At 43.9% G+C, this 71,512-nt stretch overlaps 2 protein-coding genes across 4 annotated transcripts in view; one reads left to right on the forward strand and one right to left on the reverse strand.

Moving 5' to 3' along the window:
* The window catches only part of MEP1A (meprin A subunit alpha), a 12,975-nt gene extending 7,513 nt beyond the window's left edge, over window positions 1-5,462 (forward strand). The window contains exons 9-13 of the mRNA XM_057378577.1: window positions 1,031-1,246; window positions 2,131-2,589; window positions 4,010-4,180; window positions 4,753-4,960; window positions 5,315-5,462. Of these exons, the coding sequence (XP_057234560.1) occupies window positions 1,031-1,246; window positions 2,131-2,589; window positions 4,010-4,180; window positions 4,753-4,960; window positions 5,315-5,462 (1,202 nt within the window). The remainder of the gene's footprint in view (window positions 1-1,030; window positions 1,247-2,130; window positions 2,590-4,009; window positions 4,181-4,752; window positions 4,961-5,314) is intronic.
* Window positions 5,463-7,743: 2,281 nt separating this feature from the next.
* Window positions 7,744-50,780, reverse strand: ADGRF5 (adhesion G protein-coupled receptor F5). Of its 3 annotated transcripts, none has more exons than XM_057378566.1 (22): window positions 50,331-50,779; window positions 34,000-34,152; window positions 32,594-32,721; window positions 30,361-30,421; window positions 29,615-29,785; window positions 28,154-28,333; window positions 27,661-27,788; window positions 27,142-27,200; window positions 26,342-26,484; window positions 25,294-25,500; window positions 23,206-23,439; window positions 21,167-21,331; window positions 20,827-21,045; window positions 20,351-20,569; window positions 18,963-19,115; window positions 17,542-17,738; window positions 16,775-16,954; window positions 13,978-15,348; window positions 12,991-13,032; window positions 12,837-12,896; window positions 10,903-10,987; window positions 7,744-9,884 (listed from the first exon to the last, which is right to left on the reverse strand). In XM_057378566.1, exons 3-22 carry the CDS (start codon window positions 32,693-32,695, stop codon window positions 9,805-9,807), a joined length of 4,056 nt encoding a protein of 1,351 aa, XP_057234549.1. In that variant the 5' UTR covers window positions 32,696-32,721; window positions 34,000-34,152; window positions 50,331-50,779; the 3' UTR covers window positions 7,744-9,804. The 3 variants fall into 3 exon arrangements, with proteins under 3 accessions (XP_057234549.1, XP_057234550.1, XP_057234551.1); XM_057378567.1 differs by lacking the exon at window positions 50,331-50,779 and adding an exon at window positions 36,134-36,339; XM_057378568.1 differs by lacking the exons at window positions 7,744-9,884; window positions 10,903-10,987 and adding an exon at window positions 11,738-12,337 and having other exon boundaries at window positions 50,331-50,780.
* Between the last annotated feature and the right edge of the window lie 20,732 nt (window positions 50,781-71,512).

Genomic DNA, 71,512 nt, shown 5'->3' on the forward strand with positions numbered 1-71,512 from the left:
CAATCTCAGGTAAGGTTTCTGTGGATATGAGTTCAAATCATTGCTGCCATGWGGAAGGGAATTAAGAGAATTCTTCTGACTGATCAGAGAGAACCTGATAAACAACTCAAAATTCTGCAGTAACCATGCAGGAGGCTGCACTGTCTTTATGCAGCTGCAGGGTTAACTGTTGGAACGAGATGATCTTTAAGGTTCTTTCCAACCCAAACCATCCTGTGATTCTGTGATCTGTTATGTTGGACAAGAGTCCACTGAACTTTCACACAACAGCTAAAAAAATTTAACTTTTTAATTTAAACATTGACAAAACTGAATGACTAAAAAGCAACACAATACAGGTAAGATATGATAACTTCATGTGATACCAAGATATGATAGGAGTGCAAATGGTGAATCCTTGTAAATATAAGGATAAAAGTAGACACTTCAAAATTAAAGAACACTTCAAAAATGTTAATGGGAACTGAAACTAGATAAGCGGGAACTCTTAAATAATTTTCTTAAATTATTGAGTTTAGAAGTGTTTGGGCAAACTGTAAAAAAAATACCTTCTTCATGTTCAAGGTCAGGACAGTGCTAGTTTTGTGTCCAACCCTTTTTTGTTATCTTTATTGCTGATAAGAAATTACTCTTTACAAGGTAATATAGCATGTGATTGCTAAGATCTAATTCTTAGATTATCTTCAGTATAAACCAAGTAAAAAAACATATTTACAATTACATGTTGTCAGCACTGAATCCTCTGCTTCATATACCTCTGATATTCCTGAGGAATCCAAACTCTGCTTAGAYCAACTAAGGCAAAACTGACATGAGCTGACAGCAGTGAGTTCCATATAGATGCTGAACTGCTACTYCTGTTCTTACCCAGTCTGTCTTGGATGGTTATCAAATACCATTTTTGTTACTATTSATGCTGAGTGCTACTCTTCTGCTCACCAAAAGGTTGGAGTTGAAATGATGAATTTACACCACACGGCTTTGCAGGAAATGTATAAAGAGGCAATGACCATCTACCCTTTCTTCCCAGATGCTGGCTACTTCATGTTCTTTGACACCAGCTCTGGCCAGGAAAATGAGGTGGCAATCCTAGAGTCTCGAATCCTTTATCCCAAGAGAACTCAGCAGTGCCTCCAGTTCTTCTATAGGACCACAGGAAACCCTTCTGACAAGYTGATCATCTGGCTTAAAGAGGATGATGGCACTGGGAACATTCGCAAGATGAGGAAAATTCAAACCTTCCAAGGTAATTCTGGAAATAAGATGAATATTTGRGTAGGGGGAGGATTTATCTTCCTTTGCCCATGAATGCAGAAGATTGGCTCAAAACCAAAAGATTTTTCTGAAGTTACCAGAATATCTTGCAATACAATTAAGAATTTTGGTATTACATGAGGGCATTTAGCAGACAAACTGTGAGTTGTAATAATGTGATTTTGGTGCTTCTCAGCAGAAGTCACAACATTCCTAATATGGTACACTCAGTGATCAAGGGACTCCAAGCCATGCAGGAGATCAATTGACTGTGTCTCCCCTGGCTGTTATATGATCTAACAGTGGGCTGTTGAGGTGTAAATACCTGTGCTCCTCTGCATTCAGTAAGATCCCCAGATTGATTTACAGATATTTGGAAATATAAAAGCATATTCAGTTTTGGAAATGTGAACTGGATTTGCACTTTGGGTGGTTTGCTGTGTAAGACAAACTCAGTCACTGCAGCTCCATGTGTTTTATGTTGTCAAAACAGAAGACCCATCTTAACCTCCTTRTATCAGGCTGCAGCAGCTTGTAGGGAGGGATTATTTCCTGGAGAAGTGGCAGAAAAAACTAATTCTAACACATTGGGTCATTGATTCCTGTCCTCTTTGTTTGTATTAGCCCTTAGCATGTTGCCCTTTATACTGGAGACTGTCATTCCCTAATGTGTGAAGAGTTCCTTTTACAATATGTTCAAAGCATAAAGCAATGTGGATATATTGTAGTCATATCAATTTAAGATCTCGCGCCTTCAGGACTCTGTGAGAGGTCCGGTTATCTGAAAATGCAGCCGGGATGGATGACTAGGGGCAAGTTGCTTCACAATATCCCTAATCACACTGATGGCAATGTTTTGCTTTCCTTTCACCAAAGCGGACAGTGACTCCAACTGGAAAATTGCCCACGTGACCCTCAAYGCTCAGAAGAAGTTCCGTTACCTCTTCCAAGGCCTGAAGGGCAGTCCCAGCTCTGGATCCGGTGGGATTGCTATTGATGATGTCACTCTGACAGAGACCCCGTGTCCCACAGCTGTGTGGGTCATCCGCAATTTCAGCCAAATCCTTGCGAACACATCCATCAGTGTGATTGAAAGCCCCCGGTTCTACAGCCCCGAGGGTTATGGGTTTGGCATCACTGTGCTGCCCAACTCCAAAAGCAGCGGCTACKCCCGCATTGCCTTCCACCTGTGCAGCGGAGAGAACGATGCAGTTCTGGAGTGGCCGGCTCTGAACCGCCAGGCCACGCTCACCGTGCTGGACCAAGACCCCGATGTTCTAAAGAGGATGTCCTCAAGCAAAAGCTTCACCACAAGAAAAGACCAGATTAACTCAAGTAAGTGGTRCCTGCCTGGAGGAGTTTTGGCAATGATAGCCAAGGAATCTGAGWGTAGGACTCAGAGATGGGCAACTTGGGACATATTTCCCAATTTGGGACACTTTACTGGGTACATATTCCCTGTGTGTGACACTGAATTCCCATCTGTGGAAGATTGTATAATGTGAAAAGTGACACACATAAGGTTGGTGTTATTATGAACAACCCCTGGGATATTTGAGCTTCACTCTAAATACAGATTTTTCCCAAGAGCTGAGAATTCCCATTCCACTTGTGATTTGTCCATTATGATAGGTCCATTCCATATCACCAGAGGCTAATGGAATGCCAGCAAGGTGCAGCATTCTATTACTAAATTAACAATCATTCAAGTTAAAACTGCATTATGGAGGCTCAGTCAACTTCAACAAACTCAGTGAACTTCAACCTGTTCAGTGAACTTCAATCTACATGGTCTGAATGCACAAGATTCACACTTCCTCATGGATGAGTTAATTCAGAATTGTTCAGCTTGGAGAAGGCTGAACAGTCAGGGTGACCTAACTAAGGCTTTCCTGTGCCTGCAGGGAGCCTGCAAGAAAGATGGAGGGATACTATTTACAAGGGCATGGAATGCCAGGACAAAGGGGAATGGCTTCAAGCTGAGCAGGTTTAGAATTGGATATGAGGAAGAAATTCCTTACTGTGAGAGTGGTGAGGCCCTGGAATAGGCTGCCCAAAGAAGCTGTGGGTGCCTCATCCCTGGAAAGGATCAAGACCARGCAGGATGGGACTTGGAGCAGCCTGGAATAGTGGAGGGTGTCCCTGTCATGGCAGAGGGGTTGGAATGAGATGATCTTTAAGGTCTTTCCTAGCACAAGTCATTCTGTGATTCTATGAATGTATGCAAGAAGTAAGAATAATAGGAGAACAATGAATTTGGTACAGTATAAAATACTAGAGATTTCTTTCCACCTTTTCCAGGGAAAGTTTAGTACATACTTTTCCAGTAGGAGCTTTTAAACCTTGAGCATGAATATGTTTAACAGAAACATGGCAGTGCCCAAAATCTACTAAACTGTAAACCACAGGTACTTAAAASTAATGGGGGAGTGTCTTTATGCAGGAGGCAGCTCTTAGCTGGTGACAATGAGAAGGTAATTTATGTTTTGCTATGGAGTTGTGGAATCTCAATGTTTGTTGTGGAATGTTTGCAATGAGTTGTGGAATCTCAATGACCTCACACAGACTAAGAATGCAGACCATACCTGAAGATCCCCTGGCACCCTTAGTTTGTCAGTCTTCTGTGACTTGTTTGGGAATTTCAGGTCTGAACTTGATTTTACAACACAGATCCCCTTTGACACCTGTAATGCAGAAAAAGGTTATGTAATACTTCGAGCTGCACAACTTTGTGGTTCTCATTTCCTCTTTGCAGCTACTGGAACTATAATATGGGAGAAACCATCAATTGTTGGAACATTTGATGAGTCGTGCAATTGCTACAGAAGTAGAAACTGGGGGTGGGATAACTTCATATCCCACAGCCAGATGAGACGCAGAAGCTTCTTGAAAAACGATGACCTGATTATTTTTGCAGAATTTAACGGTAAGGACCCTTTTCCTGATTCTTCTTACAAAATCGGTAATTCTTTCTATTTTCATGCATTCAAACGACTCCTGCCACCTGTCTCCAAGTTCTCTTTTATCGGGGATCAATTTTAAAAAGCATTTTTGTGTCCTAGTGTCAGGTGAGTGATGCTGACTAAAGTGATTGTTAGTTCAAAGGGATCTAAATGGCAGTGAGTTTTGGAATGTTAACTTCTTGGACACATTTAAGCACCCTGACCAGTAGCTATGTCCATTTCTAAGCACTGAACATACTAAAAGGCCAACCCCACTGTGTTTATTCCCAAATAAAACAGCCACACTTGGCATAATTTTTCAAAGTACAAAACATCACAGATTTACCTAACTAACTAGTTTTGGTAATTTCAGTATTTTTTTTTCTATCATATGCTTTAAATACACAGAACTTGTAGTAGTACTGCAAGAGCTCTGTAAAGGGAAAATGGACAAGGAGCACCCTCTGGTCCACAAAGCACCCTGTGAGCCCTGCTGTGAGGCACACTGCACATGGCATCACTCACTGWTCCTGATGTCTTTCTCCTTTTTTTAAAGATATCATCCACTTCAATAACACTGAGGTTCCTGTTCAATCTGTGCAATCTGCCCTCACGGAAGGCCTCGTCCTTGAAAGGCAGAAGAGAGCAGCCCAGGACATGGAGCCTGTTCAGGACCAGCTGCCTTATCTGCCGGACCCGTGTGACCCAAATCCTTGTCAGAATGATGGAGTCTGTGTGAATGTGAAAGGAAAAGCAAGCTGCAGGTACCACAGACCTCCTCCCTCCTTGCCCTGGCTTTCTTCTGAAAGTGATGCAGCTAAAARATATTCAGAATTACAGATCTCAGAGATCTAAGCCACCAGGTCTTCAAGGAGCAGTAGAAACAAAACCCTTTATCACAGTGACTGGTTCCTACCAGCAGCCAGGAGGGGAGGTCTCTTTGCATGAGGCAAAGAACCCCCATTCTGTGGTGCTTCCAGGGTGGGTAAACAGCCTCCAAACAAGGTGGGGGTGCTGTGATGTGAACCCCTCCAGTGGGAACTGCTCAACCTGGGTAGTGAATGTGAAGACCTTGGGGATGACAAGGCTCCTGAGCCACTTGTGCTTTGTTTTCCCAGGTGCCCATCAGGACAAGCCTTCTTCTTCACTGGTGAGAGGTGTCAGTCAGTGCAGGTCCATGGGAACATCCTGGGAATGGCAATTGGTGGAATTGCTGGAACCATTGTCTTAACTATTGTCCTCATTTCCATGATGGCTAGAAGATGAAAAACTGCAGGGGGACAAATCTCAACCTGGTGTTTTTCCATAGTTCATAAGATATCTGTTTTCAGTGGAAGACAATGAATACAACTTGTAGAAAACCAGTCATCAAATGGATGAAAAGCTCTGCCAACAGCTTGGCAGCAATCTGTTCTTTTTCTAAGGGATGTGGCAGTTAAAGTGTGTCATGTAGARCTGTTGTCTGATGAAAATTCATACACTGCCTTTCTTGTGTGTTTGAAAGTTTTGTTTCTTCATCCCATTGCAAGCAGCAGTTCTGAGAGCCCATRCATTTACTCTCAGCCACAGATCAAACTTAGATTAAATAGCTGGTAGAACCTCTCAAAACACTAGTAAAAATCACACTAAAACACAGGTATTAAGATTCTGGAAATGTTCCAGCAAAAATTGCTTAAGAATTCTAAAGGGTACAAATCCATATTCATGTAAATCAGTACATCATCACTCACTTTCCCTGAGGCTGTGCTTGTTTACTTAYACTAATTAGCTATGACACAGAATTCATAAACTACTACTGCATGTTTTTGGCCAATGGTCTTAGCAGGGAAATATTTCCACATTAAAATTAGTTAGATCTTTCCAGAAGATCTCATCACATAAGGTTTTCACTATTCAAGTGTAATCTATTCTCTGAGCCTAATCCAAGTTGTTTTTTTTTTTAACCAACTTTAAAATTCCCATAATTTCAACAGGCTTTGGGTGGAATTGAAGAGTATCAATTATCATAGGGCAGATTCTGTCATGGTCGTCATTAAGTTCACATGTCTTTGGAAATCATCATCACACAAGTCAGGGAGAGGGGTGGGAGTGTATGAAGATGAAGACTGGGTCTGTGGTACTACAAAGTGCTGGATAAAGTGTTGAAACCCTCAAACAACTGCAGGTATCAGGAAACAATTGATCTAGTGTGTCCCAAGATCTCTGCTTTCAAGGGCTCTAACAGTTTCCATAGTTGTAACTTTGACATCAAAGTTTGAGAGCAGTTTCTTTGCATCTGCAAGAGTTCAGAATATAAAAGGTAAATAATAACAAAGGGTGATGCTGCCCTTGTACTTATCAGATACAAGTTAGAAGGGATGGCAGCCAAGGGAAAATGCACTCTCATGGCAGTAGATTGTACACAGGGAGCTGGCTTCCCCCTGGATTCATCCTGCTGATCACAGCAGTCCTGTGGGGAGGGACAAACCATCCATTTAATTAAGGCATTATTAGCAAGTTAATACTCTGTCCCTCTTATTATCTGCCTTTAAATAAAATGAAACACTTATATCAGCTTTTCCTGCAACACACCTGACTGTCTGGGTCACATCACAGGTGAAAAGGAATTACAGATCTGATTACTTTCTGCCAGCTGGATTAGGAGACTCCCCCTTGGGTTAAGTGAGTTTCTCACCCAAGGYGATAACCTCATAAATCACACAGGGTTATGGAATGAAAGACAAGAGATCCATAAAGTTGAAAAAAATCCTGTGGTGCCAATTGCTAGGGAATGTGTGAGGCAGAAACCAAGGCAGAGAGGATCCAGGCAAGTGCCAGCCAGGTGGCACCCTGTGCACGATTTTGGTGTCCCTAAAGGGGCACCAAGAACAAGAATGCAAATTGTCACTGTGCATTCCAAACACGTGTAGGCTCTGACTCTGTTCCATTTGCTTGCACAGACAGAGCCCAAATCTCCACTCTGCCAAGCCACGCACTGACTCCTCTCTGCCAGGAGAACCTGTGGTGGTTTCCAGTCACAGAAGATGTCCTGGCAGGTGATCCTGGGTGCATTTRGGCCCTGTTTGATGGTCTGGCTCCCTTCAGAGCATCACAGCAGGGCAACTTTTSTGTGGTTGTTCCCTCATCAAGGCTRGGATTWGAACCAGATGGTTCTGGGCAGGTATTTTCTTTGTTGTTATCAAGATACCTCATCCTTCCCAGTGTGGCTGGCAGCTGCAGACCTGCAGTTACACAGGGGTTCTCAGTGTGGGACTGGTGGCCATCCCTGTCAGAGAGGGCTCTGGACAGGCTCCTTCTTGGCTGCCCTGGCTCACCTGGCCTTGGGGACAACATAGGCTCAATGATTTGGGTGATGCTCACAGTAGTGCTGAACAAGGAGCAGCCAGGATCCTCTGCTGCGAGCATTGCTTTGAGAGAGTGCTCCAGCCAGACCACAAAAAGAAAAAAAAAGCCGTGCAAGTTCTATTTGGCCCCTGTGCTGGTTTATTTATGGTCCAGGMAAAGCCATAGGCATGGCAGGGGAACTGCTGTTCAGAGAGGGGAGGTACGTGACAGCAATCATCAGGAAAGGAGCCCTGTGACATCCTTGACTTTGGAAAGGACAGGTGAGTGAAGGGATTTGGATCAGGACAAAGAACTGGGGATAACAGCCCAAAATGAAGGGAGAAATCTGTTGGTGAGCCCACTGCCCACATTGCTCATGCCAAAGTCTTGGTTCCTGCTGTAGAGAGTGCAGGGAAGCAGTACARCATGTTTGGTGCCATGTTTCCCCTTCATTCAGCACTCCCCCCTTTTCTTCCCCCCATTATATCTTTATCTGTGTCTGTATTCAAGTGAAGCCTTGACTCCAAGTCTTTTAAACTGKCAGAGGTGATGATATTTCTCAGCTGCTTCTCTTTGGTCAATTAGTTTGTTACAACGGCAAAGACTTTGCCTTTGACAATCCGTCCCAAGGTGGCTCTTTGGTGCCAGGCAGCTTGGCATCACATTCTCATTTCTCATGCACAGAGAGTCAAGAGCCAGGCTGGGCAGCGTGGTGAAACCTCAGAGAATAAAATGCCTGCAGAGCCATGGCTTGGTGGGACTGGGRCTGTGTTGTCTGCAGGGACTTGTACTTTACAGTTCTTGTAAAGCCTTTCTCACTCAGCAAGAGTGAGCAATATTGCACAAGCCATTTCCAGAATGAGTTAAAACAAATGGCTAAACAAGGGCAAGATTTGGTAGGAATTACGTGTGAAGCTGGGATTTTCAGTGTCTACTGGCCATGCAGTTCAAAGACATTCTGGATTTTCACTTCTAAGTGTGCTCTAGTTCTGGTATTATATCTTCATATTGAAGCAAATAGCAATTGCTTTCAATATAAATACCACATTTGATTGATGCTTGATTATTGTCTTCAGTCATCCCCTCCTTGCCCAAACCAAACCATCATAAGTGCTTGTAACTTTAGGGAACAGTTCCCCATCCTGATTCACCCAAAAATTCTGAGATCAGGTTCACCACTGGCAAACACAGGCCTGATGCCCTGAAAAGCAAACAGGGGTACCACCTGACTGCAGTATTTGATATTGACCTCTTCATGATTCCATCTACCATATTGTACATTAAATTTTGTAACATTTGTGTGCATTATAAATACTTTTCAGGTTTTTCTCAAGACAGGAGTCCTGCCTTTAAGGGTGTACAGGCTTAAAATAACTGGTTCCACAAATGTAGTATTAGAGCAATAATTTATATAAAACCATTCATCCTGCCTGGCACATGGTGATTTATATTCACTACAGAGTTTATTCTCTGAGTCCTTCAAGTGTGATTCTCCTCTGAGAGGAGACCCAAACACACAGACTTTACACAAGGCACTCCTTGCACACTACTGTGCATTAACTAAATGCAGTCCCCTCTGTGGCAGAGGGCAGCAACCATCTCTGTCTTACCACATTATATATCAAAGAAAAATATTGTTAAGGGCATAAAGCTTCCTTCAAGAAAGTGCCACGTGAAGCTTTCAGTCTTTCCACCTGAAAGAAGACCACGCAGGAATCATCACGGTCTTCATTTTACATAAGTCAAAAGTGAAGATCTGAAATAGGCCTTCTCAGTTGGGAATTTTTGGTTCCAGAAAGTCTTAAATAGAAAGTGGATACCACTATATCCTTTCCAGATAATAATACAAGGGCAGGAGAGAAGCTGTGAGGTACTTGTGTATCTACACAGGCCTTTGGGGTCACTCAGAGAGTTGATAGGGGAAATGGCAAATCCACTGGACAAAAACTGTGTGAAGCACTGCAATTCATGGCTCAGTACTGCATAGTGCTAAGCACCCACTTAAGGGCTGAGAATTCTTCATTCCCAATGTCCTTTCTTTGCACTTGAAGGCCTTCAGACCCTTTCCATCTCTTCTGGGATTGGCAGACCTTGTAAAATTCCATCTCTCTCAGCTTCCCTGCCTTACACATTACCCAGAAGACAATTCCAGAAGAATGCACCAAGGCACAGTTTAGTCAAAATRAAGCAGTCCACTTCCTGCTGACTTTCCACTTCCCAGGTACTTTTTGTGTGTCTTGGAAGAGGTCCTTTCAGAGTTACACAATTTAGCAYTGGCAGTGCTTCAGTTAAGGATGGAATAGGCCTTGGAAGTGTTTTCTGTGGAAGATGTGGATGGCTCAGAAGAAGATACTCTGTATTTTCCTGCAAAGCAAAGCACAAGGGTTAGATAAGGACAGAGAGCCTGGGATGTGTTGGCACTGCAAAGCAAGGACAGTTACACCTGTGCTGGTGGCCAAGGTGGCCCTGCAACCCTGGCACTACCTGGACTACAGCATTATCAGCAACCACAGGACTCMCTGTGCTTGGTGACACAGCCAGGATGTGTCAGCCAACCATGCCACACAGCAGGGATTTACTCACAAAAATAGAGGTACTTTGTGCTTCTCCTGGAGCAGGGGGACACATCCAGAACACAACACATCCACGGGCTCCTAAGATGAATCCCAGCTCCCTCTCCCTTATGGCCACAAGGCTCTAAACTAAGACCCAAGTACATGGAGCGTGAGAGCAGTGTAGAGGAGTGCTTATAAAAGGAGAGTTTCAGGTGGCAGCAGCATGGAAAGCAGTTGTGGGTAACTCTCATTCTTGTGGAGGCTTCTGTGTCTGGCTAGTGTCCCTGTTCCATTACCTGACTAATAAAAAGGCTTTCAAAAACCAGTTGATTGCTTACATTAAACTTCACATCCCACTTCGACCAAATGTCACCATCTTCTCTGACCAATGTTTGGATACAAAGACTGAGTACTTTGAAACTAAATAATTTTTCTAGCAGTGCTTTTTTGCAAGATGAAGTCATAACTGAAATGGTGATGTCCCTAAAATGAGAGCCAGAACTTTTGARGAAATACAGCTCCAAGGCGGTGAAGAGTAAATGAATAATGAATGAACTGAGCCATTATCTCATTAAGCTCAAAACAAGTTAGTGGGATTTAGAACTGGTGAAACATCCAATAATTGTTTCAGAGATAGACAATTGTGCTGCTAGCATTATGCTACAATTGACTTATTGCAGTTCCTTTGCATTAGAAAATTAAAAACCACATATGGATTCATGGAAAGATAAATAAATTGATGGATATCAGGACAGACAGATCCTGACAGAAAGAATGAGGGCAAAACCTTGTTTGTGCTTTAGTGAAGGAGATCTATTGTCACATACCTGTTTTCCCACATAAATTGTTAAAGGTTCTTGAAAACGGGTAGCTCATAGCAAGCATTGGTGTCACCAGGATCAGGGAGGATGACTGTAAGAGAGAAAATTTGTTTTTTGTCAAAAGCATAGAACTTTCTTTGTAGCCCCATTTTAGGGAAAAAAAAAAAAAAAACCAGTTCCAATAAACTTTGTCTCAGTAATATGTGCAAACAATCCACAGAAGGCCAATGTAGATGTCTGTGAGGTATCGAGTTCACACATTTGCATGTTTATAGTGCTGATGAAGGAGTTCAATGTTAAACAAATCTACAAGGCACAAAGTGCTTGTCTCTAACTATTGGGCAAGGAAGATGCCTTAGGCTCCAGAGTCTGTCCTAAAAGGCACTGAGGGGTCCTGGTCCCTTATCTGCAGCAATATGATCATTAGGGTAGCCAGAAAAGCTAAGATTTATGTGAACGGGGATTGTCCTTGACAGCAGCCTGAGATAATCCGAGGCAAATTTAACTTGWCACGCTAGAGGGCATTGGAACACAACTCTCTGCAGCTCAGATGCAAAGGAAAGAAGGAACTTCTTGCTGCTAAAATGAAGTTTCTGTTTCAGTTCTGGAGCTGTTTGAGAATTTAATGGGGTTTCTCCAAAGATGTGTTCAAAAAAAGTTAAGGAAAACACATCTTTTTCTATTTAGTCCTTCTTTATTCATTAGTTGTACCTTGGTGGCAGAAATTAGGCAGTGTTGTGTATTATCACCTATATCATAAGGTGGTGGAGGAAGAATGTAAATGAAGGTGGAGGAAGAAGGTAAATGAATCACATATAAAGAGCTTAACCAAAGACTTTATTTGATCATTCTCAGACCTCAACAGGCTGGAGAAATGGAATGACAGGAATCTTGTGAAGTCCAGCAAAGGGAAATGCAATGTCCTCCTGTCCCTGGGGAGGAACACACCCAATGCCAGGACATGCTGGGGGCTGTCTAACTGGAACAGAGTAAAGACAGAGCCAGACTTTTCTCCTTGGTGCCCAGTGAAAGGACAAGATRCATTGAGAGCAAATAGAAATACAGGAAATCCCTCTAAAGAGGAAACTTTTCCACTGTGAGYTTGGTTGGCCACACACAGGAAAAGGCTGCACATAGAGATTGTGGTGTCTCCATCCTTGAAGCTACTCGAACCCCAACTGGAGACAGCTCTGAGCTCTAGCTGACCATGCTCTGATGGGAGTGTGGTGCARGATGATCCCTGAGGGTGCTTTCCAACTTCAGCAATTCCTGTGGAAGTTGGAGTGATTTGATCCAGTGCTTCTCTTCTGAACTGACAGTTCAACTCTAAGGGACTCCTTAATTCCCTTGAGCCTATGTTCTCATCTTCTTAATTATCTTTGCTCTTAAGTCGGCTTCCTAGTTCTTTAGAAATTCCTGTACAGGCTCTTCTGAATAAACCCTGTTCAGATACCAATATAAAATCAAGCTTTATTGTYATATCAGGATGATGCCAGCACCATAGGCAGCTCAGGATGAGGGGCAGATGGGTGTTGGAACCAGATGATCCTGAAGGTCCCTTCCAACTCAAACAATTCTAAGATTCTTACACACCCTGGCATATTTTGGTAAGGTGTTATAAATGCAGAAGTTGAGACTGGAGAATTCCCCAAGAAGCCCCCCTTGCATTTCTCTCAGGCTGTGAATAAATAATAGCACCAGAGATATTTTCTGTTTTCTAACTAAAAGTTTCAGTGACATTTTATGGTTTATTTATTGTGGAATTTAAAGCAAATGWCCACTAACTTCCATCTCATTTTTGACTAATTATAGTCAAAATAGTGAACTTTGAAAAAGGTGATATTATCATATTTATTCTGACTTGTTCTAATAAATAATCCAGAMTATAAAGTGCACTGGAGAATGTTCAGTGAAATACATTCTTAGGTCAATGTTCTAACCTTTGATTGCTGYGAACTCCACTTGGACAATGAATTCCTCTTCAACAGGGCTTCTTGTATCTATTGAAAAAATTAATTAGCCAGTAAATACAGAAATTCTGTTCAAATGTCAACGGTATTTTGACATAATGCAAGAAATAGTTTCAATTCTTACCTTCTTGTCCCAGAGAGTCCCAAACACCAAAATGAATAATCCCTAGGAGACAGATAATTAAATTCATTTTGATGACACCAAACTTTAATTGTAATATCTCAAATTTATCTCCAACATTGTCCATGATACTATCTGAACTCTTTGATAGAGGACATTTTTCTAACTGCATATCACAGAGTGGACTGCTGATTCAGCAGGAGTTCTCCAGGCCTGGTCTATTTAAATTCTATATTTTTTCTRGTCTACAGAGTGGCACAGATGGTTTGGTAGCACTAAATGTGTTTAGAAGAAGGAATGTTTGTGTATGGAAGAAATGTTCTGMCTATGCTCTCCAGTCAAAAGGAAAAGGTCAGTGAGTTTGGTTTGAAGAACACAGCTTTAATACCATTTTCTTAAGAATGGCCATTCTTAAGAATTCTCTTTACAGAGAGAGATTAGACATAACTCTTTTGTCCTTAAGAAATCTCATTGTATAGAGATCCTACTGACCATCTAAATATATTGTAAAGGTCATAGTGACTGAAAACTCTCAATCATGTGTATTTTTGCCAGTTCTTTATCATTAGTACTGCTCAGCTGGTCTTGGTGACTTTTATGTTGTTTYCACTTGAATCCATGAGAGCATAACATGATGCCTCCAGGTGCACTCCAAATGAGAACAGGAATGCTGAAGTTTGCCCACCTGAACATAACAAGGCTGTTTTCCTGGCCTTCAGCAGTGAAGTTGATCCCAAAACTACTGGCAAAGTTGGAAGTTATTTTTAGGTCAGCTTTATCTATAAGACACCTCTCTCTGTTAAGGCCTCTAAGAATAGGAAACCCTGCTGAATTCTTGGAATGGGTTTCCCAAAGAGCCATTTTGGAACAAAGATGTGTAAGGCAAATCTGATCTTTTCCCTGCTGTTCTTACACCCTGCCAAGCACAGCACTGCAATAATGTCTCTATGTTAAATCATCATAGAGGAAACAAAAACAGCTGCAACCCACCTGCAAAGCATTGAGCAGAGCAAAGATGATGTGGAAAGCTGGATGACTGTTTTTGATGATGGTGGCAAGGCCAAAACCCCAGGTGAGGCCTAACAGTGGTGTCAGGATGGCCACACTCTTCCCAATTTGAAACAGAGATTTCCTCTCCTGCCCACTTGACCTATCCCCAATAGTTGGCCTCAGTATTTTTATTATCACAACTGCAGCAATGAACAAGTTTGTGGCCACGATGACCAAGGCAGGTATGACGAAGGCCAGGAGAGCTTTGCTGTCCTTCCAGTTGAGCCAGCAGACATCCTTTCTGGTGTAGCTGTTCTTTGGCAATGTGACAGCGATGGTGGTGACTGCAATGACAAAGGGACACACGTACCCCAGGCAGAATGCCACTGTCTTCTGAGCAGTTTTACTTGTGTTGTGTAAGATGAACACCAGCCTGTAGAAAAGGATGAGGCCCAGGCTCAGCATCCAGAAAAAGACACACAGGTAAAAAAAATGGATGAAGAATGTGGCCATGATGCAGATGTCTCTGCTCAGCTGCTGGTTTTGATCACTGATGGAGGCGGTGACAATGAACCAAACRTCAGCAATCAGCAGGGACGTGGCTATGTTGAGAATACAGACGTGGCGCATGTAGGACGTTGTGTTGTTGGTCACGTACTTCCAGACCAAGGATTCAATTATGATGCAGACCACCAAGCTCACAATGGAAATGGCCAGGCCAATGTAGGAAATATAATCTTCAAAGATTAGCTCGGAGGATCTATCGGGTGACATCAGAATGGAGAATGATGTCAAGTGATTGCAGGAGCAAACCACATAATCTCCCAAGTCCGTGGGTGTGCAGCCACGAGTATCCCAGTCCCCCCTACCACTGTTGAGTGTGAAGTTCCAAAAGACACACTTGGGCATCTTTAGAGACAAGTCTTTCTTTGCAAATGTCATATTAACATCAAACTTCTGGCTTCTGTTGCTGCTCAAAGTTGTTGTTATCAATAAACCGTTCACATATTCRAAGCTATTCTGGGGCAAAATATGCCCAAGTTTTGAGTACATCACACTGACAATGGTTGAATTTTGGGTTAGAGTCTGAATTTCAGTTTCACGAATGAGCACRTTGACCGTGAGTTTTTCTGAACTGYGGAAGTCCTTGTTATAATCTGTGTTGTTATTTTCCTTGACAACTATCCCTTGGAGCTGAATGGTGCTTGCAGACACMGAAGGAATGGTGTTATTAACTGGTTGAAGGCGCAGGGAAAAWTTTTCTACTGACTGCAGTAACAAAGAACTTTGTCGTGTCTTCCCTTTATTCAGGTCTTCCCAAGCTTCAGTGGTGGAATCATTAACAATTAAGTCCACTGTGGACAGGAAATTCTGGAACAACAAARGAATAATGCAGTTRCTGAAATCCCATACAATTAWTTGTTGTTTCTGATGGTAATTTATGCATGGTCCTAGAAGTGCCTTTTGAAAAAGCCCAGCATTTTCTTATTTTGMTCATTCCATGTGAAATCTTCAGTTGTTAATGCTCTGCATGCTCTGTTTGCAAGTTAAGGTTTCCAAAAGCAGAGCTGTGTGACTATTTTCTTACATATTATTTAGTATTTTTTCATCTCTAACCTTCTTTCCCCTCTTTCTCAGCATTCATGCTGTCTTTGATTCCTTGATCTCTCTCATGTAGGGCTCTCCACCTACAAACCATCAAGCCTTTTTGCACTTTTCTGTTCAGAAGAGCAATGTGCTTTTCCTCTGGACATCAAAATCAAAGTTCCCAATTATTCCTAAGGTTTCTTTTGTTATTCATTTGTTGTCACATCCAATTTCTTTTTCTTGCTTGATCATGGTTCCTGGAAGTTACTCTCGCTATTCCTATTTCAACCTTTTTTCTGTTCCTACTTCTACTCATGGAATCATATCACCAAATGATTTTGACATTTAAAGATCATCCAGTCCAGCCTCTTTTCCCAGGGCAGGGGCATCCAGCTTGGCCTTGGACACTTCCAGGCTTTGGTGTATCCACAACTTCTCTGGTAAATCTATTCCAGTGCCTCACTGCCCTCACAGTATATCATTTATTCCTACACAATCTAAGCCTGCCTCTTTCAGTTTAAACCATCCTCCCTTGTCCTGTCACTACAGGCTCTATTTAAAAGTCTTCTTTTAAGCCCCCTTTAAGTACTGAAAGGCTGCAATAAGGTCTCCCTCAAGCCTTTTCTTCTCAAGGCTGGACCATCCCAACTCTCCCAACCTGTTATCATAGGACAGCTGCTCCAGCCCTCTGACCTTTTCTGTGGCACTCCTTGGGACCCACCCCAGCACATCCACAGCTTTCTTGCCCTGAGGACCCCAGAGCTGGRTGCAGTGCTCCAGGTGAGATCTCACCAGAGCAGAGYAGAGGGACAGAATCACCTCCCTCAACCTGCTGGTCACGCTTGTTGTTGAGCAATCCTGGACACAGTTGGGTGTCTGGGCTGCAAGAGCACATTGCTGGCTCRTGTCCAATTTTTCACCCATYGTTCCTTGTCCTTTCCTCTCTCAGAATGCTGGAGATGTCCATGAGCTCCTATAATCTTTCTAGCTGCTTCGCTTACAGCATCTTCCATTTCATGCATAAGTTCCTTGCCCTCATCATTTTGAGTTTTCATAAACTCTTCTGTATCTTTGCTGTCATTTCATCTCATTCCCTTAACACTCTCTTGACCTTGATCCTAACTGTGAAACTTCTTAGGGGAGAACATCATCCCCTGTGACAAAAGAGGCCAAAGGGCTTGGKAGGTATAAATGAGACTCAAAACCTTACCTGAATAGTGAGCTCCTCTGCCTCTGCTGGGATAGAGGAGACCAGTTCCAGGATGGAAACGATTGCACCTATGTTTGCTGGAGAATTGTTTATTGTGGTCAGYTCCTTTTCTGTCTGTTCCTTAAGATGTGCAAGGTAGGAGGGGAGTTTTCCTTTTGCCTCGGGGCTGTTGACCAAGGACTGGAACAGAAGATAGCAGCACATGACMTGTGTGAAATTCTCTAACCTTGCTGAGAGAAAGGTGACTCTGGATGGTTTGTGGGAGGGAAGAGYGCTGTGGGAGGATACCAARRCTGAAAAACAAGGCCTGGCACCCATCTGTCAAGGGTGGTGGCCAAGAGGGTGGGCACTGCAGAAAGGGCCTGGGGGTGAGGTTGGGCAGTGGCCCAGAGCTGTTCCCATGGCCTCACTGTTGGTGTGCTCTGTGACAGCTCTGGGTCTGTGCCTGAGCACGGCTCAGGGAGCACTCCAGGCCAGCACCTGCTCCTTACAGATGCCATGGACAAGGTCACCTGCCTGGGAGACAGAGCGTTCATGTGTGTGAACATTATCCATGCAGTGCCTCAAGCCCTCTGGGCCCTAGGAGAGGACCTCAGCTCTTTCACTGGATGGTGCAGATAGAGCCAAACATTCTTTGTATCTTTAAAAGAAACTTTTACTGCTTCATTCATTTTAGATAATGATAAGCAAAAATCACGCAACCAACATTTTTTCACTTTCTCCCCTCACCTCTCCACTCCAACCTCTGTAAAACCCATGAGTGTTACCTCAGCATTACTCAGCAGGTCATTTATTGGTCCAGAAAGGCAGTCATTCCTTGCAACCCTCCAAGAGCTGTTGATGCACTGGTAAGTTGTATTGCCTCGGGTAAAACCTTTTGGGTTTTTTCTATCRCAGCATGGCTTTATTAATGTGGCCCTTTCTGTTCCAATGCCCAATCTGTCGGAGCAGGACACTTCCTTACCTGCACAGAGAGGAGACAGAGGTAGAAATTAAGAAGCAGGGAGTTGAATAAATTACTCCCACAAAATTTATGATCTGCTCAAAGATCTTTAAATCAGGATTTCAACTTGCTGCCTTCATTAATTATGACCTTTCAGGATCCAGATATCTCACATTCCAAATTTTTATGAATCATGAAATTAAAAAGGAAATCTAATAAAGCTCCAAAATCAAYGAACCAATACCCAAATATTTAGATTTATCTGTTAGATTACAGGGTAAATCAGAGATGGAGTGGGATTATATTGACCATTAAGTGAACAATAATTCATATAAAGTTTATTCTGCTAAGGCACTCAACACTGCCATAGGACTAACAGGAAATTCATTAGGATCTTGATAGTGAGGCCTCAACACCTTTTTGATGAAGAGTGAGTGTTGCTAATTGGCTTTGATTGACTTAGTCATATCAGTAAATATCTGCTGATTAAAGTGATTAAAGCAATTAAATTGTCTGCATATTTATTGCCTAAGTGTGTGAAATCTGGCAGATRCACTGATTCAACTGCAGGCACCTCTGCTGTGGAAAAAACAAAATTTCTGCATTAGGGGGATGTTCAACATTTTTTCCTTTCCAATTTAGTATAAAAGAGCTGAAATATCTAAACTCTTGTCAGAACTAAACATCAAAGCTGGATTTAGCAATGATGAATTCTAATTACCAAACATTTCCTGCAGAGCTGACTGGAAGCTGCCCTGGTCTGCAGCACCTCATGGAGGTTGCCCTTCTTGTGTTCAAAGTGGAAATGCTCTCCCACAGGCTGCCCTCCTGAGCCAGATGGCTTCTCCCAGAGGCACCACAATCTTTGATCCTTGCTAAATTGCTGGTGCAAGCTGGGAGCTGCATGACCACATTTCAACACAAGGGACAAAGCATGGTGGTGCAGCCTGCACCAGAAAAAATTAGGGACAGTAAATGATTAAACTATCACTGCTTTGGAACATACTGGGACTGCTTTCAAATACAGCAAAGACAAAACATCTTGTCTATTAATTTTAAAAAATTGTATCAAACCCAATATTTTCCTCTGTGTGTAAAAATTTCCCATCAGAAAAGGAGACAAAAATTCTTGGCTAACAAAAAGCTGTTGCTGTTAGATGTCTGGTGATGAATGTCTGGCACCTGATTTAAGAAAGATATTGGGTTGTCCTACTTAACAGCTATAAACAGCAACTTTTTTCTTACCAGGTATCAAGCGTAGTTTTATAWATTCGCTGTTGACTTCCTGTCCGATGCGGTTGATGAACTTGCAATGTGCTGCCAACTCTTTCCCTTCACTACATTCTTTTTCTGTGTAATTGTACATGTAGCAAAACAGATTGTCTTTACGCTTTTTTTCTGTATGGATGGATGAATGAAGACAGGTTAACACCGATTTGGGGTCAGTCAACTAAAGCCAACAGAAAGCATCAGCAAAACTTTCTTTTCTGTGGGTACTGGAAAAGAAACAACTTTCCTTTGTGAAAAAGCTCCCTCTCTGTGTACTGATCTCTGTGTCTTACTCTCCCCTTAATAAATCTGGCAGCTGCTGCATGATCAATACCTTTYCATTTACTGGTGGATGAGCAAATCCTCCCCAAATCCTCTTAACYGTGCAGGAACCAAAATTTGCTTTGGAAATAATTTTTGAGAATACTYCTCCTGCCTCTACCACAGGTGTTTCATTTAGGTTGGGATACTGTTTTGCTGTTCTTCAATGGTTCTTTTGCACTCAGGATGTGTGCCACACTCCCACTGATTTGCAGAATGCCTGTGCCTGAGGGTAGGTTCCTGGCTGCAATCTTTTCCAACAACATCTTTGCYTTTTTCTTAGCTTCTGAGGGACTCCTCAGTCTCCACCTGCTTTACTCCTCAGCCTGTTGTTTTTGTACTCCTGCATGTTTTTGAGCTATTTTTTGGTAGATTTGCTTTTTTTTTTTGGTATTTGCTTTTTTTCAACAGTTTTGCAACTCTTTTGAAAATTTCTACTATATGAAAACCAACTCATTTGAAAATTTACAGCATATAAAAACATCTCAGGGAATTTGCAGAATTGCCCTGAATTTGAATATGTAGAAGCTTAGGCTTTTGTATTGTTAAAGACATGCCCCCCTGTATCCTCAAAGTAAATGGAACAGGTTTTTGAATTGCATTCTTAATGGGTTACTCAACATTTTTCATTAACTCRTAGATTTTCTTATGTAATGTTTTCTCAGTACTCATTTTAAAAAGTGTCAGAATGGAAGATTAAAGCAAAGAAAAGGAAGTCAGCAATTTCCAATCTGAGGAAGGGTCTAGACAGCCACCTCTCCCTGCCTGGCAAGYCAAACCAAACATTGAGTTTACCTATTATATATTTATCACTACAGTAGAAACTTCATTTCAGTATTAATCCCAGCCATCTTCCCCACATTTGCTAACCATCTTTAAAAAAAATCCATTTCCCTTTTTTTACACCCTCAGAAGTACTTCTGGGTTGTCATGAAAACAGCAAGTATGGCTTATTTACACAGACCTAACTGAAAAAAAAACCCCAGAGACTGGGCTGTGACACAGAGTGAAACTAATGATTCTGCAAGTTTATTGTGCCTTACCAACTTGGAATTCATTTTGCTGAATCACAAACGTAACCCTGTAGTCTCTCACAGTCTTTGCACTTATGCAGCACTCMAGGGCGTGTGGCACTCCACACTGTATTGATGTTGCAATGGGATCTACCAGGATGTTCTTCTTCAGGGGCAAGGAAACCACCTCGATGGTCACATTGGCAGAACTCTCCAGGTTTTTCTGGGAGAATGTGCAGATGTAGGTGCCTAAAAGAAGTGATACAAAAACATGTCTCAGTTGACAGAAGTTTTCCTCAGCTTTTGCATGATGATGAATTCTGAGCAAGTACAATGCTGCTGGCAACATCAATCATTGCTGTCCTCCARCACTTAAAATTTTAACTGTGGGGGCTTTTTATTACTGTGGCCAGATTCCACAATGATTTTCAGGGCTAGGGATGCTGCAAATGATCTGGTACAGAGATTTCATTGCCATTGTAGCCAATGAGCCCATATTCACTCACCTCTCCAAGCCTGTGTGGCAGACCTCACTGTGAGCACAGATGTGGCTGGGAATTTGCTATTTTTGATGCACATATCACAGTCAACTGTTTTTGTGTCACTTCCAGACTGGATTWTCCAACTGATGCTGTCGTAATTGCTCACATCGCTTTTGCACGTTACATTGAACGCGTATCCCTCGGAAACTGTTGAGTTTGGGCTTGAAGATATTGTTACGTGGGCTGAGACAACACAGGACAAAACACATTAGTCAGAGGCACTTTTAACCAATTGCTTGCAAATTCTGCATGCCACAGAGGCCATCTATGGGTTAGAGAGCTGTCACCAGTCCCTGYCCCTCACCTTTTCGCAGGTATGTGACTCTGATGCTCTGAGAGCGCCTGGCTCCGTGTCCAGTCTCCAGCTCACACGTGTATGTGGTCACTGCTCCGGACTTCTCCGGTGGGCACAGCGACTCCTTGATGCTGAGCTGGTATTCAGTGCAGTTTCCACTCAAACTGGAYACTCCTGCAGAGAAATAAGCTTTCTTTGAAGGGCTGTGGATGTCCAAAARTACCTCTGGAAAGCACAATTACTCCAGCTAAGGAAACCTTTGTGGGTTTGTTTGTTATTGAAAGCATGACAATTTAAACTCATTATTCCTCAAGTTCATTCACATCTTTTACTCTGGCAACACTCACAGAGTGGCAACACTCAGCACTGTGCTGAGATTCCTCCTGCCAAAACCAGTCAGAAAGCAACAACCTTGCTTGGAAACCTCGGGATGAAGCAAAACAAGGAGTACTCTGGTTAAGCCTAACCTCATTACCTGTGATATTTAGGGTGAGTAAAGATAAGTAAATCAGGAGTAAATACTGCAGATTTTAATGTTGCCTAATCTTGAAATAAAAATTTGTAGCTACTTGAGAGTCATTCAATTTTAAATCTGAAGAGTGCTGGTTTAGCTGCAAGCACTAAAGCTGTCCCATGCTGCAGCTGACATGAGAGCAGAGCAGAGTTCCTGGGGGAAAGCCTGACCACAGGGAATTAGGGGCAAAACAGTCCATTGCAGTAGGGCAGGATCCCCTGTCCTGCAAGCACTGCTGCACACTGGTAACTGTCCTCTGTAGAAGTGATTGCGTGCATGAGCTTTAAAGATTTTATCTCATTTTGCTGTCYTGCTTTCTGCTAAATTTAATTTACAGCAAACAGTGAACAATAAACSGTTACTTCATACCCATAAAATATTAAGAGGGCAATAGACAGTTTAGGACAATGGTTCACAGATGTTTATGAGCATTTCTGGTCATGTTCTTTTGTAGCTCTTTATAGCACATTTGCTGGTGATTTATTAGCTCTTTATATTGGAAAGCCTTACAGAATGCCTCTGATTCAACTGGTATGTGATGTGTCACAGTTACAGGTGGGGAGAGAAACTGTGCTCATCTTTAGTTGCACTGCAGCTGTTTCTCAGGGCAGCACCTGCTCCTCTTGACTGCCAAATCTCAGTATCTGGTACACGGAAGATCTTTGTACTGATGCCTGAYGATTTTTGTCTTTCCATTTTATGTACCCTTTTATATATTTTACATACCCTTTTAGACATTTCTGTACCCTTTATGTATCCCTTATACCCCTTAGCCCTGCATGYTTCTAATTCCTATAGCTTGAYWTTCCAGCTTAGTTYAGGAGTTCTGCTGGGCAGAGAGACCAAACATCCTGAGGAAGGGTCAGTGTGCCCTGYGCTAYCTYAAAYCCRAGGCTCCAGCCTTGGGTGAAGCCTTCTCTCTGRAACATCTTGTGTAAACTGGGCTCTGGYCTCATCTGGGAAGGGGATTCATTAGAATAAAGAGATATTACTGCATTTGTTAAGTTTCTTATTGAGGAATCCTAGATAAATATGCTGAACTGTGAAGCCTATAAAACTTGTTTCCATGCTATACACAGGGGTGCATTTTGCCATCAAGTTGTGCACCTGGGATCCCAAATACTGAGGTAAAACCCTTTTTATCCCCTTAACCGTGTCTGTGTCATTATTAAAAACTGGCTGTCAAGGCAACAGTACCCCAAGGGTGATTCTGGAGATAGAAGTTGAGACTGATGCACTCATCCTTGCTCTCAAAATTAGACCATGCAGAAGTAAGGTTTTTGGAAGAAGCTGGTGTGCTGCTGGTCCAGGCAGCTGTTTCCATTCAGGATGGCAGAGTTTAGGGCATCAGTGTATGAGAGGCCTGAAACCCCACAGGCACCTGCACAACACTCATAGTGTCCTTTCCCCTGCTACACACACCCTTGGAGCACACCCTGTGCTCATCCTAGGACTTTGGGGCAGCCCTTTAGGAGGAGACCTTTGACCAATGAACAAATCAAGCAGGTGAAAGAAAATCTTTCGTTAATCTTACCTGTAATGTTGATTGATCCATTTACTTTCCAGGAAACCTTAAGTGACTTTAAATGTCTGTCAGTGCAACAGGACAGCAGAAGACCCTTGGCTTGCACTTCAGGGCTGTTACATGTGACATCGATGTCCTCCAAATTTGGAGTGATRTGTAGTGGGAAGACAGATACTGTTTCTGTGGCGGTGTGTATCTCTGTGTGAGATGGGCTGCTCTTTGTGAACATGCACCTATAGGAACCTGTAAAGCATAAACAGCAGTTTTTGCTGGGTTTGCCTCTGTATTTGGAATTAGGAGCTACTCTCATGTCCAGTTTTCACATTTCCCTGCTCTGCAGTGGCTCTGTTACTTGCTGATCAATATGTACCTTCAGGTCACCASCAGAATGCTTTCTGCAGACTCCCAGTGTGAAATGAATCCAGACTAGGGTTCAGTGTTGATTGGTATTTGAGTAGAGATCAGTGTTTTTGGACTGCAATATTTAAAATCTGGCAGACTTGGTGCTTTTGGGATCTGTGTATTGTCCATAGTCCTCCTGGCAGCAGTAGGGCACGGTAAAAAGTTTCCTAGACAGGATGGGTGACAGAARGATACCCAGGGTGGACTCCACCAGAACTGGTCTAGGTCTCTTCAGCTTCTCAGAAAGTATTGCCAAAGAGAGCAGAGTATTTATCTCAGAATCACAGAATATACTGAGTTGGAAGGGGCCCATCAGGATCAATAACCAACTCTTGGCCCTACATAGGACACTCCAAGAGCCACACCATGTGGCTGAGAGTTTTGTCCAAATGCTCCTTGGAYTCTGTCAGGCTYGGTGCTGTGAGCACTGCCCTGCAGAGCCTGTTCCTCCAAACTAAACCTACCCTGACTCCAGTCCATGCCATCTCCTTGAGCTCTGCCACTGGTCACCAGGAGGACAGATCTGTTCCTGCCCCTCTCCTTCCCCTCATGAGGACAAGACCACAGTGAGGTTTTCCCTCAGTCTCCTCAAGGCTGAACAGACCAAGTGATCCCAGYYGCTCCCCATMAGGGTTCCCCTCCAGACMCTTCACCATCCTCATGACCTCCTTTGGATGCTCTCCAAYAGTRTGATGCCTTTTTTGTATTTTARTACCCAAAATTTCTCCCAGCACTCAAGGTGAGSCTGCYCCAGTGCAGAGCAGAGTGGGACAATCCCCAWCCYTGCCCARCTGGGATKCTGTSCCWGATGYCCCCAGGACAGGGATGTCCCACCTGGCTGCCAGGGCCCTGCTGACTCATATTCAACTTGCCATYRRCCAGGACCCCCAGGTCCCTTCTCTTATCAGCCACTCTCTCAGGCACAAGTCCCCTGGGTGCAGCCAGGCTTGGTTTTGAGATGGGCAATCAGAGCTCCAAACCTCTACAGACTTGAAATGGATTTCCCTTCCCACTGGGATAGCCAAGTGAGCAGGCCACCTACACAGGAGTGGACACACTACAGTTCAGGGCATCCTCAGTCCAAACAATTTTGGACCAATGATTCCTACCTTGCATATATGTACCCAAATACTGGATCACAGACTGCTCTTTTTGAAGTTGAATCTAGAATTCATGGTCCAAAAAGAAGAACTGAGTGGGAGCCCGAGTCCAAGCTCTGATAATACATAATAATTCCCATGGTATCTCCTCCCAGAACAATGCCATCAGTTTACCTGTTTCTCATTTTCAAAAATCCCTAAAYATGCAAAACTGTAGCTCTGAGCTCTGATTAGTTAGGTTATGTGTGTGAATGAGGCAAGGGCATTAAGGGCAAATTCAACCACAGCCTCCAATTACCACACCAAAAGCGTGGGAGAGCCTCACAGCCATGTAGGCACCACCATTTTCCCTGATTTGATCGTGAATCCTGGCACTTTAAACACCCAGTCACRTACAATCACTTCAGTCTGTTCACATCTTTCTGGCAATGTCAGTCAGTATGTAGATCACATGAAAACAATGGGAAAATTATGAGGCAGAGTGTAATTTTCACATTTCCTCTAGGAAAATGCAGCCACGTCATTCATCTTGCTTTCTTYAGAGCTAGCCACACTAGAGATTTAYGTCTGCTGTTTTAACAATAGAAAATCATACCAGAATCCTTCATTGTGACGTTGGTAATTTTAAGAATCGATCTTCTGGTTGCTAAAACTGTCTCTATTGAATGCCKGGAGCTGGTTGAGATGGTCTGRTCAGAGTGATACCAGGTTGCATGRGAAAATGTCGAATTTATCTCACAGKTCAGTCTTACCGTGTCCCCTTCAAAAATGTTTGAGGGTTGCACAGTGAAGTTTATCTGATCTGGAAAGACAGAGAGCAAGGTTCTGCATTACTGTCACTTCATGTCACATCTTTCTGGTGTCTTTCATCTTACAGGGATYCCAGGTGGTCATAAATAACATGTATCCAGCATCAGCTGCAGGGCATSACCTCAGACACAAGCCATGGGATTTCCCCTCAACATATTCTTTTCTTTCTCAGCGAAAGATTCTAGAAGGTTTTAGAAATATTACTATCACTACCACTGCCTTCTAACTGGATAAACTGGGAAGAGAAGCAGCCAGGTTGAAGTAATCCTCTGAGACAGACAGTGCAGCACTCAGTGCACTGAGAGCACAGCACCTCCAGGGCACTTGATCAGGCAACTGAATTGCAACACACTGTCCAGCAGCAGAGTGGAAAATGTGCTGAAAAAGCCAAGGGGAACGTGTTGTCATGTCAACTGCAAGAGTTTTATGTTTTTCTTTAAAGAGTAGGAAGTGCTGGCAGCCTGACATTCTTARAGCTATCTCAGTTCTGGAGATGAATTAAGGGTGTTCAATCTCTCTGCCCTGGACACACTACATCAGGGATCATTAAGAACCATTTAAGCTGGAAAAGATCCCTAAGATCATCAAGTCCAACCAATAACTGAGCAGTGGGGTATCTGGAAGGCTTTGGTTTTTCATGGGAGGTATTGTGTGCATGGTCCTCTCATGAAGGTCCTAAGCTTTGGTGACACAGGATGAAACGAAACAGGCAAGAAATAAATGTTTCTTGAGGGTCTAATACCAAATCATCAACAATATAAGGCAGCTACAAGATTCAGTATAAAAATATTAAAGTAAAGGTTGAAGGAAGGTACTGAGAGTTTTTAACTTACTAGTTATTATTCTTGTGAAGGTAGATTGGTTTAGCTGGTACGATGAATCCAGAAACTGCGTTACAGCTCTGTTGGAATCTCCAACCTGAGCGAAGCTTGCTGCTCCTGTTCTTACTTCATAGTTCACAAAAACACTTCCAGGGCTAAACAGAAAGAAGCAGCAGAATTAAATACCCTTGTGTATTAGTGGTTTTCTGTGTTGTGGTGACCCATCTTGCATGGCTGGGAAGGCCTCAACAGGGCTCCCCTCTGAAGGCTCCTCCTGGCACATGAGACTTGCTCTGGTTTACAAGAAAGTTGTGCCACAATTCTTCTCTAGGAATGAACACCTTTATATGACATCTTCCTCATCTGATTCTTTTTCTAGTAAACTTCCCCTAGAAAATCTAAAATACAGCTGCACTTCAATATGTGTGGACAGCAGCAATGTCTCTTTAATCCAAGGTTGCATCCGAAGTCAATGTGCTAATTCATCTTCCTCATGGCCTAGGAAATGATGTTACGTTTGTTTGCATCATTTTCCCCTTTGGGTGGAGCTCAGTCTTTTCCATAAAAGGCTTTGATCCAGATGGAGAATGATTACATTTCTTGGACTTTTGCACAGTGATGAATTTTACCCACAATTGCATTTCCGTGTTCATAGCTGGGCTTTGCTTTGCAGGGATYATTGTGTTATTCAGTGTGTGTATATTTGGAGTGGGTTCTAGCCAGAGTGAATGTTGCCTTTGCTGACTCGTGTCTCCTTGAGACTGGACAGAAAGATTTATGTCTTCCAGGAAAAAATGAAATTATTTACTTACCTGAAACTCATTACTTTTGCCGATACAAAGCCTGGTAAACATTTGTAGCTGGCATTAAACTGTAAACAAAGACAATATGACATGGAGTAAGTCCTCTGTGTATTACGACAGTGTGCTTAAAATAGGAAACTCTCCATTYCAGATGTGAGTAAGGACAGGTTAGCATATCTGACACAACAGGCCTGGTGCTCTCCTGGTGTCACAGAATAAATTTCTGTTCATGGTTTCATTCCAGTTGTGCCCACGCGTATTTAAGTTGGACCAACAACAAGATTTTTGTTTTCATGCTTTAGGTACAAAAGATCCCTAAATACTTCCCAGTGTATTAAAATAAATGGGAATATTGGCATTGCTTTCAATGGAGTCAGCTTTGTCCCACTTTGTAGCTCTCACAGATGCACATTTCCCAGCTCCCCACAGAGACACTGAGAGGCCACCCTTTATCCCAGGCACTTGGGCTAAACACTGAATTTCTTAGGGGGCACTCTCCCTTCAGAGATGAAAAACTAAAATCATTACCGCTTTTTCAAGGTCTGCTTTGTATTTTTGGTACAACACAGAAGAAGAATCCTTGAGATCATCCTGGAAGTCTGTGTCGAGTCTGACTGACATATTCATTACAATGGGCTCTCCCATACCGCATGACTCTGTAAGGAAAGACAAAAAAATAAATGAAAATCATCAAAAACAATGCTTCTGAGGTGAAAATCTGTTGAAAATCTCATGAGATGAAACTTTCTTTGCTCAGCAAAAGTCTCAAAGAGGCATGGGAGTGACTACAGGAGTTGGGGATCCAAATGCAACCAAATATCTGCAAGTGTTTGGGTCAAGGTAAACCCATATCACAAGGAGAACAGCTTTAGATCATCCCTGCAGACTTTCCACATTCACAGGTGATGTGGTAGCCAGCTCAGTCCTGATGTGCCATTTTATCACACCTTTTCTCTATATTCTGACCCCTAACCAGTATATGAGCTGCACAGCGATGAAGTTCATGCCTGTGCCTTCTTACCCTCAGTCTGGGGCTCACAGTAGGGTCCATAGAAAGGCATTTCCTGCGTGTAGCCACAGGGCAGGGCTGGTTCCAGGCTCAGAGAAGGGCAGGGTGTCAAATCACTGCACACTGTGCTTGGCCAGGCGTATCCATTTTCACAGAAACAGCAGCTGCTATTCTCACCACTGGGCAGGCAGACTGCAGGCAGACAGACAGAGAAATACCATGAGAATGGCAAACAGGGCATAGCTATTGCATGACAAATATTTACATTTCTGTATCTTCATGACAGGGATCTCAAAATATTGCCCTTCTTGTGAGTTCACTTGAGTGATGCCAAAATGATGATGATCTGACACCTTGCAAATTTTATACTACTGATTGTAAATGACTAACCAGAAATGGCAACCAAACTGGTACCGGGATAAGTCTGATCAATTACTTTTAAGTAACTGAATGAAGATGTGAAGTCTGATCCAAAACATTTACCTGGCATAYTGGCCAGGGTCCCATAATACTTTTCAGACTGGATGTTTTTATGTCATCTGAGATGAAAGCAACTGTATAGGTTTTTAAAAACTGTAAGAGCAAAGTCATTCAGAGTCCCAGGGGCTAATGAGGTGTTGTGCTGTTCTGTGTCCTGACAGATGCTGCGTGAGAGAAGGTAGCATCATCACCAAGTGCTTCAAAGCACTAAAATAAAGAAACAAACCCAAAAAAAACCCAACAAAACACTTGACTGTAACTTTTTCTGCTCTTAATGTGTCATTTTCAAAGTAAGATACTAACAAAATTACTTTCACGCATTAAACTGAGCCTGAAGGCCTTTAGAAGATTTGTTTGCAYGTTGTTTTGGGAACTGTTGAACATTTCCTTTCGCTGCTTTATGGGCCATCGATAAGAATGTATTGAATCTCCTCTGCTATTGTAAATGYTTGGTGTGTTTATATTCTCAGCTGYGTTACTCAGATGTGATGTCACACAACCACAGTCCGTGTAATGAAACCTGTCTGAAATCTTGCCCCATAAGAATAGGTTAAGTGAGTTGTGTCTCACGCAGCCTGTCTCTGTCAGGGTCAGAGTACAGGCTATGACAGCCATTTATGTTCCAGATACAGGAGGAGGGAAGTAAACAGTCTGATAACTGCTGTCACAGCTTCCTGAAACTTGAAAGTAACTCAGACTGCTTGTTACACAAACTGGAGCAAAATCCTTTGGCTCAGGCTTCCTCCGGCTTTGTGCYTTCCTTAGGAAATGAAAAGCATTCAGAGCTATTCCTAATGCCAGCATTATATAATGAGGAGTGGTGAGAGACAGATAAACAAATATGCTGTTGTGTGCTAGAGCTTCARTCCTGCTGAGGCTTCCAGCAGGCAGCAGAGATGGTTCAATTATGGTGATTTCCAAGTGTGATGGGAGACATTAAATACTGACAAAATCTCACATTATCCAGAATATACAAATCAATAACTGACCCACCTGTTGTAATGTTGATGTTTGAAACTGTCATTGGTGCATTTGAAATATTAATTGGAACTGTAAGATCGATGTTTTTGAAATAGTCTTTGATTGGCTGTAGATAAGATGAATCGTCCAGGTGTACTTCAATGTCAACAGTGTATTCCGGAAGGGGGAGATCAACAATAACCACTGAAAGAGAAATAGAATGAGACTGCAGAACTGTGTTTGAGGGTAAATCACAAATTGATGGCCTCCAATTTAGCATTTGGGCTCTTTGTTGCTATTTCATGGTAACTTGGTTACCAAGTCAACCTCCTTAGGGAATTTTCTTCCACTCAGCAGACATTTTGCCTCTGTTCCACCTGCTGATGGTCCAACAAAAGCCAGATTTCTCTGGTGTCAGAGCAATAGGAAGCTGACACAAATGGCATAATATATTAATAGAATAGCTGTCTCATCCCTTCTCTCCTTAAARTCAGTAAGTGGATGGGTTGCCAGCCACAGACTGAGGCCACAGAGGATTATTTTTTTCTTTATCTCAACCCATAAAGCGAGTTTTCTCACTTTATCCTTCTGATTCTGCTCCCCATGGTATTGAGAGAGCGTGAGTGAGAGGCACTGTGGTACTCAGYGGGGATTTAACCACAACCACACCTCATCCTTGATGTTCCCAGTTCAGTGCATCAAGAGATGCTGTCCCTAATAGCGATTTCACCCCCGGCTTTCTAGAAACCTACTCTGTTACTACAAATTTGTGTACGTACTGTTTCGTTTCTGCCTTTGAATCTCTGGTTGGAAACTCTCCTGTCCAAATGTGCTGTCAAACTGTGGGAAAAAAAAAAAAAAAAAAAAAAAAAAAAAAAAAAAAAAAAAAAAAAAAAGAGGGTGAAGTTCTGTGAGAACAACAAAGTGAAGCCTTAGCTGCTATTTGCTATTGTTGGTGAAAGAAATTAATTATGAAAATACTGACATAGATTATTTTTTCCCATTAGTCTAGGTCTGACCTCTCCAACTTCCCACCCCATCTTCCTCTTAAAAACAGAATATTTCTATCTTCCAAGCAGGGAAGGGTTAAACACCAGCTGACAGATGTCCTGAGTTTGCAGATGACTCTTTGCATATCTCTGCAAGGGAACTGTCCCTGCTTAGGAGGATTTCTGGGTCTGAGCTGCAAGCTCAGTACAGGGTTGATACAGTGCCCTTAGTCCTAGGCCAGCCTTGTGAACTGCTTGGGAAACCTGGTCAGCTGGCCTTTGAATCCAGAAACTGAACTCTGATCACCCTTTGCTTTCCCCTTTGCTCTGAGCTCCCACCTCTGCAGCAGCAGACACAGCCTRAGCAGGAGAAGAAAGGGGATTGAAAAGCCCTGGCTCCAGCTCAGCTACAACGTCAGTGATTTTGGGGCCTTCAGTAACACACAGTTGGCCAGGGCAGGGGTGGCACCATTTCACTGTGACTGGGTTTACACAGGCTGCAGCCAAGTGAGATTCAGACCATCTTATCTTTTTTAATTGTGCCCTAAAAATACAYTGGCACCACTGCTAGCAAGAAAGGCTGAAGAAAAAGCAAAGACACAGGCAGGAAATTCGCAGCTTTGCCAGTTTCTTGGTTCCTACTGAAAACTTTATTTACAGAAAGGGTGAATAGCTTGGCAACTCTTAAGTCATCTCTTTACATAAAGGAACCATCTGGTGTGTGATTAGAGCTGGGTTTGGTAGCACAGCTGTGCTGGGGTGAGGATCCMAAGGCGTGCTGGCACTTTTTGCTCTGCTGGGACGTTACCTTCGTGTTAGAGGTTGGCTGCAAGAGTTACAGAAAGTGCACCGTGACCCATGTCTTCCTCCAGGTTTGGACTCGGTGGTTTCCTTTTTCAATTACTCTCCCAAACAACTGCAGGGTATTGTTAGGTTGCTAAATACTTCACATATTTCCCACCTTTAAGTAATGACTCATCTGTAGGCTGTACCATGGATCAATGATGCTAAAAATAGAGGTGTTGCTTTTTTCATGAAAACTYCTAAGTGCTGTGGAGACAGCTTGAAAAAACTGACCGAACAAGATATTTGGTCACTGTTAGACATCTGCTGAAGTGCTGGTGAAGCTCCTCCAAGCAGGAATATCTTGGTTTGCCAACACAGGGGATAGTGGTAGAAAAAGCTAAGGAGTTCCCACCTTCCTCTTCATATTTCCTTTCCTTTTTTTCAACTTTCTTAAAGAAGGAGGTTCCCATTCACTCACTATGGAGAAGACAAAAGAAGTATTTTCTGGTCTAATAATAATTGTGATGGCCAAGAGTTGGTAGATTTGTAGACTAATTTTCTTTGCCAGATTAGATTTACTCCCATTTGGTCTGACCCTTAGTTTCTCTGATCCTCTTTTGTCCTTTTTTGTTAGGGACTATTTGTGCAGAAATAAAAAACCCAAGTACAGGATGAAGCAYAAAATGGCTTTCCATAATTCACATTATTGGTGAAACAAAAGGGGTCTGTGAGGATTATTGAAAAATGGGGAAACTGAAGTAAGATCTCAATTCACAGGCAACATCCAAACACAAATCACTCAGGAGAGGCGTTTTGGTCCTGTGCACGAATCCTGCTGTTGGGACAGTGGTGAGACTCSTCTCACCTACCTGCAAACACATCAGTTCTAGATATATTTGGCTCCTGTCTCACAGGATGGGTGAGTTCCATCCAGGAGCAGTGCCACACAGCTGTTATGTAGACTTAACTCCAGGAACAGCAACTGAAATCCTGGGCAAGCCAACATAGGTAAGAAACCAGAAATGTTTTGCTCAGTGCCTTCTGCAGAGGCTTTAAGACTGGGAAACAAGAACAGCCCAGTTGCTGGATTTCTCCACCTTTTACACACTCTGGGTTCAGAGTCCCCTCCTGGTCTTATTCTGACTTCTTCCAAGGTTTTGTGGATGTAAAGGAGAGCATCGCAGTGCTACAAGCAGAAACCCAATGAAAACCAATGAGACTGGAGAAGGATACTCACTACATATGAAAATGGATAGAAGTTTGAGCCCTGTGGTGTCTGGCAGAAGGCTGAGACCAGTAGGAGCAGGCAGTGGAGACCTGCAGTGATTGGGGATGGCATTTTGCCCGGCGACTTTGCTGTGGAGCCTGAAAAGACAATGAAGCAAAAGGATCAGGGAATTTTCATCTGACTGGGACAGGAGGAAATACCAGCCCACACCACAAAAATCAGGTGTTCTGCCTTCTTCAGCAACTTTGCCTGTTCAATCTGTGCAAGACAGGCCTCAGAACAAGGTCTGTAATTATTCCTCTGCGCTGCCATCAGATTGTTTCCCCATCGCTCCTTTTTCTCATGTCAGCTGTATCTACTCAAAATAGGAGAAAGAAATTGTTTGGAGAAAGCAGAGTCCTAAGCAGATTACTAATAGGGACAAAGAAGATGCTGGAAATCTGCCATGAGAAAAGTTGACTTTGGATCTTCGAATATCCCTCTCAGTGGTACTCGGGAAATGCACAGCCAGGAGATGAGGGAGCAGTAAGGAATGTTKCTGTCAGTGAAGGACTGTCCTGTGGCAGCAGGGAGAGCTCTGCCACAGTATCCCACTCTAGAGACGGCTGTAGCAACACCGTGAGCTCAGCTACAGATTTCTGTGTGATTTGTTACCCCTTGGCTAGCAACAGACACAATGAAGAGTGGTACTCCAGGRAATAATCTGTGTTATCTTGAGGTTTTAGCCCATTTCTGCATTAATTGCATTGAAGTTAACAAATAAGTAACCCAGAATCTAAGAATAATGACACACTAGAATATAATGTGGTGCCTGAAATCAATCCCCCCCAAAAATAACATTTTCCAGCTCATTAATAACTAAGCTAATTTACTCACACAGTAGATTCGATGATGAAACATAAAGGGAGAGGTAAAACATGCATGGACCCTTATAACAGGTATTGACATGTTCATGCAGCCAAAAGGAATAGAAAAACATATAAAATATATATTTTGCTATGAATACGCACTTTCTGGTTATTCCTAACGAAATATTTCCCTAGCTCCAGAGTTAAGAGCTAGTAGAGAGCTACAGAAAAAGGCAGAACCCAAGCAGATTATGAAAATCATTTTAAGCACTGAAGAAAGACTCTAAACATAGTACTGAATAGTGCCTGAGTGGATAACATCAGCCTGATTAAAACCATGAACTTTTGTAAAATTACAATCTATTTGCACTGAAAAGGCTGTTCATCCAAACTCAGACTTTGCAAGGCAATGAATCACCAGAAAAATCAGCACCTCCTGAGATCAGTGGCTGCCTATTGCAACCATCATTTATCAGAGCTGCTGCTCCCAAGCAGGAAGGGGTTTTGTTGGCACTTTCCTGCTCAGAGGAGACCACGACAGAAAATGAACATGATCTGTGTTCTCACCTTGAGAACTGGAAGAGGATGGAACTGAGTTTACAGCCAAGCATGTATTCRATGTCACCAGCGTGGGTGTCCAGCACAGATTTGTGAGATTTTCTCACCAAATGTGGTTCTTAGAGAGATCCATCTGGAGTGGGACTTCACCTGGATACTGACCTGGTTAAAAGATAGGAGGCAAAAGTAGGTATAAATAATTTTCTTTTCCAATATGGAGATATCATCACCAGAGCTCTGCAGGAACATGGTGTAACCCTGTACCTTATCCTCCTTTCTCAAGGGATGTGGAAAAGGCAGTGATGATGGCAGTGACCATGGAAAACTCTACATGATCAAGACTAAYAAAAGCAAAGTCTGCCTGTCAGGATCTGCACTGGGGTCACAGGAGGCTGAGTGATTAGATCATCAAATTCATCACTGAGAAGTGTAAGGTAGAAGAAATGATCATGACATTAGTGTTCTGTGATGGACTCTGAAGTGACTATTACCTCTCAGAAATGGGGTCTGAAGAAAATGCCAACTGAATTCTGAGATGCAATTAAAAATGGAAAGTTAATTTTAAGATATTTTAGTATAGCAACAGAGAAAAAAATACAAAACTAAAATCAAAGCAGAAAACAAAAACAAACATAAACAAAGCAAAAGCAAAACAAAAGCAAAACAAAACAAAATAAAATAAACAAATAAAGAAAAAAAAAGAGCAAACTTTGTTATCTAGACATTTGACCTAACACAGCATAGCTGCTCTTATAGTCCTATACAGGAATAATCAGAAAGAAGGAYATCACAGTGATTCAGAATATCTTCCCACCCCATTCCAAAAAAGTGTTACAGGCTTTTTTCTTGTTTTTTAATTGGTTGTTTGTTTGGTTGATTTTGGGATTCTGGTTTTTTTTTTAATCCAATGGATAAATGTCTGGCAGAATTAGGGAGAAAAAAATAAACTATGGAAAAGTTTTTTCAGTTTCCTGGGCAGATCTGTCACTAAATCAAACATTCTACAACAAAGGCTTCAAATTTTGCAATTTTGAAGACATCATCCACTTGTAACAAACTCAAGACTTCCATAGATCTGGCTGATCACAAGACCACGACTGATCACAGTGGATCACGAGAGAAACATTAYAAGCTGTGACACAAGTCCCTGAGATAGTGACATGACCTAATAATTGAAATATTAACAAAACAAATGTTTCTGGTAGCTTTGTACATTCAGCATATTCTCACACTATATGGTAAAAAACTTAATCTGTACAAAGAGTTTGTATTACTTTGGTAACAGGTTGATGAGAGAGATAACAGAAAGGCAAAAAGGTCATTAAACAAAATTTATGATAAGGGTAAACAACATCTGGTAGAGTTTTGCATGCATCTTTTACGCTGTTCCCAAAGTCGCCTTCAAATTCAAATGTTGTGGGTTGGCCTCTATTTTTAAACACATCTTCTGTGTGACTTAATGCAGCTGACAGCAAACCCCTGTCAATTGTGCATATAAGACACCATGTAGAGGACAATTCATGTAAATGAAACTGGGCTGCTACTCAGGCTTTGGTAGCAATTTAAAACTCCAAAACCTCCCAAGCCAGTATCTAGAAAGACAGAAAACCTACAGACAAGTTGCAAATGGGGAAAAGTATTAATGTTCTTCTCAAGTAATGTGGCTGTTCTCCTCATTCATTTAATTTCTCAATGAATAAATTACTGCTGTAAACTTTTCAGAGAGCAAATTCTCAAGTATCTCTCTACCTTCAGTGGGCAAAGCACATGTGTAGACACATTCCTCATTTCTCATACAAACTGTCTCCTGGGAAGCAATAAGTATCTCCAAATTATAAAACCCCAGAGAGCTAAAGAAGYCCAGATTGGCTACCAAATGCTTGTTCTCCACAGCATTCAGGTTGGAAAATATTGTTTAAAGTTAATTTCTTAATGCAGAGAATTCCTAGAGGCAAATAGCAAGGTCTCATTTTAACCCAGGACAGAAGACATGACCTTCTTTTTACTTTTTCTCTAAGCTTCTCTTTTTCATSAATGTTGCAAAATAATTACACCACCTCTTGCAAATCCACCCAGCACAATAATCATCATCACACATATTTTAGAAAATAAAGACAAGACCAAGAGATATAATATGATTTACCTTCTCAGGTGGTTCAAAGAGAAGATCTTCTAATTAGATTCATCTTAAAAATCCTCAGCTTTCTACCCTAGCCCAGATTGTTCTCTCAAAGAGAAAATAAACCACAGGAATTTTATAATTTGTTGAAAAATTATTAGTGCCCAGAAAAGACGCTGCCTCTAGAGCCTGCACTCAAATTTAAAGYGTGAGGCTGAGCAGATATGCCACTGCAGAAAACCCACAAAGCATTTTAAGAGGAGATATTTCCTGATACCACTCATCAGGTTGTACTCATTATTTCCCCCTGCACTGATCTGAGTCCTTCAGTGTCTTATTTGCAGATTAGTGGACTAACTTGTTCCACTGCTGTTACTCACCTTCTTTGTTTTAGCAAAAGAGGGTGTTGAGGACTGAAAGCAGCAAAATCATGTTTTGTATCTATGGCAAAATGTCTGTGGCCTTTGAATTAATTATAAAGGAGGAAACCCCTAAAATTTTCCTACCTGAGCTGGCAGCACGCTCGCTGTGGGCTGGACRTGGAAGGCTCTGTGATGACACATTTATGCTCTTGCAGAAGCTGCACAGAGATGCAGACCTATGGCTCTGGTGGCTACYGGAATTCCCAGAAACCAGGGGAAATTCTGATGTGCTACGTATGTTTCTACCTTGAACAAAATCTGGAGCCAAGAACACACTGACAAATAGGGGACATCTTTCCAAATAACAGTGGAGTCCTTGTCCCTRAAGTGTTTGATAACAGTTGGTTTATCAATGGAATTTGTTTCCACAGCAGTGTGAGGCAGTGACTCACTGAGCTCRTGTAATGTGTGAGGAAAACCCTGGGATTAAGCTCATGTTGTGGGGAATTACTGTTTAAACACTGATTGATTCAGGAGACAGGTCTGTTCCCTTTTCTGCAAACCTGGCTGCCTGCTGCTCCCTACAATGTGGTGAGTCAGAACTCRGCCTTTTGCAGCAGTTTTAAGGTGATTAAATTGAAATGACTGATGCCCTCGTTGCCCTTACAGCATGTCTTTGTCTTCACTGTTGTGGTGGCATTGGTCTGATTTATTGGCCACCCAAGCTGGTTCAGGAATCTGAACAAGCAGAAAATCAAGGCTTCATCACAGCATTTAATGCCATCGCCTATCTCTCTGCAGACTGGTTTCACTGAAGGCTTTGTGCTGGTGCCTGTCAGTCAGTTTAACTCCCTGTCCCTGCAGAAAACTAAAGCAGCAATAAAGTGTTCAGCTTGTTATTGTCTGAGCGAGTCTGACCAGCTTAAAGAAGGTCCCAGTGAGTGCCAGGGCCAGAGCAAGGAGAGGAGCAGGTAAGTGGCCCCAAGCAGGGAAAGGAGAAGGAACAGGAGTTGGCAGACAAGGCACGAAGGTAAGGACAAGGAGGAACTCCTTCCTTTCTGCCCTAGCAAGCTGTTCAACACCAGTCCATGGTGTATCCCCACAGAAAAAGCTGATCATCTCCTCCCACAGTTGCTYCCTTGGCTGACTGCTTGCAGGTTTGGATGAGCAGCAGCACCAGTGAGAGACTGAGCTGAAGGGGAGGCAGAATTGGCTTAGGCTGAGTTGACTGTAGTGGAGCCACACTTTCCAATTGCTAGCCCTTGACTGGAAAACTGGTCTGCATTAAACCCTCTCTGCCCAAACACTCTCTTTTTGTTTGTTTGTTTCCGTGGTTTTGGTTTTTTTTGGTTTTTTTGGTTTTTTTTTTTTGTTGTTGTTGCCATGTCTTTCAAAAATTTTAAGGAAGAGTACACTGCGGTGTGGAAATGAGAAACAATGTCAGCAAGGTTTTCTTAAAAGAGGATTTCTGCTCAAGGCTTATCATCCAACTGCAGCTTAAAGGTATGAGAAATCTTGGTTTAMTTTGCAGGAGAATGTGAAAACCATACAATGTCAGAACATTAGATATGTAATCAACTTGGTATGTGARCACAGGGGATGTCCTGATCATCCTGATGTTTTTTCCTGTACTCATTCATCATGTACTGTCATGTCACCAGAAACTGTGAACTTCCTGGATTCTGAAGATTTAAAGTTTTAACCCCAGAACATTTTTTTTTTATTTAAACATCTGAGCCTGCAGYTAGCCTTCACAGGTTTGGGAGAGCAAGAGGTGTGATAAAGGACACCTGCTCTGAACCAGGAGCACTCATCCAAAACAAGGCAGTGCTGTGTGGATCCTGTAATTCACTGGAAATGTGTGGTTGCAAAAGCATGTGAACACACCTCATCTGTCATGCATGACAAAGCAGGTGATGTTCCCACATAGTGCACCCTGGGAGATACTGTTCAAAGCGAAAGCAAATGTGGAAACAACTTAGAAATGAAGCTCTTGCAGCTCTCGACTCATCCATTCTCATTCCAGTCCTGGATGTTCACACTTCAGTCTCATCTCTAGAAATGAATCTCAGCAATTTGTGCAATCAAAYCCCATTGTCAACTGTATCCAAATGCAGAAGAAACTGGATCCAACACTACAGGGTCTTACACCATCTGCTGTTCTTATTACTGAGCCTGAATTTTGTGTGTTCAGCCACTCAAAGTWGTGTTTTTAACATGTGTGGACAGATGAATCTCAAGCATATTGAAGCTAATGTGTAGCTCTAAAGGTTTTTGGGGTGAATCTATCAACACCTGTGGCTTCATTTATTAACTCTATCAAATGACTTTGGATAGTTTTGCCCACCTTAGCCTTGCAGAAAAAACTCTGGAGGGAGTCCTAAGAAATTGCTACCTAAATTCACTCATTGTAATGATGTTAAAATSTCATTATTAATTTTTTAACAAATATTTTAAATTTAAGACCTGAGAGGTAAMAAAAGTGCACTGTTGATGTTTTGGCTGGAGCGCTGTGTCCGGATGTTGCTGTACTGGAAAGCATCCAAAGGAGAGCCATGGGAATGCTAAGACGAGATTGTATAACCTCAGTGACAAGAGCAAGAATAATCTTGTGAACAGGCTGAAGGTTGTTCAGATTAGATAGGACAAGACTCAGGTATGGACACAATAACAKTTTGTCCCTTGAAAAAGGACTGACATGTTGGGAAGTCACACAATCTCAAGCAAAGATAAATATGCTGGTGATAATGGAAAATATGTACTTGTAATGTTCAGAAGCACTAAATTAGGTTACCCAGGGCAGCTGCTAAATTCCCTTCAGTGGAGGTTTTTAAGAACAGGCTATAAAATTGCTGACATGGAAGAGAGACTTTGATTCTGTCTCCGTGTGAGTTTGTGGCAACGGGGTGACAGATTGTTTGCTGTTCTCTTCCAATTACCTATGTATTTCTACACTTCTTCAGCTTGTGCAATGCATGAATTCAAAGAGATTCAGGGGAGATGTGCAAGGGCAGGGATCTGTGTTCTCAGACTGTGTTTGGACTGACCAAGGCAGTGACTGTCCCCCTGTGCYTGGTACTGKTGAGAYATAAAAAATCCCACACTTGGTTTGGGGTCCCTCATGACAGGGTGGACATTGAGGGGCTGGAGTGTGTCCAGAGAAGGRAAACAGAGATGGACAAGAGTCTGGGCACAAGTCTGATGAGGAGCAGYTGAGGGAGCTGGGAGGGGCTCAGCCTGGAGAAAAGGAGGCTCAGGGKGGACCTYCTCACTCTCCACAACTCCTTGAAAGGAGGGTAGAGCCTGGTGGGGGTCAGGTTSTGCTCCCAGGTAACAAACAACAAGACAAGAGAAAATGTCCTCAAATCACTCCAGGAAAGGTTTAGATTGGATATTTAGAAAAATTTCTTCAAGGAAGGGGTCAAGCACCGGAACAGGCTGCACAGGGCAGTGCTGAGAGTCACCATACCCAGAGGTATTTAAAAGATGTGTACATGYGGGCTTAAGGGACATGGTTTAATGGTGGATTGGCAAGGTTGTGTTAATGGTAGGACTTAATCTTAAGAGGTCTTTTCCAATCTGTGATTCTACCTTAGACAAGTTTAGGAATTCCTTTCTGGACCTTTGCAGTGCAATRTTCTCCCTGGTTTAAGCACAGAGGAGGTAAAGTTTATCTACAACCTTATCAAGGATTTCCCCAAAATTATAATTCCAGAGGAGGGCTCTGGTTCACACCTTTTTCTACAGAGGCTCACATTTTCCGTCCTTGCTCTTGAGGTATTTACCTTTCCTTTTGACCTATGATTATGACTTTAGATTTCTCTATTCCTCTGTAAGCCTTCCCGTGAATTGCTGATGACCTTTTTACATACCCAAATAATCTACATGGAAAATGAAAATAGTTTAGCCCCAGCTATCTGAGGATCAGGCTCGAATCACACCATGCAGGACTTCCTGCAAGGAGAAAACAACTCTGCAGGACTCGTGTTTGCAGGGCACAGTAGCTGAAATGGGAACCACTCAGCTGGATCACAGAGAGCACAAGAAAACACTGCCCAGCTGAATGTCCAAATTATCACATTCTCCAGTCACTCCTAATGCTYTGAGARCAGCCAAAAGAAGTTTCTGTGAGCRTTTTTAACACATTCTGGACAATGCCAGCCAGCCCTGGAATGTTTTCCTAGCCCTCCCGGCACAGTTCACAGTTGGACTTACCGCTTGTCACTGGAGAACAGCAATCTGCCAGATCAGTGAGGGTATTCTTGCATGAATAAGCATCAACTGCCACAGTTACTGGCTAAGCATTAACTCAGGRAAGGAGGGAGGTGAGAAACAGTCTGGCATGTTTGGAGAGGCATGAACACTGTCCTGATTGCTGGCCAGCTGTAYGGCTGACCCCTCTGGGAAGGTACCACACCAAGGCTGGACCCCTGGCCAGCCTCTCCCATGGGGCTGGGTGACAATGATACAATATGATACACAGCCACATCACTGTGTTAGGGCAGGGAGGGAATCTGTGGCAGGAAGGTGATAGCCACAGGATTCTTGGGGATGGTCCTGTGCACAGCCAGGAGCTGGGCTGAATGATCCTGTGGGTCCCTTCCAACTCAGCATGTTCCATGATTCTGTGATAGCTCATGGCTTCTATGGCTTTGCCAGTGCAGTGTGATACAAACACCTGGGTTCTACCAGAGCCAGAAATAACATGTTGTCGGCATTCATTGTAATACCTTGCAGCAGGGCTTTGTAGCTCATTTCTGGCAGCCAGGCTGCTTCTATAGACATTCCTTCAGACGTGTGGCTCCTTTCTTGGGTTCCTTAGCTCAGGTAATCTCTGTTCACACAGGGGCACCTGGCCCATTCCACCTTATCCTTCTGTGTGACTCACCAACTCTGTCTCTTACAGGCAGACACATTTGGAAGCCTTTCTTATCCTGCCAGTCATTTCTAGAATCTTGKTGACAACATTTCTCATTTGATGCTAAAACATAAGAAAGAGAAGATTTCCTGGTTCTGGATGCATCTTAAACACAGTGTCCAGCTCCCAAGCTCCCCAGTACAAGAGAGACACACTGGAGTGAGTCCAGYACAGGGCCATRAAAATTATTRAGGAGCTGGAGCATCTGTCATGCCAGGAGAGGGCTCAGAGAGCTGCTTAGCCTGGGAAAGGAAAGGCACAGGGAGATCTTGTCAATGTCTAAAAATAACTGATGAGGGGACCTAAAGACACACCCCACCCTGGAGTGGCTTCTTTGGTAAGGGGCTATAAATACAGAAGTTGGAACATGCATTTCTGTTTCAGAAGCCACAGTTATCCTTCTCCATGCAGCCATTCCACACAGAGGTATCTTATTGCTGTTGGCTGAAACCTTTCTAAATGCTGTGTCTGGAAAGTGGCCCCTTTTGTGCCAAAATGGAAATGAATACACCTTTGGCATCAGCAGRAAGAAGATAACAAATAACTCTGCAGGCACAACACATCTTCAACCAGGAGCTCTTTGTGAGAAGGGAGTTAGCCCACAGCCTCAGCTCTTGGCCCTCTCCTCCGGCTGTAAGACATGTCCTGGGTCACTGAGACCAAGAGCTCCTTGTGTGGTCAGGCAGCTGTATTCTGCTTTAAAACCTCACTGTAAAAACCTTGAATTCTGTGCTTTTACTGCTTTGTTCACTGAGAGACCATTCTCCATCCCTCCTAATGGGCTCTGGTTGCTTAATGCCATGARCAGATTTGCCCTTGGTTGGATCCAAGGGTTCTCTAGCCCAGCTGTTTTTTATCCAACATGGATTATAGAAGAGTTTTACAAAAGAGAAGAGTTTTACAAAAGTGAAGTAAGTTTGGAGCAGCACATTTTCAGAATGTTCCTTCTGCTTCTGGCTACCAGAGCTACAGGGACTTCTGGAGGCAAAGGCAGGTCATTGGTGTTGAACAGCCCTAATGGCCTGTTGACACAAATTAAGTAAATAAGAAAACCTAGAGGAATGTCCAGAATCCATAATTTGCAGAAGCAAAGAGGCCTGAATTCCTTTGCTTGCTTTGAATCTGCCACTCATTAGGGTCAAGTTTGATCCTAATTGTCAAACTACATAATGCAATTTTTTTCCCATGGCCTCATATGACCGACATCACTTTTACATCCCCATCAGCTGTCAAGGTTGAGGAGTTCCATGCCATTTAAGCAAAACAGTCTTCCTGCCTCTTTTGTACATGCTCAACATCTTTCCAATTTGGCTGTATTTTTTTTAATATATTTAAGGTCAGTTATGCCCATGCCAGCATTTTCCTATGACTTAAACAACTCTGCCTTTCTTTAGGTGTTTTGAATGAAAAGCCTGTGCTGCTGTGAGATCTGTGGAGGTGAAGAATGTATGTGGAGAGGAACGAGGATTTGTTGTAGCTAAGAAGGTGTGAAGGGAGAGATCTGTGGCTGGCACCAGACAGTTTGGCTCCATGACCARTTGCCTGTAGCAGCAAATGGTTACCATTTGCAAACAGTTATGGAACATTTTTCCAGAGTCTTGAACTCTGGGGCTAAACCCTTGTTTTCAGTGCTTGTCCAGTTTGTTATTCCTCAGCCACAACAGAAGAGCTTTCCTTTCTCTGCATAAAGCATGACCTTTGGGTAGTGCGTAATAAGTTGGATGATCAGACAATGTTTGTTTCAGAGAGAAAACACACAATGACTTTAAGAAACACACACCCARGCACAACAATATTTCATGGGAGAGTTGGCTGAAAGGGAAAGGGGGGACAGGGGAAGTTGCACTGACCTTAGATAACACATCTGAATGAGAACAAAAATAAAATAAACAGAAATTAATCAAGGACACAAAACTGAACTGCTTGGTGATAAGGATTCAAACAGGCAATAAACAGGCTGTGGCATGCTTTCTCTGTGATGTTTGAGGAGCTGTGTTATTCCAGCTCCATGCCTAGCGTGGTGCAGGGGGCTGAGTTCCATGGGATGCTCAGGGATCTCTAGGACATGAGCACAGGTTTTGTTTTCCAGGGGAATAGAGGGGTAATTCCTATTTTTGTTAGTTTTGTGCAAACATGTCGTGGCACTGATAAGTGAAGGGGTGAACGTTCCTCATGCCATGTGGCACATTAATATGCCAGGCTGAAAACAGTGATAGCTGAAACCAAAGTGAAATGACATTTAAATCAGCACTTTACCAGACAAAGAAAGCACTGCCCAATTTTTCTCTTCTGCCTGGAAGTTCTTTCTCACTTCCAATCAGTTTTTTTCTCTACTCCAGCTAAGGCCTCCTGCTTGACCTTCATGTTGAAGTTTGGTAGAAAGAACAAACAAAAAAGAAAAAATATCTAAACAATGAATTTCACCCTTCTGTTTCAGCTCTTTGTATGCAGCTGGGTACTACATGTTTTGAAAAGCTGTGGAAAAGCAGAGGCCACCTCAACTGATAATGGGGTGAAAGAAGAGATGTAGCCATGAACTTTCCCTTCTCCTTGTGTTTTTTGGAGAATCTGCAGTGGGGTGCAGGCCTATTTCACAGCAAGAAGCARCACAAGAAATTTGAAACTCAGCACTGTGGGAGTACCAGGAAGGAGGAATTCACCAGGTACTCCCATATCAATGTAGTGAAGAGTGAGGTCTAACAACATCCGTTGCAGTGGAATTTCCACGGGCTGCAATGAGTTTTGGATTGGGTCCCTGAGTCAGGCCAGACATGGCTTACTTCTATAGACTGAAGTCCTAGAAAGTCTGATGACTGCATGCTTCCTGCTCATTTCATTTTATTAACCTCTTGATTTTTTTCCTGTCATTGCTGCAAGCACAGCTGGCTGTGTAGGAAGCTCCTGGAAGTTGTGTAGGTGTCAACTTTTTGGAGTTTGTATAATCCTACTCTGCATTAGAGGAAGTTTCCTGTCTGAGGGCTGGCTTGTCACACCTAGCAACAAAAAGGTGGAAGTAYAAATAAGCATCCACCTTTTGCAAACAGAATCATATAAATGGAGGGAAATSCCTCAAACCAGTGAAAGCAGGTCTCTGTTGTCCATAACTCTTAATTCCCTTCTGTAATCTGATTTCAGTTCCAGGGTTACTATTTTTGTACTGATCTGTCTTTCAAAGCTCAAGATAACCCAGAAAGGCTAARCAATGCTGCTATTTAACTTTTTGGAAGCTTACACTTGTCTATAATGTTTTCAAAATTAACAGAACTCTTATATCTTCATCATTGGCATTAGGTGTGAGATCAAGCCAYAGCATTGTCAAAACAGATGGGACTAATTTGTTTTACTAATGTTAAGAGGACTTTGAGGAACAGTAGATAGACTTCAGACATTCTTATCCTCATTCAAAATTACATCACACTTCAGACTGAGAYCAGGGAATGATATGTTGGGCTCACATGGTATGAAAACACAGCAATGAAAAGACAAGTGACACCTGATGGCAGATTTGCTCATGAGACACAACACCAAAGAATGGCATTTTTACAGTCATAGGGTGCATTTGGAGAGCTTAAACMAACACCTGCCACGAGATGTAGTGCCTGAGTAGATGCACTGCTGAGGCCTCTTTCTGCATTGTTTTAGGAGGCCTAGTCCATAATTACCACGATCTCTGTCTCTGCCATCGCTAATGCCAAGATTCACAGAAATTCTTCAGAGAACAGTGTGGGCTAGGGGCTGTTCCCAGTCAGCAGCACAGCCTTGTTTAGAGAGAAAAAGAGAGTTGAGGCCCATGGAGGTGAGCCATGCCCTGCCCGATGGCCTCGAGGTCAACTCACCCTGCACTGCTGAGGTGATGCTGCTTCTCCTCATTCTAGCACGGCCTAAAGAAAAATGCAAAATCAAGAACAAGAAGGTTCTCCAGCTCCCCTGCCCTCMAAGGGGTGAGGCTGGTGCTGAACTTGGGTGGCATCTCCTATAAATTTTCTGAGGCCTTTGCTTCTCTCTGCTCGCTCTACAGGCAATCCAGGCCTTACTTCTTTAGGAACCTCATCTGCTTCAACATCCTCAAAGCACCTGTACTTATATCAGGGACAAGGGAAGCTTTCCTTAACTGCTGTCAGATGGATAAAGCATTTGCCAAGTTTGGAACAGTGCTAGAATAACCACTGCAGAGCTGTCCAGAAACAAGGCATTTAGGAAAAGCAGGCAGCTTTTAAGGCAGATTTTCAATAATAATACAGAACATCTCCCCTGTGRGGACARGCTGAGAGAKCKGGGGCTGCTCAGCCTGKAGAAGGCTCCASGGAGGCCTCAGAGCTCCTTCCYGYGCCTAAAGGCCTACAAAAGGACTGGAGTGAGAGGACATGGYGGAATGGCTTTAAACTGGCAAGAGAGCAGTTTAGATTAATTATTAGGAAGAAATTATTTACTGTGAGGGTGGTGAGGCCCTGGCACAGGTTGCCCAGAGAAGCTGTGGCTAYTCCATCACGGGAAGTGTCCAAGGCCAGGCTGGATGGGGCTTGGAGCAGCCTGGAATAGTGGAAGGTGCTCCTGCCCATGGCAGAGGGTTGGAATGAAATGAGAGGTTGGAATTAAATGAGACTTAAGGTCCCTTCCAGCCCAAAGCATTCTGTGACTATGAGTTTAACACATGGTGTGTCCTAATTGCAATAAGGGACGGTGGTTATGAACAGCAGTTGAACTTTTTAAGCCACAGACTTGGAACAGGATGGATAACAAGAGGAAGGGAGGAAGGAAGGAAGTGCCATCAGTCCTGTGTTACTGCCAGAGACACTTGAGGCATGCACAACCTCATCCAGGATCTCAGACCTAGGATCAGCCAGCCCAAATTTGAGGGACACTGTGGGAATTTAAAGAATTTCTCTCTCAAGAAGGCACAGTRAAACAGCTTCAGGAGCATGGGGCATACTGTGAATCACCTGTCATAAGGCACGTAGGGAYATCTTTGGAATGAAGATGGCTTTTACACACTCAGCCTGATGATTGTGGAGGGCCAAGCCTGTGCTCACAGGACTGAGCCGAAGCAGGAACTCTATTAGAGCTTTTCCTCTGTGTGTGAACAATTGGGGGAAGCTCTGTCGTTTTGAGGAATTTCCGAGGACAGTAAATTACATACTCGATCACCGCTCTATTATGTTTTGAGGGAAGGCATTTGGAAATTAATATTTCKTATTAATAATTAAATGGGGAGCACATACAGCTCTGCTACTCACAGGCATGCTCAGACCTGGCTGCCACAGTGTTCTCCCTCCTGCTGAGGTGGGTTTAAGCACACACTGGGTTGGCAGCAGCCAATATTGTAAGCAGATCCTGACTTTCTCTGTGCCTCAGCTCTCTACTGCCAAATAAGGATGATATTTGTCTGTCTCTGCTTCACAGGGTGCTTAGAGAGACCCTGGGGCAGGAAAAACCCATCAGTGATTGCACTAATGATCTGATAAAGCAAGACTTGTGGAAATACCTAAAAGGCAAAAGAGATGTGGTTCCCTTTTCATCCTGAATGAAGGAATTCAGTGCTAGGAGGGGTCGATATTAGGTGACCTTTGAGGTCTTCCTGCAACAAGTATTGCTTTGTAAAATCAGCCTATGAAGATGACACAAGGGAATTTAAAGGGTTTTTTTTTTCCTGATCTGGGAAAAAAACTTCTGTTTATTCAAAAGTGGTCAATCAGAAGGTGTCTGAAGGGTGGGCTGGATATCCTGTTTTCATGGGCTCATCCTGGTCTGAAGCTGAGCACCCACACAGCCACTCACTGCCCACTGTTAGAGGGATGGAGGAGAGAACAGGATGAGAAAAAGGACAAAAATGAGTGGATAGAGATAAATAAGGGTAAGAAAGGGGAAAGAAAAAAGAAGTGATGCAAAGGCAATCCTTCACTACCTCCCACAAGCAGATGTATACCTTGAAAATGTCCAAGCAAGGGCCACTTTGGAAGACAGCCCTTACTCCAATCATTCATTTTTTTTTTTCATTGCTGAACATGATGTTATATGGTTTGAAACATCCTTTTTGTGAATTCAAATCATCTTTCCCAGCTGAAATCCCTCCCAGTTCTCATCCTACTCACTAGGTCCCACTCTGGTCAGTGGGAAAAAGGGAAARCCTYGATGCTCTGCAAKCACTGCTCAGCAACAGCCAAAACATTGATATGGTATCAACACTCTTTCAGCCACAAATTTAAACCACGGCACTGTATGAAGAAAGTTAATTCAATCCCAGCCAGACCCAGCACACCMATCTTGTTTGGATTGATCAGATGAGAATCATGATGGAGGGGAAGGGCTTTGGGGCAGAATTCATTGCAGGCTTCCCGAGGAATAAACTGAAGTTTGTAGAAAAGATAAAAACTGTGCACAGAGATGGTGGATTAAGGCTACAAAATCCATTCATGTCATGTCATAGGATGGGTGTCAGAGTGAAACCTCTTCTAGGCCACCATCAGCAGCAGATAAACCTTTGGAATAGCCTGCAAATGTAGTCAAAACCTTCTTAACAAAGTCCAGTGGTGCAGCCTTGTAATATGCAAATACAGCATTGTAATTACTAGACAACCTGCTACAGTGAATTATCTGCTCTAAGGGAGCTGATATTTTCTGAAAAAACCCCAACCAAACAAATGTAGAATTGATCACTTGCCCATCAGAGAGAAACAAGCCATTGCAAATCTTCTTTTGTTTTCTCTTTCCCATTTTTCCTGTTCCTGCACACCTACCTTGTGCATTCCACCATCTCATCCACATTCCTAATATAGCCTGCCAAGGGCCACTATCACAGCCCCACAGTTCCTGCCCTCACCCAGTGCTGGCTCAGWGCTCTCAGGATGCTGCCCAGCACAGATAAGGGGGATGAGCTGCTGCTCGTTGCCAGCACGGCAGGTGCTGGATCAGATTAATCCATGGGCGGTAACTGCCCCCAGGCAGGATCATTTGAGAAGTAAACTCTGTATAATCATGCAATTATGGTGGATCTGCTCATGAATGGCAATTGAACCCTCTTGGAGATCACGATCCTGATCTGTTTAATGAAAAACTGGAAATGGTTTTCTGCAAGGAGTTTGGTTTTATTGTAGATTCATYCCATTTGATCTTAAAAAGCCGTAASTCTTGCACMTGGCTGAGATTAATTCCAGCAGCAAACCATTTCAGTTTCAAGTGCAATACAACCCCAAAATAATTATGTCCACATGGATGACGCAATTCACATCCATGCTTGTCTGCTGTCTTCTAGCAAATTGTGAATCACAGCCYTGAGCGATGGCAGCAGCAGGTAGATTTCTTAGTCAAGATGAATGGGTTAAAAAAAGGAACTCTAGTAAAGGCTGCACTGGTCTTTTGTGTTATAACAATGAGAGGAAGCTCTGCCTAGTTTGAGGAATTTCCCACGTCTGCAATTCAGATGTTGGAGAGCTGCTTTATTAAGCCTGCCTAAGAGGTGTTAAAAAAATAAAAATAACCAAGAAGATCAGGACAAAGATATCTTCCCAGTGCCTACGCATGTTCTCTTTGTTTGTTTTTTAAACCTGGATCACCGGAGGCAAACTCAGACGAATCTAGGGAAGTTAAATAGTGACAGATGCCAAATAGTCACACCAGGTCCCTGCTGAACGGGCTGACCCATCACTGAGTTCAGTCCAGTGTCACTGCTACACAGGTGCTAAAGATTTGCCCCAAATTTCCCTGAATATCACTTCATTCTGCAATGTTGCCAGGCATCACTGGACAGGTTAAGTGACAGAAATAGRTGAGAAATTTTCTGGGTGAGTGCAAAATTTATGGGTTGCAAAATACCATTTTCATCGTGCAACAGTAAGTGATGGAAGCAGAAGAAATGAGCCTTAGGCTTTCAAATTCACAGCAACCTTTGTCTTGCTATTCCCTTGCCTGTCACAAGTTCATTGCCTCCTAAAACTGTCACTGACAGTGTGAGTTACAGCATTCAAATAATGACACCTTTTCTCGCCCAAATCCAAAAGCTCCTTGTGCACGTAGTTCACCATCGCTTTCCCATAATGGGAGAGAGAAAAAGGTTGTACAAGGTCACAACTTTTTTTTTTCTGTATTATGATCATTTAAACAAAGTGGATACTGCTACACCAGGGATGTTTGGAAATGGGGCRGAATTTTTGGGGAAATAGACATCAAGAGGTGAAAGCATCAGAAATCCTCCCTGTACCCCCCTCGACACTGAGCACTGGCAGCAGCATTCCAGCACTTCAACACACTACCACAAAAGTGGCTTTCACTTAAAGAGCTGAAAACACAGATAGAAAAGAATGGAAACAAGATAAATGTGATGCAGTACACAGCAGTTTCTCAGGCTGTGGCCGTGGGTGTCCCTCTCCCCTGTCAGCAAGTTTCACCTAACATGAAACTGAAGGGAGATTGCTCTTAAAAGAAACAAACCCACCGTCCTATACTGCTAATAAAAATACAGAGCCTGCATCTGCATTACAAATTCCAGCCACTGTAAGCAGAAAACGATGCGGAAAAAAATTCTAAATGCTACTGCAATTGACTTTTTCTCTCTGAAACTCTGCAGCACGATTTAGGAGGTAATAAATGCAATCAGGATTAGCACGACATTTCCGTGCATGTCCCGCTTCACCTCTGCAGMCTCGAGCTTAAACTAAAGCAATCATAGCCTCTATTCGCATTCACTAGCCAAATGAACAGACAGCAGTACTTTGTCAGAAGCTTGAACGACTTAATTCATACCCTGAACAGCCAAAAGCATCCTACAGAAAACTGCCAGCTAATCACCCCAGAATGAAACACGCGCCGATCGCAGTTCCCCTGGGCAGAAACCCGCAGCGGGTTTACTTGTGAGGCAAAGCTTGCASCACACTGCCAGAATCTGGCCCCAAAAATTCCTTAATTCCGCAAAGTGTTAAAGCAATGCCACATTTCAYAGCATCCATACCTGTAGGACAACAAGTGCTGGTCCTGTCCAGTCTTTTCCAAACTTGTCCTCTTGTGCTGGGATGGAAACTTCTCATCCAAGTGTCACCTCCTGCCTCAGCCTCTGCCCTTTGTTTTCCCAGGATCTCGACACACCTGCTTTTCCGCGTGTGCTGTTGCTTGTTGGGCGCTTTTTTTTTTTTTTTTTTTTTTTTTTTTTTTTTTTTTTTTTTTTTTTTTTTTTTCGGAACAAATTAAAGAATGAGCCCGTGAGCAATTCTCAGTGAGCAAAAGCACCTTTTGGCTTGTGGTGATTTAATCAAGCAAACCCCGTGACCTCCCTTTCCTGCGATCAGTGGGAACTGATCCCTTCTCCACCAGCGCAGGGTGGAGTTGCAGCTAAAAAGCACARGCTTGAAAGCTGGAAGGGCAGGACAGATCTTCCTCCTCCGTTTGTTGTGTCAGAGAACATGGTGATTCCTGCTGCTCCGAAACACGGAGGTGACCTCTGGCCAGGAAGGAACCTGGAAACATTTTCTAAGCGATTTCCTGCTGTTGGGGGGAAAGTGGATGTAAGGGACGCTTGGGCGGGGGTGCTAACAGAGCTGCTGGGGAGCGTGATTTCAAGGTGAGCAGAACACATTTTTAGTCATCAGGGGTTTGGAAGTAAAATAAATTACTTTTTGTGTTTGGTTTTGTTGTTTTTTTTTTTTTTTTTTTTTTTTTTTTTTTTTTTTTTTTTTTTTTTTTTTTTTTTTTTTTTTTTTTTTTAACCTGGAGTATACTGTTCTGAGAGTCTCAGTTGTCACTACACTGAATCGTCTGGAGCCTAAAGGTGCTCCTCAGACTTTCAGCTACGGTGCCTTTCATGCCAACAGGTGCTGAGATACTCAGCAAACTAATATTGGAAAGCCATTCCATGTGGAGTTTGTGTTCAGCAACAACCYAGCAATGCAGCTGTGCAGCAAGGATTCCTTGTCAAGGTGCAGAAGAAATCTGAGCAGACTCATGCCTCCAGAACTATTCCTGGAATAGCCTATAAACTGTGCTGTGCAGGTCCTTTTATCTCTGACTGGGGCTGCCAGAGTGGATTTTTCAAGCACTAGCCAAATGACTGCACCCTTGGAAGGTGGGGTTGGTGTCCCAAAATTCAGTCCTGGGTTTATTGGTAAATGAAGGATACTGTATTGGCCTCCACAGAAATACAGAATCACTGAATTGTTTTTGCTGTAAGATCACAGAGTCCCAACCATTAATGTTGCACTGCCAAACCCACTGCTAAACCATGTCCCTRAGCACCACATTTACACATCTTTTAAATCCCTCCAGCACTTCCATGGACAGTCTGTTCCTTGCTGTTGTCTCTYCTGGCTTTGACCATCTCTGATGTTTTTGCAAGGGAACTGCAGCACCACGGCCCAACATCAACCCATCAGATGGCCCATGGCATCCCTGGTCCAGGTGCTACCCCTGATGAGAGGAATCAGCTTCTACCTCTTGACTGTACRAGTAGCTGAGAACAGCTTGTCCCTCAGTTTTTTAGAGTCTGACTGGGGTGTGTTTGGACCATATTTCTGAGGATTTCTTGAGATGGAAAATTAAGAGGTTTTTTTTTTATTTTTATCACAATCAAGAATTAAATTAAATTAAGAATTAAAAATTAAGAGCCATGATTTCAGATTATACTGATAATAGCATCCTTCTTTCTGCACACAGCAAGAATTTATTTTAGCAACGTGATATCTCCACTGAGGATCACTTTAAAGTTACTCTACGTGATCCAGTTCATAGTGAAAAAGCAAGAAGAGACATCTGGATATTTCACTGCTGAATAAACCTCATCCACGTGCTCAGTGACATCATAAACTTTCTCTAGCAACAGAGACAGAGAGGGAGCCTGGGCAATATACCCCATCTTTATCTGTTTGTGATTAATTAGTATGATCCCTATTTCCTTATATTTAACACAATCTATGTATCTGGGACATCTCATTACCTATATCCAATAAAAGTCATGAATGCCATTGGTCACTAGAAGAAAGAYACAGCAGGTATTTTGCTTTATCAAAAGCTTGTCCTGTCATCAAGGAATATCATGACTTGCAACGCTCTAATGTGCACGTGCACAACAAAGGGATTTTTCAGTTGTTCTGGTGATTCTGGCAGACAGCAAAGAATTAACCTTTGCTCATACCRGGGAGAGCAAATCCTGACTCACTTTGCTGTAATGTGCCTAGAAGGAAGGAAGTAATGAAATGTCTCATTATACATCTGACTTGAGGAATATATTTAGAACCAACTCCAGTGCTGAAGGCTGCACGGTCCCACACCAAAARGAGTGACATGCCCTGGACTGTCTCCCTGCAGCCAGTGGTCAACTGAAACTATTTATGTTCATGAACGTCTCTGAAGATGACTTTTTTTCCTGAAGCACCAGGAATTCATTGCAGTGACAGAACAACCAATTTGGGTATTCAGAATACTTCAGTTGTACTCTGCCATTGTTCAGCTTTATGAGTTTCTTTTAGTTTGAAGTGACTTGGGTTTATAATACGGACGTTTTTAGGCTAGTTACTACACTGGTATGAATTTCATCATAGCAGGATGATTTCATAGGATGATGACTACAATAATGTATAATGTAATCATCTGCCCGAAAAGCTAAATGGATATTTAATCTTCTAGGAAAAAAAAAAACTCACAGAAAAAGCAAATGTGTGTAACTGAAGCTGAGAAATTTAATTTTAAAGCAAAGGTCCGTATTTTTAATAATCCCAGCAATCAATCATACATGTAAACCTCTGTGTGATTCACTAATACTTGGCATATCTGTATCACAGCTGGCTGCTTTCCTTCATTTTTCTTCATTATTTGGCTTAGATAGAGATATATTATTTGGCTTAGACAGAGATACATTATTTGGCTTAGACAGCTACCTGGCATCTCTAATAAAGAATCTRCTCTTTCAGCCTTTAGCCTTACTGGAACTCTTTTATTATTAAATTAAGGCTCTGAGTGCTTCAGTGGACTGTGGTTTTAACAGCATGTTTTGTCTGAGGTTATATAAAACTTCATCTGCTAAAAGCAGTTATTGACAATAGGCAACCAAGGGCCTTCGTATCTGATAGGAAATCCCAGTGCAGAGACCCAGGCCAAAGCAGGGACTTCTGGAGAGCAATGGAGAACTCTTTGAGCTCCTGTGAAATGCAGTCAAGGAAGTGGAAGACGCCTGTTACTGGTAGCCTTTGTGCTCACGCGATTGTTGGATTTCCCTAGCAGAATACATGCGGTAATTCCTCCAGGGATTTCTGAGTCCCTTCCCACAAAGCCCAACCCACCCATCCCTTTCTGAAACTTCAAGCAGCTTCCTCTGGGTTAGCTGGGCTCTGTTTTAAATGGATGGGTGCAGGCAATGGCCTATTTTCCCATCGTTTCATCTGACAATGGACAATGGAGGAAATGCTTTTTTAGTGGTGCACTACCAAGCAGAAGGGATCATCACCCAAGAGGCTTGGGTGTGGAGAGCTCTGCAAAGCTGTATCCTACAATACATGGGGCTTGAAGGCTCCATACAATGCAGTACGCTGTGGAGTCTCCACTTATTATTAAYAATATCTTTGCATAAAAGTAACTAACAGATTTAATAGTAACAAAACAGAGAAACTCAGCAGTCAGGAGGGTACCTTTGTGTTGCAGGTGTACAGACAGAAAGCTCCAAAACAATGGGACAAGTARTAGCTGAAGATACACAGATGGAACAGGATGGGTTCACCAGGAATGGTCCTGGTCCTGACATGTCAAAGGGACAATGCTCAGGCTAGACACGATGTGTGCAAGGACAGACAGGAGCAGAACAAGATGGAAGAATGTTATCATCATCTAGGAGGTGCCACCAGTGAGATGGACAGACCCCACGGAGATGGAGGGAAGAGGCCATCTCTTGATGTTGGAAACAAGCATAACCTGCAGGATTTAGGCAAGGCTGGCATGGGAGCTCTTGAAGTGTTAAAGCTCCAGTAGAGCACAGACTCTGGCGACCTCAAACACATGAAGAGCTCAGCTGGGATTGCTTTCAGGGCCAAGACCTCTCTTTTGAAGTCTGATTTATGTGGCATGTAGTCCAGCATGGTGGGGAAGTTGATGTGCTAGACTATGATCCAAAAAAAAATGGTATTCTTGTCCTGGGGCAAAGGGTAGGAGGATGTAGGGAGAGAGTTCCAGGAGCTTTTCTTCTCATCTTGTCCCTGTGACAGGCACAAAAGTGGGGAGATGGAATCTGTGTATACTGCCTTTCCTTGTGTTCTCATGCTGCTTTCACTTAGTCCTTTATTTACTCAGAACTTGATTTATTTATAGGAGAGAGGAAGCCTTGCACAGGTGTGTGTTGGAATAATAAATATGTCTAGGAAGATGTGGCTTTAAAATCCTTGCTCTGACAGCAAATGTCATCCATGAGATTAAGGCACAATACCTTGGGTAGGTCCTCCAAAGTGTTTCCCATGCCTGTGAAGGTGAGGAAGAAGGGATTTGCTCTCTGTGAGACACTCCAAGGTAAAAGATTATGGTCTGAGCAAACATTTCTGATTCCCATTTTCAGCACACTGAGGTACATGCCAGGGCATTGCATACATATTTAGTTCAAATATTTGCATACCCTTTCCAGTGAAAAGAGATCTTTTGACCCRGTCAGAACATGTTTGTGAACCATGCTGGTTATTGGTAAAGAGCATTCTGGTYCTAGAGCTGCTTCCCAGTCACCCTTCTGTGCCAAATGTCCACCACACCAAATGTCCGTGGAGATCAGATCCTTCCATGGCAGCTTTGGAGACACCTCATGGATGGCTAGAGGTAATCAAGCCCAAAGAAAGGCAAATTCAGAAAGGATTTATGAATTCCAGCTTGCAGAGGGTCTATATATACATTGACTCATTAAGGGATTTACTCTTTTGCATAGATAATGGCAAAGCAGAAACTTCTGGTTACACAGAAACCTTTGTATTTGGTACAATTCCATATGAAATGCACTTTTTTGGTGTGAATCTGATCTTTTTTTCTCCTTTGCAGACATGAATGAGACCATCACACGTTCCCTCTGCCCCACACGTCCAGCACCCAGACCTATTTTTTTATTAAATCAAATTCTTCTTTGCTGTCCTTCCTTGCTCTGGGACAAGAAACACTCTTTCTGCTGTCAAAAAGAAGACAACAATGCCAGAAAGGACCCCATGACACATATCCAGAGACATATCCACGTGTATTGGGAGAAGAAAACTGATTTTGTACTTTGTGTATTGTGAYGCTTGTAAATTCCTTCTCTAACACYTCTTAGACTGATCTCACAGTTTCTCTGAAGGACAGAGTGTGGTAAATRAGCGTTTCAAGGTCTCTTAAAGAATCTCTACCAAATGTATTGGCAAAAGCAGATTTAATTAAAAAGGGAAAGTGCAACGAAATTTATTGGCAAGGTTCACTGTCCTACTTATTGGATGGTTAAAGCACACAGAGRAAAAGCAAACTAGAACTGCAAATAAGTCAATCTAAACCTCAAATTTATCCAAAAGTTGTCTACATGGAGGTCAGTGGGAAGTCTGTGTGGGGGAARGGGTAAGAATAGGAAAGGGTAAGGATAAAAAGAGCTAAGGAAGACCTTCCCATTGAGCCACAAGGTTCAGAGTAGATCCCCTTGCTAAASTAAGCCCCAAACTTGACCAACAGTTTTGGCCTGAATGTTTAACAGCACTGAAACTTAACAGCACCTAATCAATAGCTAAATTTAAATAATTTAACAAAACAGTCATATAGATTTTACTACAGGCAGAACAGTAACTCACTTATAGGCCTAACACACTTACAAATCAAAAATACTGAAGTGTCTAAGGGAGCAACATTCACGGTGCATTTGCGTATTCACACTCACGCACACACTAAAGGAGGGTGTACAAGTTACATACCTGAGAAAATTTCCTGAATTCGGGGAACTGTTCATCTCAGATGCCTTTACACCTTCTCAATGCGTTGTTCCACTGGTGCTGTTATTCAGGCAAGAAAAATAAGTTCCCAAGGCTGTTGGAAACAAGAGTGTCCTTAGCCAGCACAAATTCCTGGGAGCAGACAGTGTTTCTGATAAGCTCATGAGGAGCTCAGCCCAGGGGCTGTTTGTCAAGACAGAGGCCTAATGAGCATTTCTGAGAYCACAGTGCAGCCCAAGGGGGAGTGGGGGATGCACCACCACACAGATATTTTGCCATTTCTYGTAATCTCAAAGTTAATAAATACCTACATATTTCCTCCTGGGGGCTGGGCTAAAGAAAAAGCRCCTAAAGGACAAATATGTTTCATTTGGCTGCTTAGCAGCTCGAAAAGCTGTCCAGATAGTCAAACACAGGAAGCAGTTGCCAGACAGAGCCATCCAGGAGTCRTGTGAGTTATGGTGTTAGGAAGGGATGGAAAAGTACAGGAAAGAATTGGAGGCACCATTGGGAGGTAAGGTCTGTTGGAAATGCAGGAGAGAATTGGGAACAGAGCCTTAGAGAGGATGCAGAAGGACTAGAGCAGAGTTTAGGGAAGGTGAGGGGGCTTGATTATTGCTGTTGTATTAYAGGGAATGTGGTGGGACTCCAAGATCTTGCAGTAGAAGGTCTTGGATAGAAAACTGGGGAAAAATTCCTTACTTCTATGGTTCATAAAACAACTTTTTCTTTGTTTGCAGTTCTGTGCTAAGCAGGCTGGAGGTTGCTGAAGAATCCCAAATGCTCCTGCACCCTAAGGACTCTGGAGAGAGAAGCCCAGGCCAGTAACCAGAATGTGGGACACAGCAATGAGTCTGGAGCAAGATCAGTGAGTAAAGGCACTCTGGATCCATTGAAGAAGCATTGAAGCAGATTTTTWTTAGTGTTACTGGAGGTGAAGAGGCAGTTCACCTGAATTCCATCTTCTAACAGAGATTTCCTTGTTTGCTCACAGCCCTATGAAATGAGGAAACTGCCCTGTAACAGCAATAAGGAAGGGTAAAGTTTGTTTTCTTGGTAGAGTGGAAGGAATCTGGTACAATTTAGTTGCTTATCAAGAGATTGCTGACAAAAGCCCCTCCCACCCCTCCCCAGAGGGGACCACCTGGTAGAATTTTTGCACTGGCATGTTTTTGTTGGATAGACTTCCACCAAGAAGTTTTGCTTTGTGCCTGATCCATGATGTTCATCAGTCCATTTGCTGATTTTCACTCAAGATAGATGGGCCATAAGGAACTGAATTCTACCACACATCAAAATCAWCAAGAGATATCCCAAATGCTAGACAACATATTATCCTTAAACTTCAAGTGCTTTCCATTGGCATGGAATGTCCAGCACAGCTTCTGGCTGACTTGCAACTGTGTGTTCCCAAGGAAAATTCCACTGAGAAATTCTCAGGAAAACAAAACAAAAGAGCATTTTCTGAGAGACCTAAAACTTGGATTACAGCTGTCTCTGGGTGATTGCTTAACCCACAGGGGAAGGAGAGACACAGTGGCCTCACTGATGGGCACAGCCCTTTGGCACCTGGACAAGGAAAGCAGAGCAGCTCTGCTGACTGAGTTCAGCCCCAATCCCACCCCAAAACGAGCCCATAGCAAAGCTGCAGGTCCAGGGTGGAGCCAGGAGGTCACATCAGCCAGTCCATGTTGGGATGAGCAGGATATAAAGCTGGGCACATGCAGATACACAATGTGGCTTGGCCAGGGACCAAGGGAGAGCACAAATGTGGCTCTGAGCCAAGGCAGGGCTCCCAGTGAGGTTTCTCCCATCTCATTCTCACACCTGGGCTGTCCTCTCAGCAGTGTGATCTCCAGTTACACAGCTTCACCCTTGCAGAGCTGACCTTGGGCAGAGGGAAACCTCAGAGGAGGAAAGATTAGTGTTGCAAAAYTGGTGTTGTCAGAGCCATGACACTTGTCCCCTGGCATCTGAATCTGTAGGGAATGACTGCTGGGGACATTTCAGTGTGTAGAGACACAGATAAATGGCAAACCTCAAAGTTGTCTAAAACCAACATCTCAAGAGGCAGCAGCTCATTGCTGAGCATCTACTCCTACCTGAACATTTGCCCTCAGTGCTGTGTCCTGTCTTGCTGTGACACACGAGAGGAGCTGCTTGCCTTGGGGCTCAGATCCAGTTGAGGAAAGAGCAAAGTGCTGTAGAACAGATTTTTGAGTCCCAAATCACTCATTCCTTACTAGATACGGGATCCTTCTCTCAGCAGCCCCACTCAGAGGCTTTTCCCCTGGTGGGGGCCTCAACTGCACCAATGGTTTTAGCTTGCCACTCTTTCTGTGATGAAAAAGAAAAAAGGAGAGTGACCAATAGGGAAAGACAGATCAGAACGTCAAAAAAAAATTAGTTTATTAGCAAGGAAAACACTCATCTCAGTGTTAGAGAACAAAGGAGTAAATGCCAAAAGGGTCAAATGCCAGACACAATCCTGATTTGCAGCTCAGTTCCCCAGACCTGACACCAAAGTTTGGGTTTGTTTGGCTTTTCTCTCATTTGCCAACACCAGAAACACCTCTGTGGTATGGAGTCACACCAGTCTGATCCCTCAGGCTAAGCCTGGCATCTCTGCCACCCATGCACAGCTGGTGTAAGAGTCGCTGAAACAGAATCTGAAAGGGTTTGGGCCTGATAGGAATGGTGGTACAGACTCATCCACATCCYTTGGATCTTCTGGGACTGCATTATATTGGTATTTCTGAAGTAAAAAAGGTATCGGAATGTGGTGCTGCATCCAACAACAGCTTTGGCAGCAAATGTGCTTGTGCTTTCCAAAGAAACGACTCCCTGGCCAAAACTCAGTGCCTGTAGGGATGTCAGTACTTAATGGTCACTTGAGGTGCCAAGTTCTGTGTCCCTTATCAATAATACCTGTCTTGACTACTCTCAAAGTCCTGACCTTAGCCATTGTCTAAGCCTGCAGACACCTCTGTCTGCTCAGCACTTATTTGGATAAATCCATGTTCAGCTTTGCAGCTTTTTGAGAGTCCCTTCCTGAGGAGCTCCAGCAGATCCAGATATCATCCAAGCAGGGAGGCATTTATGAAGATTTCAGACTGATCTTGACCAAGCCAAATATCTTAGGCTGCATCTTCCAGACTTGTTTTCCCCCCCATAGCCTTTCAGATCTGACTTCTAGAAATTACTGGAAAGCCTGTGTGGTTGTGGCTTGGTACAGAACAGATCTGGACAGAAAACTCTCACTGCACATCCCAAAAACCCCTCCAAGAGAGAAATAGGAACACAGTACCAAACAATCAGGTTAATGCATCCTGAAAATGCTATTTATGGATTAAAAMGGTCTGTTTGTTTATTAACCAACACACCTGGCCCTTTTCTTAGTGCAATACAAAAGTGGTTCTTTCTGAATGGTTAGCACAGAAACAGATTAAAAATATCAACAGTGCACTGTGTACATGAAAATAAACYCCAATCTTAGCTTACAGTGGGCGTTCAGCAAATACAGCTGACACTGAACACAGGTTTGACCTTCTCACTGGTCCCAGCTGAACAGAAAGGACAGAAATATTTAACTTCAATTTCCTCTCACTCTACTTGTGCACCAACATAACTTCATTGGCACCACTAAAAATCCTTCATGGACAAGGGTGAATGAGGAGAACTGTTAGACCTGTGGACAGCAGGTACAGCTGCTCCTCTGGGACTCTTCCTCCTCAAGTCCCACATCAATGAACATGCTGATCCTTACAGAAGGGTTGGTACATCACAGAGTCTCTCCAATCCCAGGTTTTGGAGTGTCCAATTTGTCCAAGAGAATGAAGAGAGCTGAGATCGGAGATGGTCGACAGCTGGATTTTCCCGCCATCTGAAATTCACCACATACGTCTCTAATAGGGTCTCTAAGAGAAGGAGATAAAGGCAAAATATTTTGAAATTAAAAGAAAACCTTTAACTATCTGATAAATGATAGTGGGATTGAAATAGTCTKATCCAAGGGTGTGGATGATTTATCTCATCATTTGCAGTTGGTTTCTAGCACATGTAATCCTGCCAGTGCTCCATCCATAGTTTTGTGGAGTTGAGCACATTTCCAGTATGCCACTTTGTGACAAAGTAGCATTTCTCAGCTAAAAAACATCCATGAAGAAAACTCACAAGCTCCCAGGGCTGGTTTTTCTCCCTGTTCCCATCTGTACACAAGGCTGATCCAGAGCAAACCYTCTACCTTTGCCTGGGTCAGTTGCACATTTCCTGCATTTATTGTTTGCCCGCTATCCTTCCTGTTACGAAAGGGAAGCTGGCAAGATAAATTTATTGGGACTGGTCTGCACTTGAAAGCACTGTCCCTGTCCTAACCCCAGCRAGGAATGCAGAGGATCCGTTCTGTCCCCTGACACCCTCTCACAGGGTGAGGCTGTGCTGGTGGCAGCAGGTGAAGGGGATGTGGATTCAGGGGGATGTTGTTGGGGGATGTGGCACATCCCCTGCTCTCTCTCTCTYCTTTCCCTTGCACAGCAGCTGGCTCAGCGCACTGCAGGCTCAGACCAGGCTCGCTGCTGGTGGGCTTTAGTCCTGCCAAGGACCACACACCACTGCCAGTCCTAATTGGTGTTTATTCATCTGGGCAGCACCAATCTGTGCACACATGGCCATGATGTCCATTCCCATGGCCAAAATTCAACTCAGGTGGGACAGGCACTGCTGCTTTCTGGGGAGAGCAGTTTGGCTTCCTCCTTCTGCTCCAAAGCTTTGTGGTTGCTCAGCTGCTCCAGGTGGAGCACAGCCCAGCTTTCACATCAGTTCTGCYCAGAAATCCACCCTGATCCAGCTCAAAACACAGCAAATCCGACCAGCCTGAGCTGCRTGCTCAGGTTGTCCAGTCTCAACTACAAAGGATGCTCTCAGAGGCTTCAGATGAGCAAACTCTGTTTGTCCTGTCTTGAGTAAACAGGTGATACTCTCTGATAAGCAGACAGGATAGAAGCAGGAAGGAAAACCTGAGGTATGGGTGTCCAGCAGCATTGCTGGCTGAGCAAGAAAATAAATCTTGCCCTTTTTTTTAATAGTAGGGAGAGTAAGGGAAGTCTTTCATCCAGCCCGCTTGTTTTAAAGGGAAATGTTTCCAAGAATGGAATATTTACTTAGTATTAAGTGCAGTCTTTGCCAAGCATTGAAAATTATAGGTTTAGCTGTAGCTGTCTAGCAAGAGCCTGTCTCAGTACTTTTATGTCAGAACTACTGCAGAAATCCTGAGAGTTTTGTACCAGGCTCAAAATTTGCCAGGCAACTGCAGCCATCCTTTCTAATTGGGAGAACTGAGACATTGGGAGYGCTAAATAACCMACAATATTCAAAGTCCTTRGGAAACAYAGCTACTCCAAACAGCACAGTCATSCCTCAGTCCTYCCTGGATCCCTTTCTCAGTTTCAAGATGAACTTTTAGCTGGCATGAGCCCCATCAGGACTGCATGGCATGCTCCAGTCAAGCTGCCCTAGCAGGTCATTGCTGCTGTAAGAGCCTGGCTGTTCTTGCTCCCTGTGCCCTCCCCTTCCCTGGCACCCAGAGGATGCCCTGGAAGCTGTRGATTCAGCCCACAGAGCTGGMASGAAACCTCGTGAATTTTTCCTGAGMTGGTTTGTAGCCAGTGTGGCAGGATGAAGCAAAGTGGCAGATGGAGGGACCGATTGAGATGCCACAGGTCAGGGACAAGGAAAGGACATGGCTAAGAGTGTGAGGAGAAGAGAAGATCAGCTCCATTCAAGCCCCTGTGTGTCACGTAGAGGAGTGGAAATAAGGTCAGGTGAACTCACCCACATGAATTTTCCTGTTTGAGTGGTTTCAGCAGAAAATTTGTATCCTSCCATTTAAATATTATATTTAGAGAGGAATTTTGCCCAGTCCTACCAAGAAGTCCTTGTTTTATTCAGACAAGCAAGATGTTTGCACAGATACTTCTCATGGGACCACAGGCACAGCTCCAGTGACTTTCTTTAGATGTGAAGGACAAATCCTTTTAAATCAGTTCATTCCTTCCTTTGGGAGCTGTGCAGTTCCATTTTGTTCCCTGAGCAAATGAGAAAGCGCTCTGTGCTGTCAACCCAGGGGACTGCTTTGTACCGAAAATGAGTTTTCCTTCAAGAAGGACCCTCTAACCCCCCGAGCACATGGGAAATACTGAGGGAATTAATGAACATCTCATTTGTGCTGGTCTCTGAGCGATGCTTGCTCCCTGCTACCCATGAGMCCTGTGCTGTCTGCAGTGACCAAGCAGCAGCTCTGGCTGTGCCTCCAGTTCTCATCCTGCTCCTGAGAAGCTGCATGCACTTCTGTTCCCAATGTGAGCAGGAACTGGAGTTTTCCCGGTGCTGCAAGTCCAGGAGCACCTTGGGCACAGAGGGACAAGGTGCCCGTGGGAGTCGYGTGAGCTGATTTGTGTTTATGCAGCAGCACAGCTGTGCACGGGCTCTTGTTTTGAGAGACCAAAGTTCTCATTAATTTCATGGGCGCAACAGCTTTTTGCATGCAAGAGCTAAAATTCCCTGTGCACTGACAGGGAGGGTGAGTTCCCCAGGATTCGGGGCAGCCAGCGGTTAATAGGATTTACTGGGTACCCACAAGAGGTGGGCTCARATGGGGTGGGTCACTAGGAACCCACCCATCTTGAGTCAACCGAGCCAGAAACCTGAGAGAAGGAAACCAAAACTGGGCACTGGTGCGCTGGCAAAGGATGAATCAGTTGATTTAACAAACAGTGGGTTTTCAAAGGAAGAAAAGGAAAATGTTAACAGGAAGATAATGAGCTACACAGGATACCTAATCACTTCTGCAGAGCTTGATCTTAACTGGTGACTGTCCTTATCTCGGTGTCCCCATGGAGGCAACTTGGAGATCAAAAGCCCTGGAAGTGAGAAGGTGGGTTTTTGGTGAGATGAGCTGCACAGGTCTCTGAGGACTCACACAGTGTGCAGGGGCTGGAGGGCATGAGCTGCAGCAGAGAGAAGGACAGATATGGCACAACCAAAATCTGCATTTTCCTCCCACAGGGGGTGTGTGGGGAGGGCAACCCCTGCGAGCAGTGACATCAGTCATCCATCAGCGAGGGGCAATTCTGCCTCTGCTGCCCACCCTGACTCTGCAGCTGGCAGCCAGAGATGGGCTGGCTCCAGAGTGTTTGTTCCAACTTGCTTAAAGCAATTCTTGGTATTTATGGCTGATGCAGAGCCAAAAATACRTCCAACACCCAGTCAGCTGGCTTTTCTCTGAGCCACACAAATCAAACCAGCCCTTAATTGAATTCCCCTCTGGTGAGGCAAACTGGAGCTCGAGCACTGGGATTTCCTTGGATTGTTCCCTCTGGTGAAGCTTTCATCCAGTTTCACTCGTGCCTGGCACTTCTTAACGCCCTCACATGGAGYTGTGTGCAAATCCATGATCTGGGGGTGCTCTCGGCTGGCAGGAGGGAGGAGGAGCACTGAGCCATTAGTGGGGTGTGTTCAGGTGCCAGTGCCAAARGCAGCACGCTGCTCTCCAATGCCAGCAGTACAGGGGATGTGAGGTTTGGTGGATTAGGCTGCTCTTTCCACAGCTCCACAGTGCTTGGTCTCCTTGTAATATAATCTAAATTGTCCTGGAAATAAACTGCAGGACAAGGAGCTCCACAAGCCACGGAAAGCTCCTGCTGTGCCAGGAGCTCTGTGTTCCACGTGGGTGCTGCACTCCTGCCCCAGTGGCCGGTGGGGAGCAGCCTGGCCCACATTTCTCCCTGGCCAAAATGTCTGGGGTGGGTTTGGCGCAGGTCTGACAACAGTGGCCAGGTTCGGTCAAGAGTCCAAGTCTTCAGGCAAGTTGAGGTGATGAGAAAGGTCTGAGGTCAAGCTGCAAAGTCAGCTTGCAGGGCAGGGGCAGGGAAATCAGGCTTAGAAACAGCCCGGTGGTCACCAGACCATSCATAGATTCATTAAGGTTGAAAAAGACCTCTAAGATCACTAAACCCAGCAGTGCCAAGAGCTAAGCACCACATCCTCATGCCTTTTGAACATTTCCAGGGATGCTGATTCCACCACATCCCTGGCCACCTGTGCCAATGCCTGACCACCCTTCCCCTGCAGAAATCTTTTCCTAATGCCCATCTAAACCTCCCTTGACATAACTTGAGGCTGTTTCCTCTTGTCCTATTGGACACCCATATGTGTGAGGCAGGTCTAAATAATGGGATCAGCTCTCAGCTCTGCCATCACCAGTCTGACCCCAAGCCCTGGGAGCCAAACCACCAAAGTGAGCGAGCTGAGGGTGCTGCCAATACTGAATTTCCAGGCAGCATCCCACCATCACCATGACCAGACTGTGGACATCCATCCCTCAGTCAGCCTCTTCCCAAGCTGGAGGTGGTTTTAGGTAAGATCTTTTCACATATTTTCTCATAGTATGTGAATTCACCTCATACTCCTCCCCCAAGTCGCTCCAAGCCCCATAGAAACCTTGTGCCCTTTTTCCCTTCTCTGAGAGTGACAAGAAGGAGCCGACCTCCTGTGTCATCACGTTTCTGTGGTGACAAAGAACCATTTCTGGCCATTTTGACTGCCTTGGCTGCTCCCCATCTTGGGGCCAGCCTGCCACCTCGTGTTCAAATCTGGGGATTTTCTGAGARGTTTTGCTCGGGGCATTGAAAATGCCTCAAGAATTACTTAGTCGGTTTGTATTTAGGACTCCTAAAGCTCAGAAGAAATGAAGAAAATCTCGAGTAGTTTTGCTCTGTGGAGGAGTCACRGTGCAACAGCACCCACCCCAGTGCCCCCAATCCTGGCTTTGGTGGCTCAGCTGATTTCAGGAAGGTTCTTGTCTGGGATTTCGCTACCCAAGCATGGGTGAGCACTCCTGGATTCCCAGCAGCTGTTTTAGGTTGTCCCTGTTCCGCTGCAGGATTTGGGTCCATTCTTGCCGTGGCATTCCCTGCAACTGGATRTGACCTTGCTTGCCTTGAGCCAGACCCATGATTTGCAGCACACATAAAAAAAAGCCCATGGAAGCTCTCTTGCTTTGTTTTACTGAAGCTCTCAAGTACCACTGAGGTGCTCATGGGCATCAGAAACAGASATTTGAGCTYTRKGTTCCAYTTGTGRGGCATCAACAGCCATCCAGGGGTGKCTGGGGGCCAGGACAGATGCTCAGGGCACCTTGCACAGCCCTAAATACCTGTGTGAGCCAAGGACTCCAGCTCCTCACACACCCCAGGGCTCCCTCTCAGATGGGAGCCCGTTCACCTCCCACTTGGCTCTTTTTGCTTCCCCCACTCTTAACAAGCATTAAGTGCTCATTAGGAAAGATAGATGTTTATAGGGTGTAAGATTATTTTCCAGATGATTTTTTAGTTTTCCTAAATACTCCTGAGAGTGTGACAAATGCTTCTCATAAATCCCATTAGTGGCTAATGAACCCAGAGGGACATGTGCCATCATCTCTTTGAGCTCTGCTGTAAATGTCTGCAGAGATCCTCTTTTATTGCTCCCATAAGTCATAGTTTCTTTCATATTTCTCTTTTCATCACCATCACCCTTTCCACCCTTCCTATGCCATTTTCCTTCTCTCCCTGTTCTTTCTCAAGCAGTGGGATGTGCCATAAATGCCCCACTCATGGGACAGGCAAACAGCACAGAGCACAGGTGTGATGCATGGCATGGAAGGTACAGGTAAAATATTCACCAAAAATCTCATTTTCCCAGCTGTATTTTGCAGCTCCCAGCCCAGGGGTGATGGCAGCTGGGGTAGCTGTTCCCTGCCCATGGCAGAGGAGCTGGAACTAGATAATTTCATGATCCCTTCCAACCCAAACCATTCTAAAGTCCATGGAAGGCAGCKGTCTTCACTCAGCTTTCACAGCGGAAATGAGGGACAGCTGTAACACAGTGATAGGTCAGAGACAGCTTAGAAATGGGGGAAAATTTAATGTTGTCCTCCTGGTTTTGGGTTTAATTTCTCACACAGACTTGATTTCTCTTCTCCTTGCACAGGCAGAGAACTCCCCAGCCGAGAAGGGCTGGACGTGTTTGATTGCAGTTATCATYCAGAGATACACACATGACAACCCAGGGTGATGACTCGAGCAGGCACGACCGTGCCAAAAGTCACTTTCTGGGGCTAAGTGGAGGCASCAGCTGCTTCCTGAAATGTGCTGGACATCACGTGGAGTGTCTGYGTCTGGTGTAACCCGCAGATGTCACGCTGAGATGCTGCAATTGTGCCTCGTGAGTCACCACAGGCTGAGCAAAGGAGAGTTGTGCTGCTGTGTCTGAAGAGAGCTTCCCTTTCCTTCTCCTGGGCCAGCTGGGAATGAGCCTGCAGGATCAGCTGTCTGTGTGTGCTGAGAGGAGCCAAAGGGGAGCTCGATGGTGATGATTTTCCCCCATTAGCAGTGGGCTGTGGGCACAGTCTGGCAGAGGGGCACCCATTGAATTCTGCCTGGGTATTGAAGGGCCTCTTGGCAGCTCGGCTGGGGGATGACTTATGGGTTTGTTTACTTGTTGGGCCTCCAGCTCATGCTCAGCACAGCCCAGACTGAGTCAAGTGTTCACATTTTGTTAATATGGCGTGTGCACATCAGGCACGAGGAAACACGCTGGGGCTGCAGAGACCCGGCCRTGTGTGTGCACTCCTTGGGTTCCTTGCTCCTGAATCCCAGTGCTGCTCGAGGCAGGAGGTAAGGACACAGCACATCCTGTTGTTGGCTYGAGCCTTGGCTGCTGACCTGCTTATCCAAGTGCAAAATGGTGTGTAAGATGATTAAATCATCTTCCAAAGAAGGTCTGCAATCCCAGCTTTTCCAGTAAACAGCCAGGTAACTGTTTACTGGAACAATGTGAACCCTGGCCAAGAATTTGTGCAGAGTGCTAAAAACAGTGAAAATGACCCCATATGTCCTCACAGCAGCAAGTYCTTTAACAGAATGAAGAACAAGCACAAGGCAAATTTCCAAGTGCTTCAACATGCATAAAAGATCAGGTTGTGCCTGGTCATGGCTGTGTGATCTTCCAGTGGAATAGCTATTAGGTACTGACTTGCTCTTGCATCTTTATTGCTTATTTAAAATGTGCCACTGCTTGGACTGGAGTTTTGTAATAGCAGCACTTTAGTCCTCCACATCTCTTGCCTCGGAAAACATCACATTAAAACTTGCTCAGCTGTACAAATCCCAGCCCTGCAGACAGAATACAAAACATYGCTGGCGCCTTCCTGGGCTCCCTGCAAAGCACTGCCAAAGCYGACCCCAAATCTGCAGCAGTGATCACACCCCTGTGATTGTCCCCTCTCAGCACACGCTGTGACAGCGCCCTCCTAGCATCTGCTTTGATGTGAGAGACTCAGCACTGGAATGCATCTACCTCCACTCCTCCACCAAAGTGTGTTTACCTCTGTTCCAGAGGACAGTTTTAAGTTATTATGTGTTTTTCTGCCTCCAGGAGCTGAGAATGGTGTTTCTGGCATGAGGAGGAGTTGGGCTGCACAGATGATAGTGCAATAAACTGATGTTGTCCTGCTCCTTATGTTGTCAGTGGTACCCAGAACCTTTGGGGGTTTTGTGTCAAGTGTCTCCTGTCCCAGATTTGTCCCGCTGCTGTGTGGTGACATGTCCCTCTCTTTTGCTAATATCTAACTTTGTTCATGGACACAATGTAATAACTTTGAAAACAGGGGGTATCTCTTCTCTCAGCTCACTCCCATAGCCAGTGCCACACCCAGGGAGCCAACCTACCAAAATTGCCCTCAAACTCCCCAAGATGGGAATCAGGACAGAACAACCCCAGCAGCACACATTAGGATAAGGTCTTGCYTTTTTATTGAAACAGAGGGAGCTGTAAGTGAACTTTTTTTTCTTGTGGTTACTCTTGCTTTTTCCCAAGTTCAGGCCTATCTAAGCATGGGAAGARTTTCTCTTGGAGGTAAAAGTGCATCTCCTCAAGTCCTGTAGGARCACCCAGAGTGCTGAACTCCTGGCTGTGTAGGTCCAGGTGCTGAGGGACCAGGAAATGACAAAGTTTGTGGAGCCAAGCCCTGCACAGGCTTGCTGGTGTTGGCCCCAGGGTACCATGGTGGCTGCTGGTGGCCCTGGACAGGGATGAGCCATTGGCCCAGAGCAGCCCGTGGGTGCCTGAGTGATTCGTGGACCTTGTACTGGCAGCAGTGCAGAACCTCAACCAGCTCGGAAATGGGAAGTCAAATTAGTCCCATGGAGAAGTTAATTRCCAACCCAACCCTGGTCTGTGAGTCTGGACAGCTGGCACTGGATAAACCTTAGTGACTTCTTTGGATCAAGGACCAAGAATGTGGAAAATCCTGTCTAGGTTTTTCTTATGATCCCCTTCCCACACTGTRGTTTTCCAAAAATCTTTGGTTTTCCCCTTGGAAAAGGCATGTGCCTTTCCCTTCAGCAGCCCTGTGGGATGGAGCTGACCCCAAGCAGAARTGTTCAATGTTGCTGAGGGGGAGGTGGGCACCTCACTGAGATTGGGAATTAGGCTGGGCAGGGTAAGAAGGTGCTGCTTCATGCATTGCACCCCTTCTCTCCCAGCCATGGGTGGTGGTGTAGAACTGTCAGATATTGGTGGAATGTGGGAACTTTGTGAGCTCTTGGGGCGTGCAGATCACAGGTGGGCATTTCCTTACAGATGAATGGACAGTACATGTAAAGAGCAAAGGGCAAAAGCTTCTGAGACTGTGGAAATCTGACAATCCTTGGTGCCCCTCACATCTGTTCTGTGCTTTGTGTTACAGAATTATAGGATGGCTTAGGYTGGAAGGATGGAAGGGACACTTAAAGGTTATTTTGTCCAAGGTCCCTGCAAATGAGCAGGGACATCTTCAACTAGATCAGTTTGCTCAGAGCCCTGTCCAGCCTTGAACACCTCCAGGGATGGGGCATCCACAACTTCTCTGGGCAATCCCCAAAAATTGTAAAGCACTTTTGTCTAATTTACTTCAATCCTCCCTCAGTTTAAAACCATCACCCCATGTCCTATTGCAACACATCCAGATAAAAAGTTTGTCCCCAGCTAAAGAGTTTGTCCTTCAATTGTGTTGTAGAAAAAAAACTCCCATCCAAAAATATGTTTAGGAGCATCATTCCTACACAGGCTCCTAGCATGTGCCAGCACGCATGGGAGTTTCTATCTCTGATAGGATCTAGGTGCTAGCTATAGTTCACACATCTGGCTTCCAGCTGTTGTTTTGGCAGCTGTGCAGGGACCTGGGCTGGCTGGAAGAGAGCAAACATAAAATACAGGGTGTCCTCTGCRGGAACAGAGCTGGGAGGGGATGTTCTGTGTCTCTGAATCAATCAGCCGTGCCTGGACAGCAGCCTTCCTCGGGCATGTTCCTGGCGTTGTGCCTCCATGCACAGCCCTCTCCAGGTGCTCCTGAGAGGCTCAGCTGTGTGCAGGTGACAGAGGATATAAAGGAGCTGACAAGAAAAGTCCATAGGAATACGAGGAACTCAGAGTCTTCAAGAACGGGGATGAAATGGCAGAAAGACATAGGGGAATGAAGTCAGATATGTAGATGCTGCTAAACCAAGCCTAGTGCAAAACAAGCCCGAGYTTATGCCATCAATGTCACCTTTTTCCACCTTCCAGAGTCTAAAGGGGTATTRTGAGAAAGAAGGAGAGTGACTTTTTACAGGGGCAGATAGAGATAGGACAAGGGCGGGGGGGAGGTGGTTAAAACTAAAAAATGAGAAATTTAGATTAGTTATTAAGAAGAAATTCTTCCCTGTGAGGGTGGTGGGGCCCTGGCACAGGTTTCCCAGAGAAGCTGTGGCTCCCTATCCCTGGAAGTTTTCAAGTCCGGGCTGGAGGGACCTCGGAGCAACCTGGGATAGTGGAAGGTGTCCTTACCCAAGGCATGGAGGTGGGAATAAGATGATCTTTAATGTCCCTTCCAATCAAATCTGTAATTCAGTGATTGCCATGAGTAGAGGCACTTTGGAGCTCACCAGCTCTTTGCATATTTAKTCTCATGGGGCTGCATTTCTGCAAATGTAAAGTTTGAGCCTTTACTCCTTTTTAAATTTTGCATTTGCTTTCCTAATGTCAACCTCCAGAGGGCGAAAACCCTTCGGAAAGGCGCTGGGAATCGCTCCGGCCAAGCTGGAAGTGATCTGCTCACAAAACCGCAGCAGAAAGACCCGTCATAMGGAATTCCCCCCCAAATCGCGCATTTTGCGATTCATTTCTGTGATGACGTCTCCTTCTCCCAAACCTGACCACTGCTGGGAAGGCCAGGGCGGTGGACAGGGTGAGGAAAGGGGAACGTGATTTCCTGAGTCGGAGCTTCCTGGAAATCTTTAGGGATGATGAAACCGGCTGGTGCTTTCTGTCAGGTGGGAAGYGTTTTGGTGGTTTGTCCCGGGACCTGCTTCACAAGCCAGAAACCCCTGGCGATGCTGGAAAATCCCAATGCTGGAAATGCAGAAGTTATTGACAATATCCTTGCAAAGTGCTGTAGGGAAAAAGTGGAGATAAGCCACTTGCCAGCTTCAGAGAGGATACAAAATCCTGCCAGATCAGCACATCCTGGTGCACKAACCCTAATCAGAGCCCGAAGTCATTGAGAAATATGTCCCAGGACAGCCGGTATTAAAGGAAGGGTGGGATGCTTTTAAAACAACACACAAATTGCTGCTTGGTCAAGACACCCAATTCCTGGAAGTGCTGAGTGCCTGCTGTAAAAAAAAAAAAAAAAAAACAAAAAAAAAAACAAAAAAACCAAAAAAAACCAAAAAAACCCAACGCCGGTCTTTTGTGTCTGCCTACAGAGAAACTGGAAAAAATAACTGGTGGGAATACTCTCATGGTCAGAGAGATTATTGTCAGAATAAAAGGGTTTTAAGAGGGTGTGGAGATAAGACGGAATAAGACAGAGTGGAGATAAGATGGAATGAGATAAGACAGAATGGAGATAAGATGGAATGAGTTTGGGAGTGGAAAGGAAATGGTGCTGAGGAAGGTGACCGAAGGAGAAATAGGATTCCTGGGACCCTTGGTGTGTGGAATAATTCAATATGTGTACATACACATACATCAGCTATGCCACTAATAAACCCACTCTAAATACCTAATTAAATCTGGAGTATATTTATGGTGAATGGGAGGTCACAAGCCACAGGCTTGCCCCAGGCATGCTGCTGGGCTACGGGAGGATGYTGCTGTCAGCAGCAGGGACCCAGCA

The sequence above is a fragment of the Malurus melanocephalus genome, unplaced genomic scaffold (assembly GCF_030028575.1).
Source record: "Malurus melanocephalus ecotype Western Australia unplaced genomic scaffold, MMel_1.1 scaffold_363, whole genome shotgun sequence".
NCBI lineage: Eukaryota > Metazoa > Chordata > Aves > Passeriformes > Maluridae > Malurus > Malurus melanocephalus.